Raw genomic sequence first — 72,089 nt, forward strand, 5'->3', positions numbered from 1 at the left:
TAAATGGAAGTCCACTGGTAAATCATGTATCTTGTTTATTACATTTAAATGGAAGTCCACTGGTAAATCATGAATCATGAAACTATCACCGAAGAAGGAATTGAAACCCTGATAAAAAGTTAATTAGATATCAAAAGAATTTACCCCATGTTCAAAATTTCGAACCATTTTCCTCTCAATTGTTTCAAAGGAATGTATGAATCCAAAACAAGAATTATTGAGATGACATAAACATTGGATCAATGGCTACCCAGGCCCCCCTAAAATGGTAGATTTTTAATTTAGACCTTTTATAATTTATAAAATTTTACATTAGTAATGGTAAAATTACACTTTAACCCCAAAAATGATAAAAATTTAATTTAACCTTTCAAAAATTATAAAGATACAGACTATTAAAATGAAATTGCATAGTAAAAATATACAATTTAATTTTGGCCAAATTTTTTTTTTTCACTCCGCCACTGCATTGGATGACCAATCTCTTTTAGACAAGTCTACGCATCAAAGGAAAAGCACTATTTCACATTCCATTAATTCACCAAAACTCTCTTATATATATACCAACCATATTAACTATTGCAGTATTCGGTACTCACTGATATAAGGATCAGGATGCCGCCACTTATTATAAGTTGCTTCACCTGCAGCTATCATTTTATCAACTGTATCAAGATCTTCCTGCAAAAAAAAGAAAAAAAAAGAAAAAGAAGAAGCAAATTGTACAAGTCGGCGTCACCAAATATACAAACTGAAAGGCCAACATAAACACAAAAGAATCGTCATCATTAAAAAATTCCAAAAGAAAATTCTTAAAAATATAGTAAAAAGAAACTTTTAATACTCAAGTAATCTTCATTCAAGTTTACCAACAATATTATTTACTAAAAATAAATAAATTAATTCAAGAAGAAAATGTGAAAGTAGAAGACAAACCACATGCTTGTTAGCTTCGAATTTCTCGCGAAGGTCAGAGGACTAAAAAAATATAATGAAAATCAAAGTTTCAATTAATTGAAAAAAAAAAAGAGCGTGAAAAGAACAAATACATCTTGATAGAAGAGGTGGCGATGGACGGCCCAGTTAAGGATGTCTTTAAGGGCACAGCCGTAGAGGATCCGGACTTTCTCCTTTTGCGCTGCTCTTCGAGCTAAATACGCCACCGTCGTGGCTCCGCTCATTTTGGTTGCCTTCCGTTTTTCACTTTTCAGGTATGGAAGAAAGTGATCTAAGACGGTACTAGTGCGGACACCGGGCCAATTGATTTGAAACGACTGTGTTTTATCGTCCTCCCAACGCACCGTTTAGCATTTTAATTTAATAGAATCGTTTTGTTTAAAATAAAAGTGAAAAACATCATTTGATATTTATTTTTATTCTTGGACTCCTTTTACACAACATGTTTGGATTTTTGATTATTTTTATGTCAAGTATAATATATTTTATTATTACACTTAATACTTTTGGTAAAAAAATATTATTTGATTTTATTACAACCAAAGAAACATATATCAATTTATTTTTTAAAATATATGATGGTTACTAAACTTTTATCTTATTTCTATTTTGGTCATTTAATTATGAAAATTTAAATTTAAATATTAAACTATTCAATTCATTTTTTTTCATGTGTTGTTAAATCTGAAATGATTGGATGACATGGTTTTTATTTTTAGATAAACTATACGAATAATTACTTAATTATGAGTGTGATTCTGTTTTAGTTACCTAACTATTAAAGCTTTTTGATTTAGTCACTAAAACTTTCGAAATTAGATTTTTTTAGTCACCATGTCGTTAAGTTAATAACAAAACTTTAACGTGGCCTTTTTATTTGCCTAATAACAAAGTTCAAATTCTGTTATTAGACCTTATACTTTGCATAAGTTGTGGATTCAATACTTATATTTTAATTTGGTCAGTTTTAGTCCCTGTACTTTTAGAAATTGAAAGTTTTAGTCTTGACTAAACGATAGCTATTAAATTTATTAAGTTATGTTATTTCTAAAATTTGATATGTCAAACATATTATCACATGTGTATGCTATGTCTGTTTTGTTATTTTCACATATTACTCACAAAAAATTAGTATATAGATTTTTAACGACTGTCGTTTGTATTAAGACTGAAATTTTAAAATTAAAAAAATATAACCACTAAGAATGATCCAATTAGTGAATAAAATCTATAACTTCACGCATAACATAAGACTAATGATATAATTTAACCAAACAATTTAACTGCTACTATTGGATTCAGACTAAAATTTCAAAATTTAAAAAGTACAGGTACTAAATACATAACTTACGTAAAATATAGAGTCCAATAGCAAAATTTAACCAAGAAGAAATTTTTCCTTCAATATTTAACTATTCTACCAATTTAGTCCTATTTTTTAAAAAAATAAATTTAACCTTCAATATTTTTACTAGTATTTAGCGTAAAACTTTCTTTTTATAAATTATTTTTCATTTGATGTTGGAATGATTTGGGGTGTTTTTGAAACCAGGGAATCATTGATTTAATGTAAAATAAATAAAAGAAGTTTCCAACGTCTTTGATGCCAAAATTAAAATCCTTTTGAGTTTTTATTTTTATTTTATTTTTTTATATTTTAAGTGTCAAAGAAGCTCAGTTTAATTTAAATTGTTAAAAAATTTTATCGATAATTTATGATATTTTTTAAAACTATGACTAAATTAATAGAAGGTATAAATATTAAATAGCTAAACTTGTTATTAGACCAATAAAAAAAGTTACCTCAAACTTTCATTGTTAACTTAACAACATGGTAACTGAAAATTTAATTTTAAAAACTTTAGTGACCAAAAGAAAAATTATAATTAAATGGCCAAAACAAAAATATTCTCATAGTTGAGTAGACATTCATATAATTTATTAAAGAAATAAATGACCATATCATCCATCCGTTTCAGAGTTTAACAACATAGTGACTGAAAAAATGAAAACACCCTCATAATTTAATCATCATTCGTATAGTTTATCCGATAGTCATCTATTCGATTAAGACTTAAAAATTGAAGTTGTAAAAGGAGGTATTGAAAAAGTAGAATGATTGGCGTATTAAAATAATGAGATGGTTGAATATAGTAGAAGAAATAATTGAAAAGCACGGAACATAACAAACCCTTCATAAGTTTGTAAAATTACATCCAACAATTTATATTTAAAATCTCTAATCCACTCCGGTTAAGATTTTACATACATATTTTTACACCACCTTATGAAAGGTCATCACAATCTGTTATTTAACCCCCCCCCCCCCCAAAAAAATAAATCACAAAAACAATGTTAAATGGCCTACAATTTTCCAGAAATTACCTCTAAACCTGTGTTGTAACGTAGGCATGAACAAAAAGCTTTCAAAAAAGTGATGCCATGCTGTTTTTCCAACCATAGCTTCTTCGCCTTGGGTGTGGAGGTGTAAAGCTAAGCCCGAACATTTCCTTCAGGGCCTTTCCTTGCTCTACGAACCTAATTAACTTCGCAACAATGGCAGCACTGTCCTTTACATGGCTCATATCCTTGTTATTGCTCCACAACTGATTCACCAGCTGGAGCCTTCTCTGCTTCGAGTTCAACTCAATGCCCCATTTCTTATACAATTTCTCTCTCTCTTCTTCCGTAAATCTTTTACGCAACAGCCTGCTCAAGGTTTGTTTCTCACGGTGAAGACTTCTCACACTGCGTCCACATTTGAACACTTAAGAGAAGTTTATTTTAAGTAGAAATTTGATGCAAGGGATAATATGTAACATGTCAGGAAAGTAATACATAAAATCACCATCGATGTCAAACATTTTCTAGATTTTCATTGATTGTTGGTTTGGTCCTCTAAATTACCATCTTTTCAATATTCGATTTTCCTAGATAAATACTAAGACGAGCATTAAAGCATACTTCACGGATATGCAACACTCGGTATTGGACATGTACTATTCAAAACGACAAAAATTCTACTCTACTGGTAGAGTTTTCAAACAGAGATTTCTCCTGTACTAAAAACAATGTGAGATAATGTAGGTCTATTTTTGACTATCAGTAGTTGCGAAAGAGAGAAATAACCTTGAAGCCAGTGTAAGAGTGCGACCATCTTCTGCGGCTTGATTTCCTTCAGAAAATGATTCTTTGAGGAAGGTAAGTCTCCTAAGCTCCACCTCCATGTAAATGGAATCAGCTGGATCACCTTTAAAGAGCAGGAAGAAATATGTTCTGTGGACCAAGGAAACATTGCAAGCTTGCCAAAGTTCAAGTATTGCTCTCTGCAGCCTCTCGAATTCCTGAGGCCAATGCAGAGGAGTGCTTGATGCGTCATGCATTGGGTCCAATCCTACATCTTTCATACTCTTTCTGGACTCATCTACTTCAAGTTCCGTGCTCTGAATCTATGATGAATGTACCGAATATTTTTCAAAGAAATAAAAAGACAAATGTCATTGCTCAAGTGCAAATTTTATTGTTCCAGACATGGAAGGCAAAATGGTTGGCAATTCTCACCTGACCATTAGCAAGTTGCTTCTTAAATCCTGCAACAAAAGATTGAATGCTAGTTATATCCTCATCCACAGAAGTCTTGATGGAAGCACTCCCAAGAGAAGATTGAGAATTATTCCTTGAGAGCACTCCATTATTGGCCCCATAATTTAATAAAGGGAAATTCTTTCCATAACCATGTGGTCTTCCAGGAAAAATTTTCTCCCATCCATTAGGCGGGGTGCTTTCAAAATGTTTTCGGTCGGCATAAGGAGAAGATGTACCCCTCATGACATCTGCTCTACAACTCAAGCTCCTACTCAAATTCAGGCTTCTAGAACTTGACAAATCTGCTAGCTGAGGGTATGGGGATGATTTATCAGGGCTGACAAGAGAATCAGTTGTGTTCTGTACATGATGGAGTCTCTGCTCCAATGAGTCAACCGCAATACCATTTTGAATATGATTAGCTTCTCTATCTCCATTCATTGAGGTAGACATTGCTTCCTGGTCAGTCCCATCACCATCTCCATAGACTGTCAATGCCAATGTTCCTTCACTTTCACCGTTTGGTAAGCCACGAGAGTCAGAATTATAATCCCTCGCTGGTTCTTCTGTCTCAATACATTGAACCTCTTTGCAGTATTCATCAGGGTCATCAGCAGTTTCACCTAGAGTCTCATCAAGACTTTGCCCAGAAACAGACATGGAATGATCTTCATGATTGTTCAGAGGCTGATGATAGGGCTGCTCAATATTGCTCCCACTCTCTGTGTCAGAACAATGGATGGAATTAAATTTTCCAACATGCACATCCAACCGATTAGAATCAGCCAAACATGATGACTCCGATGCTGAGTAGTCATCTTCCCATGCATCCCCTTCTTGTTGATTAGGTTGGTAATTGATCCTTGCCTGATCAGAGAAATGAAAGAAGGGTTAGAGGCTGAAGATGGAACTAACTAGAAATTAAGCAATTAAAAGTATAACATAGCAATTAGGACTACATTTAGCGAATGCGATAACATTCGAAGATACAGAATTAAGACAATAACACATACCGACTGTCCTGAATGTTTATCATTTCTGATCACACTTAGCAAATCCTCAACCCGAGATTGAGCAAGATCACGTTGCTTGGTCAATTCTCTAATATCATTCGTCATCTGCTTAATGCAATGCCGTGTAAACAATGTTAGGCAACATGTAAATGCTCTAAGCTTTTTCAATTCTATTTTTACATATCAGCCACCCCGGATGTCAGGAATTAGGCTTTTATTCAGCCTAATTTTCCGCAAGCAAAAGTATCTATTTGCAATGCTAGAGTCAAATATCACCGTCCCGCATCCAATTTTCTATAATTCAAGCTTTATAATTTTAACACCAGAATGCATGATTCATCACCAGGTAACACTGGTTATTAGATGGGGAAAAAAAAAAACCATTTATATTAGTTTCACATAAATAGATATGAAGAAATGCTTTCAAAAGTCAAGCCCCAATGCCCTCCTGGCACTATTGAGCACAATGCATATGACTCCTAGTGTAATGGAACTTAAAGGATAACACAGCAGGAAGCATTTCAGCAAATAAATATGTGATGTGTAACTGTAACTCATATTCATTCAGGTACACATGGTAGCAAGTCCTAGTGTGTTTTCAAATGTGTTTCAAAAGCAAAGCATAACCTTTTGAATCTGAAGATCTTTTCTTCTCAGTAAAGCTGCATAGTCACTGTTTGATGGAGGAGGGACAGGACTCTTGAGTTCACTTTCTAACCTGGCCACTTCTCTTTGCAAATGCTTAACTAAGGCCTTATCAGACATGACCACATTGACCTGCGCTTTTGTAGCAACTTCTTTTGCACAACAAGCAAACAGAAGAGTGTTTCTGGTTTGTTCAACGTGGCTTCGTGCAGGACTCAAGGTACATATGATGGCAGTCCTGGCATTACCACCCAAGCAAGGCTGCAATATGCGTGTCAGCTTAGAATCTCTGTAATTGATATGTCCCTGTCTGCCTTTACTGCATCCACCAAAGAACCACAATCATGAATCTAGTAGGTGAGAAAATTTTAACAAGACACTGCCTAAATCATCAATATTCTGTATTTCAACACAATTTTAATAACACAAACTAATACGCAAACCATCATAAAACTATGCCCAAGTTCTCCGTTTCGATTTAAAATTGAGAAAAGTAAAAACCAAAAAGGAAAAAGGAACTCAATCAAGCAAAGTAATAGATAACTACTGGGACAATAACCAACTACATCCGACAACAAATTTAAATACATAAAATAGTCTCTTGCAGATGGTTGAATTTAAAACACTATGAGCACTCAAAGTATATGATGATCCAATTAACCTTAGCTTGCGAATAACAGTTGACAGGGTCAGTAAACTACGATTTATATGGCAACCCTCTTTCAGTCTTGCGCCGGTGGATAATGACTGAGATGCTCGCTCACTTCCAGCCAAATCAACAAAATTCTGCACTCAAATACCATCTTTGCATGAATTAACCATTTTAGGAGCTCCCAGTGAAATGCAAATGTGAAAGTAAATTCCACGAGCCATACCACACTTGCTGCAAGGGTTGTTGAATTTTCTTTCCCTAGGAACTCACGAGCAGAGCTTTCAATTGTCTACAAAAGTTAGAACCCACATTACAGTAAGCTAAAAGGGAAAGAAAAACAACTCAACGTCACTACACATAAGCTATTCTCAATTAAACATTAAAGAAAAAGGAAGAGAAGGGAAGAGGAGGATACCAATCTTATAATTTGATGAGATCTGGAGCTTCTCTCGTTCAATGAGGTCTCTCCTATCTTTCTTTGAGCTGCAGCATTGCAACGCATTAAAAAGGTAATGATTATAAATGAAGGCACAAGTGTGCAACATCATTCAGTAAACATAGGACTCTTTAAAATGCTTTACCTTCACAAATAGCTAGGAGTTCTTTTAAATGGTTCCAGTCCCTCAGCACTTCCTCTGTAACTTTTTCCACAATGATTCCTCTCTGATGAAAAGAACTTGTTAGATCAAACATAACTCAGTAAACTGAAAGTAATAGAAATGTCCTTATTCACCTCAGGATCATCACGCAGCTTAAGTTGAGTGTTTTCTGAGCTTAGGAGGTCTCTAATTGCTTCATTGTATATCTCAATTGCTGAGAACTTCAAAACAAATGCTCTCTCCTTGTGCTGAAATGATGACATTGGTAGTAAGTTAAAAAAAAAAAAGCTTCGAAATAATAGGTACGGGAAAGATGCAACAGACATAAAAACATGGTGGAACTAAGATGAGTCAAAACTTTCATTACTCTGTTTATGTAGTCAAATATATCTGCGACAGTATACTCAGTTATTCCAGTCATGGTGTACGTCTTCCCACTGCTAGTTTGCCCATATGCAAAAATAGTAGCTGTGGAACAGAAGGAAGAAAATTTGTTAGAAAAAACTGTTTTTTCCTCACCAAGTAGTTTAACAAAAGAGACAAAACACCAAGATGCCAAATTGCGAATACCACTACTTACAATTAATACCACTAACGACTGAAAGTGCAACCTCCTTGGCTCCTTCCTCATATACTTGCTTTGTCAAGCAGTCACCCCGAAATACTCTATCTGTTCCCAACATATGAAGGAAGAAAAAAGAGACAGCAACATAAGTCTCATATATGAAACTTTATTGAACAAAGCTGCTTCCAAATCCCAAGCATATAACAGAAACAACTTCTACCATGAATTTGTAATACAAAACGAAATCAAGATCTCAACAATTAAAGAATATATCATAGAAAAAAAAGAATACCAAGTTCAGAAAATATGAGTTAGAAACTGAGAGTTGGCTATCACTAGTTTAAGGGAATAAAAAATGGTTTGGCCCGGAAAATGGAAGAGTTTGCTTACCAAATGTATAGGCAGACGGGAATGTGGACCCTTCCCGGAGGGTGTTCCGATATAGGATAGTGTTATCATTGATGCATTCCCAATCAGCAACTTCATTTGCTATAATTTCCTTGTCACTCAAAGGCCTCAACCTCACCACAACAAGAATCCTCTCCTCACGAGCACCTGCCGTTTGCGCCTTCTGTTCTTTCTCCACCTGCTTTAACTCCTCCCCACCAATTGCCCCCATTTTTTTTTTCCTACTCCACTTTTCTTGTTACTCACCCTACTAGGCGTTAAGTGAAAAAAAGAGCCATGAATTTGCAGGTTCTCAAAAAGAGGACAAAAAATCAAACTCGATAGATCAAACACACATCGTACTCACCCTTGCTTTCCTAAAAATGCAAGACAGTTTACAAGTTAACAGCAAGGTTGTTGGGGTTGCTAAATATATATTAAAGCTCAGGCCAATCCTTTCACAACCATAAGCCTATCTGCAAAAAGAAGCTAATCATGATTATAAAATCCAACTAACTATAGAAAACGATCCATGAGTATAAAGACTAATTACTGATTATATCAGCAACAGCGAGCTAATTATAGACTTTATCCAACCAACATGAAAATGATTTGCTTCTTATATTCTACTTTTAAGGTTAAACATCACTTAAATTAACCATTTTTAAAAAACAAAATCAAATGTCAATGAGAACTGGTAGTTAAGATGAAAAGATCCCTTCCTAACCCCCCCCCAAAAAAAAAAAACACTCAAATTTTAATTTTTAATTCTTGAAAGAGCAGAAAACTTTCCCTAGTGGTCACCAACTATGCTTAATAGTCAAGAACGAAAATCTTCAACTTTATAGTTTATACTCATAAATTAATAATAATAAAAAGTTTTACTCATTTTCTCATTTCTGCTTGTTTTGTTTTCTTTTCCCTCGAAACGAAAATGGCGGTTCAGTTTAAAAGAACTAGTATCAACTTTAGTACCAAAACAGTGTCGTTTTCCCTCCATTATGCTCTCTGATCTGATTCCATAACCGTATACTTTCCACCTCGAAACTCGAGCTCTGCAAAATCCTAACCGAATAAAATCTAAAAACTTGTTTAAAAATGAAAAACAATAGATTTTGATTCGAATAACGTAAGAATCCAAAATTTTCTGGATTTTTTTTTTAAAACGCTAGCAGTATTAAGTAGTAACGATTTCTTTAAACGGTCAATTTCTAAATTCAGAAATCAAAATCACCCCCCAAAAAAACAACAGTCTTACATACGAAAACAAAATCTATCCACTTGTCGATTTTTAATGAATTTAAATTTAAAACTAAAAATTCATCGAAGGGGAAGAGAAGATACGTGACTTGGAAGAGCAAAAAAGAAACACTGAAGAAGCGAAATCGAAGGTGCTATGACTTTACGCGTCGAATAAAGTTGAAAAAACGAAAGGATAAAATTGAGAATTTTAATTTAAACCAAGGGTAAAAATGGGACAGCAGGATCGGGAAGGGGAGCGTCTTTTGAAAATTTTCTCTTCCTTGATCAATTACTGTTTTACCCTTGCTTTTTTATATGAGCTTGTGTCGCGCCACGTGGTCTTTAAGTTTTCTTGTCAGTTAATGTAACTTTCCATCGCGATGCACCGTTCAATCGACCGCTATATTGTTAAACATCAAAGGTTTAATTATGCTCTCAGTCCCTATACTCTCTGAATATTTGAAATTTAGGCTTTCTATTTTTAACTATACAAATTTAGTCCGTGTACTTATTTGATTTAAAAATTAAAATCCAATTGATAACATTTTTAATGAAATTTAGTTAAATTTAAATATGTGTTATTCTAAAATTAAGGGCATGATTTAAAATTTAAAGCAAAATCAATAACACATTTTCAAATTTGAAGAAAAATAATTAATAGTATTGTCAATTGAACTTTAGTTTTTAAATCAAACAAGTAGAGGACTAAATTTATTAAATTAAAAACATAAGGACAAGTCAATTAAACCACATGTGAAATAATAAAATATTTGTGCACAAGTCTTTAATTGACAATGATCTCGAGTTCAATTCTTAAACAACCTTTACCTTGTACCCTTATTAAAAAAGCATAAAGATTAATTTTAAAAGTTTGAGCAATAAAAGGACTAAGGTGGTGAATTAGACTAATGTCAAAATTCCTTTTGGGCTATTCGGTAGAGTTTTGGATTTTTTAGTTGTTAGGGCACAAATAGAGGATTGAATAATCAAACCCTCTAATTGTAATGTTTGGTGAATGAAGGTTTGCAAGAGCTTGTTGAGCTAAAACTTCCAAAACAAAAAACGCTGGGATGGGCAACATTTTTCACAGTTGAATGGGAATGAGATATGTGGAATGACATATCTAACCATGCTTACTCAAAAATTACTCCCTTTGCCACATGCTCTCAAACCTAACAGGGGTGTTAATATATCAGTAGCTTTCATTCTCCCATTTTAACTTTCACCTCAAAGTCCAAAGCCTAAAGTCCAAAGTAAATCTAAAAAAAATCCAATGTGAATCTACAAAAATCAACTATGGAGATTCATTTGCAAGATGATTTCATCCATTAAGGTTAGTTCTTTCTATGCTTTTAAATTGTTGTACTTTTTTTTTTGCCTTTATTTGTCAAAATTTTTTGCCGTTGTAAATCAATCTTTTTCCTTTCTGTTAGTCGTTTTTTCCCATGTATGTTAGGATATTATGGGATATTATCTTTTAGAAAATTGAATTCTAATAGGATATTATAGGATATTATTATGGGATATTATCTTTTAGAAAATTGAATTCTAATAGGATATTATAGGATATTATTATGGGATATTATCTTTTAGTAATTTGATTCCTACGTAACTTTGACTGTATAGATATATATGTACCCTTGAAGTCAATCAATAAAATTCAAGAGATTACTTTATTCTTGTCATGGAATTTGAGCAAGGTTTTTGATACAAATTATTTTTTTTATCATTCTAAATGGTTGGCGACGAGACTTCTCCTCCTCCTCCTCTTCCACCACCACCTCCTAAAATTGAACCTAATTCTCCATTTTTCTTGGGTCCTCAAGATTGACCAGGTGACTTTATTACTCCTATTCGATTAAAGCTCGATAATTTTGATGATTGGGCTTTTTTTATTCATGTTGCTTTGTATTCTCGACACAAATTTGGATTTCTTGACGGTACCATTATAGATCTTGTTCTCCCTTGCTCAAAGGATGATTGGGTTACCATCCATTGTATACTTGTATCCTAGATTCTCAATACTATATATCCGGAGGTAAGATCGATGCTTTCCAATTATGATAATGCGAAAACTTTTTGAGATGATTTACATGAATGTTTTTTTGTTGTCAACTGTCCATGTATTCAACAATTAAAAGCAAATATTAGTCGTTGTGAGCAAACCAAGACTATGAGTGTTGCAGTTTATTTTAGTAAATTAAAGGTTTTGTAAGATGAATTAGATAATCATGAACCTTTGATTTGTTGCAAGTGTGGACAATGTTTATATAACTTAAGGAAGATGCATGAATAAAGTCATGAGCATGACCGGCTTCATCAATTTCTTCTTGGTCTCTATTTTGATTATTATGCCCAGATCAGGTCTACATTATTTTTCCAAGATCCTTTGCCTTCTTTGAATCGGGCATTCCAGCAAATTACTCAAGAGAAACGCATATGCAGCATTACATAGGTCAAGGAAGAAAAGCCCGAAATTCTAGGCTTCGCAGTGTGCACGGAGGGTCGTAACAAAGGTCAAGCTGATCGTATTGATAAAATGACCTTGTTGTGTACTCATTGCCATTGCAAAGGGCATGAGGTAGCTACATGTTTTTGACTTACATGGCCACCCAGATTTGTGGCTCAAGAAGTATGGGAAATCAGAGATGAAAAGTGATGGTTACGATGGCAAGACAGGTGTCGCATTTTCACATAGCGAGTTTTTCATAACAAAGGCAGTGTGCAAGCTAACGCTATTACCGTAGATACCAGCCATGGAGCAACATTAGCTTAGAACATAGCAGGGGCAACACAAGTGTTAGGGGGCAACACTTCCTGGTTTTACTACTAAGTAATGACAGTCTCTTCTAACGGTGTTCAGTAATAAACGATCAACTTCCACTCAATTGGATAGTAAGTCCAAGAATAATTGGATTATTAATACGAGGTGTTTAAATCATGTTACGAGTGATCTTATGTGTTTGATGAATGTGAGAGATGTTGTAGCATGTTTCATAGGACTCCCTAATGGCCAAACAATGCTAGCTGCCAAAGAAAGAATGGTTAAACTAACGGATAAAATTTACTTAAAATACATTCTTTACGTTCCTAAATTAAATTGTAATTTAATTTCGATTTCCTAGCTGAATGATGATATGAACTATTTTGTCTAATTTTCTACTAACATATGTGCTATTCAGGACCTTCATTTGAGGGAACTAATTGGAGCAGGTGAGAGACGGGATGGACTTTACTACTTTCAACAAGTTTCGAAGGTCAAAACAGTTTCAATTGAAACTTCATCCTTTTTGAAACTTTGGCATAGAAGATTGGGTCACCTTTCCAAGAAAGTAGTAAAGTTATTTCCTTACGTTAGTAACTCTAGAGGTCATCTGAATAAAACAAGTGAAATTTATCACTGTGCTAAACAAATTAGAAAGAACTTTGCAATTAGTGAACAAAAAACCACTCATATTTTTAAGTTAGTTCATTGTGATTTATGGGGGTTTTTTTGACACTCCTTCATCTTGTGGATCTCATTATTTTTTAATATTAGTTAATAATTTCTCTCAGGTTGTTTGGGTATATTTATTGGCTAATAAAAATAAGCTTTTCAAGGTTTTCATGTCATTCATTGTTATGATTGGTCGTCAATTTTCTCAACAAATAAAGTGTGTTAGAAGTGATAATGAGACAAAATTTAATTTTCTCCAAGATTATTTTATTGCAAATGACATTATTTTTCAAACATCTTGTGTTGGTACTCCTCAACAAAATGGGAGAGTGGAGAGGAAACATCAACATATTTTAAATATAGCTCATGCTTTGCATTTATAGGGAAATCTGCCTATATCTTTTTGGGGAGAGTGTGTGTTGGCTACTTTTCATCTCATTAATCGAACTCCTTCACCTCTTCTTCATAATAAAACACCCTATGAAATTTTGTTTGGTATCCCTCATTTGTTTGATAATTTTTGTGTGTTTGGTTGCTAATGTTTTGCTCATAATCAACGTTTTAAGGGTAATAAGTTTGCTAGTTGAAGTCGAAAGTGTGTTTTTGTTGGGTACCCTGTTGGAAAAAAAGGGTTGGTATTTATATGACATGGATTCTAATAATTTCTTTGTGTCTCGCAATGTGAAATTTTTTGAGAATATTTTTCTGTATTTGAATAGAAATGCTGCAATCATTAAACCTGACAATGTTGCCCTACCATATGGGAGTGCAAACGTAATTTTTTATATATATCTTTAGTGAGTTAGACGTGTTGCAACCTACGACAGTTCCTCCGCATGGTACTCTATGGCCTGTGAGTTCGTCGCTTGCGAGTTCTCTGACACCTGTGGTATCCTCTTCTTCCAACGATACTGTGGTATAGGGGACTTTGGGTATGATGCGCCTGAATTGGGACGAGGGCATAGGGAGAAATTTTCCTCTGTGAAGCTTCGGTATTTTGTCACTCATACCGTCATAAAGAAAAATCCATCTCCCGTCTCACCTGCTTCAGAGCCTCCTTTAGGTACTCTATTTCCTATAGCTTATTATCTTAATTGCGACAAATTTACTATGAAACACCGAAATTTTCTTGTATCTATTACTGCAGGGGTCGAACCAAAGTCTTTTGAAAAGGCTGTGAAGGATGTAGAATGGCATGATGCTAGCAAAAAGGAGATTTACGCTCTGGACAATAATGACACTTGGTCTATAGAAACACTTCCTCCTAGAAAGGAAGCTCATCTTGTTGTTTCTGATAATCACCAGGTAGAAGGTGTAGACTATAATGAAACTTTCACACTTGTGGCAAAAATGGTGATTGTTCGTACTTTTTTAGCTATTGCAACTTCGAAAAATTGGGAGTTACATCAGATGAATGTCCATAATGTCTTCTTGTATAGTGATCTTAATGAAGAGGTTTACATGCAGCTTGCTATAGGTTTTGATCCTGATTAGTTTGAAATGGTTTGTTGTTTGTGCAAGTCTTTGTATGGGTTGAAATAGGCTCCTTGGTGTTGGTTTGTGAATCTTGTTACTGCACTGAAAGGGTATGGGTTTCTTCAATCATAATTCGATTATTTTCTCTTTACATACACTAAGGGATCTATACGCATTAATGTACTAGTTTATGTTGATTATTTGATTATTTCTGGGAACGATTTTGCTGCTTTGAACACTTTTAAGGGGTATCTCAGTTCTTGTTTCCATATGAAGGATTTTGGCGTGTTGAAATATTTTTTAGGAATATAGGTACCTCGTAGCTCTTTGGAGTTATTTCTTTGTCAAAGGAAATATGCACTTGATATTATTTCGAATGCGAGTCTTTTGGGAGCAAAGCCCACAAGATCACTAATAGAGCAAAATCATAAATTAGCGCATGCTGCAGGAATAGTTTTGTTTGATCCTAAGTCATACAAATGGTTAATAGGTCATGTGATTTATTTAGCAGTGACCAGACCAGATTTGGCATACTCGGTTCATGTCTTATCTTAGTTTATGCATGAGTCTAGGCAGGAGCACTGGGACGCGACTCTACGTGTTGTCTGATACTTGAAAGGCTCTCCTAGCCAAGGGGTTCTTTTGAGATTTGATAGTGACTTGTCTTTGAAAGGGTGGTATGATTCGGATTGGGTTGCTTTTCCGTTAAGTTAGCGTTCACTTACTGACTGGCTTGTCTTTCTAGGACAGTCTCCTATTTTTTGGAAAACTAAGAAACAACATACTGTTTCCCTTTCTTCTGTTGAGGCTAAGTATAGGTCTATGGCTTCCGTTACTTGTGAGCTTAGGTGTTCATCATTCTAAAGCAATTCCTTTATTTTGTGATAGTCAATCTGCGCTACATATTGCACAAAATCTCGTATTTCACGAGCGTACTAAACATATTGAAGTAGGTTGTCACTTTGTTAAGGATGCAATCCAAGATTGGTTAATTGCACATTCTTATGTTCCGACCTCTATTCAGTTGGCTAACATTTTTACAAAGGCGCTTGGTAAATCGCAATTTGAATATTTTCTCAGCAAGTTAGGCATTTATGATTTGCATGCTCCAACTTGGGGGGGGTGTTAAGATATTATTATGGGCTATTATCTTTTAGCAAATTGATTCATAATAGGATATTATAGGGTATTATCTATTAGTAATTTGAATCCTAATAGGATATTATAGGCTATTATTATGAGATATTATCTTTTAGTAATTTGATTTTTACGTAACTACTACTGTATATAGGGGTGAGTATTCGATCGAGTCGAGTCGGATCGAGTTAAAAAATTTCGAGTTATGCGAGTTGACGAATCTTATTTTAGCAACCGAACTCAATTTGATTTTTTTTCGAATCGAATTGAATCGAGTCAAAAATTTTGAGTCAAGTCGAGTCAATTTAACGAATCCTATTATTTGTACTCAATGTTGTACTTACATGAACTGATTATTTAACTAGTAAACGAAGTATAAAATTATTTAACAACATAAACAATATAATGATTTTGCTTTTTAACTTAATTAGTAAACATTTATCAAAACAACGTAATTTTACCTTTTAACTTAATGGTTTTGACTTTTAAGTTTAGAAAAGGTAAACATTTATTAAAATGACGTAGTTTTGCCTTTTCTTATTCGGATTTTCGGATAACTCGAATTGTGTAATTCACATTCGAGTTAAACCGAAAAACTTATTTTTTTATTCGAGTTGATCCAAATAACTTGATTAACTCAAATAACTCGAACTATTTAATTCAAAATTTGAAAATTTTATCGAGTTCTTCGAATCGAATCGGATTTTGCTCACCCCTAACTATATAGATATATATATACCCTTAAAGTCTATCAATAAAATTCAAGAGATTATACTATTTTTGTCAATGTATTTCGTCTTTTTTTGGTCATGTAATATGAATTTTTAGTCCCTATAATTCTATTTTTTTGTCTGTACAGTTCGCTTTTTCCTCCCTGTAAGTCAAAAAAAAAATTCTCCCTGTAATTTGACTTTTTTTGTCTCTGTAAATTGAGTTTTTTGTCCCTATAATTCAAACTTTTTAGTTCATGTATCTATTTCTTGAATATTTATGTACTCTTAATTTGTTTTCAATTTACTTGTGTAAAATAAACTTTATATTAATTGAGATATACTACTTGACAAATTTATTTAGAGTGTGGCATAATTATCACTAATTTACATACTAAAAACATAGTTTATAATTATATTGATACACTATTAATATTTATCAATTTTCACAAAGTTAATATTTGCAAATAAAGAACTTTGTAAATTTGTTTATTTAAATTTTAAAAATATTCACTAATTAATTTCTATAATAAATATTTTAATTAATTAATTAATTCTTTATTGGTCACCTAATCAGAAAGTAATTTATGCAATTCAGTGGTAGCAAAGACAAAAATGGTTGAATAAAAGAAATGAAAATAGTTTAATATAATTACAAAGAAAGGTACCAAGTTTGAAACAGAAAAGTGATGGATTAGACTCTCTACTCTATAATTAATTATTAAGGAGGAGAATTTGGGGTTAAAACAAATTTATTGATAGTTTCTTAACTCTAAAACAAATGGCATAATGATAAGGGTGAATAATCCTACTTTCTTATTAAGAAAATAGGATTATCACTCTAAATTTAATTACAAACAAAGCTAACAACTTTTATAGACAAAAAATATGGATTAGCCCCTCAGCTAAGCAGAGTTTGGGATCAAGACTTGTTAAGTAGTTAATGCTTAAGGAATGGGAAAACTTTCTTATTCTTACTCCTCATTATCACTACTATTATTTAAAATTTTCATTAAGATATAAAAAAAATAAATGTTTTTTAAAGAAAGGAATTAATGTTATTTGAAGGTTTTATTATTATTATTTTATATAAATTTAACTCTTAATATTTATTTCTTTTGTCAATTTTTTTGGCACACAACCTTTCAAAAGGAGTTGAATCGATTTTTTTAATGGAAATATTGATTGAAATGTTATATGTTTAAGCATGTCAACACGCATGGTAATTCACGATATTTCATGCTATTTTTTTATAATTTTTTAGAAAATTTTGTGTAAATTATTTTATAAAAATTTGCGACTAGTTAAATCTCAATACTTAAATTTTTATTAAATTAGTGTCACTCATTAACCAGGTCTCCAATTCAAATATGAATTTATTAAAACTCAATTAATATAAAAGAATATTTTTAAAGGAAAGGAATGAATGTTATTTGAAGGTATTCTTATTTTTTTTATATAAATTTAGTATGATAACAAATTTAACCTTTAATGTTTATTTCTTTTGTTGATTTGGCCTTTGTTCTTTTTGAGTTAATTTTGGATCACAACTTTTTAAAAGAATCAAATTTGATCGTTAACCTTTCAAAAAGCGAATTATTTTTAATAGAAATATTGATTGAAATATTATATGTTTACATGTTGACATGTATGGTAATTCATGTTTATTTCATACTATTTTTTTATAATTTTTATAATTTTTAATTTTAAAATTTTAAATTTTAAAATTTTAAAATTTTAAATTCTTAATTTTTATTTTTATTTTTTTATTTTTAAATTATTTTTGATGTGTCATATGAGACAAATAATGTCAAGTCAACATGAAATGCACATGGACTACCACGTGGGTTGCCAGACCATCATCGTTAATCCATACCATTATTTAAAATTCTCATTGAGTTAGTGTCACTTGTTAACTGGGTCACCAACTACTAAAAGCTCAATATTGATACAATTGAATAAATGTTATTTTAAGGTATTTTTGTCCTGTTTATGTTTTTATATAAAGTTTGCTTAATAATAAATTTTAGTAAACACTCATCGTAAATGGTAAAAGACAAACTCCATCAGCACAACAAAAGCTTTAGCCTCAGCATCAATAAAATATTATAACACGTTAACGATTGGTTTTGTTACAACTCAAGCACGACGTATCTGGAGTGTTTGCAAGCATTTAATACGATAAGGAAATCAACTCCGAATGGTCCAAAGCGAAAAGAAAAAATCAGCAAAAGAATAAGCATTCACTAAATTAGAGAGGACGACAATAAAACCACCCCTAAAATCACTTGTAAAATTAAGATTATATACATAAGCAAGACTAAAAAAACGTGCTACAAGAGAAGACAAAAACTTCTAAAACTGAAGATTGATTAAACAATGGGTAAACAAATAAAATATATATAAAACTTAAGACAACATGGATCCAAATTGACACATGAAATAATATATTATTCTAAAATACTCTCAAAACAAAAATAAATTAAGAAATTGATAAAGAGCTACCCACTTTTCAAGAAAAACTACTGGTGTTTGGTGGAATTTTAGCAAATGACACACTGTCATCTATCGATCACAACTTGTAAAGACAACTAAAATACCCACACAAAATAGATCTGCAAACTGAAAAAAGGGAACATGTGTAGTGAATGTGAAGAAGAAAGAATGAAATGATTGATGGGAAAGAAAAAAGGCAGGCGATAGCCAGACTGAAGGTTGGCACCGCCACCAAGCAAAAGAAAAGATAAAAAGTAAACGACTTAGAGAAAAAAAGAGAATGCTTAATAACAAATTTAGCCATTAACATTTACATATTTTGTCATTTATGTTTTTAAGATAAATATGGTCATTACCTTTTAAAAGAGTTAAAATTTAACTATCAACCTTTCAAAAAGAGTGAATTGATTTTTTTAATGAAAATACTAATTGACATACTATTTTTTTATTTTTATGGCCTTTTAAGTTTTTAAATTTTACATATTTTTATAAATTTTAAATTATTTGTTAATGTGTGACATATAAAACAAATAATGTCATGTTAGTATAAATTGTACATAGACTATCACATGGGTTGCCACCCCAACATAGTTAAAAAATTAATATTTTAATCAACATTTCTATTAAAGAAAATCAAATTGAGTCTTTTGAAAGATTAATGGCTAAATTTAACTAAAAAGAATAAATAAATATCAAATTAACAGAAAATGTAAAGGGTGAGAGATAAATTTATGATTACGTATGCCATGATAAAGTTGTAAATATATTATATTGCAACTTTGATTTAAATATATTTCAAGCCTTTATGCTTTTGAACATTTGAAATTTTATCATTCTACTAAAATCATGAAATGAATAATAAAATATTAAATGATAAATATAATATTGTATAGTTAATACATACAATTATCCGTGGGAATTGGGATACAAATTAGTTTTATCTATTAAATTTTAGTCGAGTATTTGATACCTTGATAGTACATTTTATTTATTCCACAAGGACTTTAAAAATTACTTTAAAAATTATTTTTTAATATATATTTTAAAACTTTTGTATAAAATTCATTTTAATAAAGAATGTTACCTTATCTATTATTTGTTATTGTTAAGTAATTACAGGATTTAAGTTTAGTTAAAACGCAGAAACGTGAAATGCATGGGAGGGAGGAACCGTAAAAAGTCAGATACCTCAAATTTAGACAGCGTAGATCACGGAATTGTCACCCCCCCCTTTTTCCCTTTTCGGTAATGCATCTAAGCTTAGTTAATAGCCATTATAATAAAGCGCAAAACTCAGCTCAGCCGCACCGTTTTCTCGGTTACATTCAGTCTTCAATGTCAACAATAATCACAAAAGTCCTGATCTGCAACTGTGCTTTAATTATGAATTTTATTTTTTAATTTATCGAAATTTTAAAAAATAGAATTTTATCGATTGAGTCTTAACTTAATTGGTATGAGTATTGCTGTCAACGTATGAGGATGTGGGTTCAAGTGCCTCCAAAAACTATGAGTAATTTCAGGCATTATGTCAAAAAAGAGCACGTATGATTAAAAGATTGTTAAAAAATAGATTTTTTATTTTTAATTTATCAGAAAATTAATTTCATGTTTTATGAAAATGTATAATTAAAACAATATTTATTAAGGATTTTTGTTGTCATTGAAATTTTAGATATATTAGCATGGTTGATGTTGGGTTTTTGGTTGTTGCTCGTTCTATGTTTTATTAGAATGAGAATAAATTTCAACTTGAATAATAGGAAGATTTCAGATTGGCTGTTGCTAGCTAATATGGTTCGTAAAATGGTAACATATTTGACAAAACATTAGTATTGTTCAACTAGAATTTCTAATTCTTCAGTCGATCTTCTTGATGAAGCTATGAGTCTATCGGGAACTTGTTTATAAAGACTATTATGAGATAAATACTAAAGATAATTAATGAGATAATTTTAGTCTTTAAATGTATTTCAAGCCTATCAAAACACTATTGATTGAACACTTGAAGAGCCTTATAAATAAGTTACTTGTGGCGTCATTTATAGGGCAGTTTTGGAGTGTCTTTGTCAACAGTTTTGTTGTGTTTTCTTGTGGTTATTTTGTGACATTTTTTTAGGTATTCTTTAGTGAGTTTTATTGGTTTTATTGTGAGGAATTTGTGAGAGTGGTCTATAACATTTTGAGTTTAACTTTGGGGATGCAAATACTCGTGTGTGTGTGTGTGTGTAAAGGGTAATTTGCGCTAAATAGTTGTATAGTTCAAATTGTTGAATCAAATCATTCTCTAAGTGAGGCTCTACAAACGTAGAACTATTGTGTCTAAACTGCTTTAACAAATATTGCGTGTTATCTCCCTTTATTTTGCTCATTGTTTTACTTTACATTTAACATTTCTATTCGTTTTGGTTTTAACAACAATTGAAACGAAACTATTTTTCAAATGCAAACTAGAAACTTTTTCGGAGGTTTAAGAGATTAAATATGTAGGTTCCAATAATATTGCAGCAAATTTATGTATGAATTTCTTCTTAAATTTCTTCCACTTAAAATATTAATTATTTAATTTAATATTTATAATATCTAAAATATCTTTTGTCAAATATTTTCTATGGATATAATAGATAAATGTTATAATCTGTAGTTTTTTTTTCTTCATGATTTTCACTTATTAAGTAAAAAATGTTACTATATCTAATAAAAATACTTGGACGAGATTGGTTAATAAATAAAATTAATAAAAAATGTAGGTGACATTATCATAGAATGATTGGATATGTTGATGGTTTAAGGTTATTTAATTAATCATACATTATCCAAATTATTATTTAAATAATATATTCTTGTTTGATTTAAATATAAAATATATTAAATTTTTTAATGAATTAGATAAAATGCCAATTTAAAAATATAGGAAATTGACTGGTTTCTATGATATTTAAGGAAATATACCAATTTTGGAGAGAAAGAGAAAACGTGTCTCGTTGGACACGTTTTCCTACCATGTTAGATGAAAATGAGTCTTGCTGGACGCGTTTTCAATTTCTCTCTTCTTAGCCTTTTAAAAAAAAAGGTTTATGATTTTTAGAAGGTTTAGGGCAACAAAAAACAGAAACAAATCCACTATCCATTTTATGTCAAGCAATACGTGGAGTAACTCTCAATATAGCAGTAAAAGTAAGACGTGTAGGTGGATTGACTCATCACTTTCCCATTGAAATAGGATCCACAAAAGGAAAAATACTTGCATTCGTTGGTTATTAGGGGCATCTCGAAAATTTCTGGGTCGAAATATGGCTTTTAAATTAAGTTCCAAATTTGTCAATACTGCCAAAGGGAAGGGCGATGCCATACGCAAAAAGGAAGAGACTCAGAATGGTAGAGGCAGATAAAGCTTTTACACATTTTCGTTAATCCGTGAACAAGATCAATATAAACACATAGATTCATGGATCCATACATCTCGATCGGAAAAGAAAGAATTGAAATTGATCAAACAACCATGACCAATTTACTTATGATACTTAGTTGACATTCATAAAAAGTGTCTATTGAATTATGAGTTCAATACATCCTGTTTAGCAGAAAGGCAAATATTCCTTGCTCATCATTAGACAATCACTTATTCACAAACTTCGTGTGGGGCTAATAGTTTTCATTTCCCATCTCGTGGAAAACCTTTTTCGCTCCGTTTAGCCCTATCTCCCTCTAGAAGTATTTTAGTGATAGGTTTTATAGGAACCGGATAATCCTATTTGGTCAAATACCTAGCAATAAACTCCATGTTCCTTTCATTATAGTATTTCTGAACAAGTTCCTGGATAACAAGGTTAAAGGTTTTCTTATTAATGATATCGATATTGATGATAGTGACAATATTGATGCTAGTGACGCTATTGATCATGACCTTGATATAGGCTTGGAGCTTCGAACTATGATGAATGTGTTAACTATGGATATGATGTCGAAAATAGATCGTTTTTATATCACCTTTCAATTCAAACTAGCAAAAGCAATATCTCATTGCATAATATGGATTCCAAACATTCATGATCTAGATGTGAATGAGTCGAATTACTTATCCCTCAGTCTATTAGTGAACTATCTCTCCAAGGATTGTGAAAGATGTCTGTCACCCTTTCTAACTAAAAAATTGAAAGGAATTTCCGAAACAAAAGAAGTAAGGAAAAGTGAGGAAGAAAGAAACATAGAAATAGAAACTATTTCTAAATTGGGAGGGGCTAACCAGAAACAAGAGACTGAAGAAAATACTTCTTCCTCTCTTTTTCGGAGGAAGACGTGGATCTGAGCAAAATCGATGAAATAGAAAAGATATAAGTGATTGGAAAGAAAAAAAATAAAATAAAGGGTGAACTCCATTTCATTTTAAAAAGACATACTATAAAAATAGACCAATTTATGAAACTTGTTATCACAAGGTTCTAACACCATGTCAAATGTGTTTGAAAAATAAAAGCAAGGTAAACAGAGCATGCCCAAAAGTAAACCAACACCTCAGACTGCTAGGGAAAACACTATCGAATTTCAAAGTAGCACGATCTAATTCAAAAATTTCGCCCAATTAGGCATGTCTAACATATTTTTTCGCAGTAGCAGGATCATTATAACTCGCTCCATTGAGTTCGTTGCCATAGAACTTAACAGTTACACCTACTTGTTTGACACTATACTTTGATTTTTCCCTTTTAAAAGGACATCCACTCTAACAATTCCATTTTCGTCTACTAAAACAACAAAAAATGTTTTAAAAAAAGTAGGCATACGACATACAAAAATTTCACGGTCTAGGTTTTTAGGGTATAATGTTGGAAATTTGAGGAGAAAGATCCAATTGTGTTTGTGTTTTAGGTAGACATTGTGATAACTTAAAGGTATATTCGAGTTGACGGTGATGCGATATTGTTCGGAGACTCACACATTTCATCTGTCGTCGAGATGGAACCATTACCTTAGAAGCCCATCACATTGCAACTCAGGCTCTGAGTTCATGATGCTTATACGATCACGGGTTGAAGTATAATTAGGGGTCCTAGTTGACAATGGTTATACGGTCATGGGTTCAAGTTTTATGATACTGGAAGAGGATGCTTTGTAAACCTGATATATAAGTTTGAGAGCATAATCATAGGGAAAAACAAAGGGGTTTCTAGTATAATCAATTTATTCTTTTACTCCATCTCCAAGAAAAGTAGTATCCTAAACCTAATTGTCTGAAACTTATGACAAAGTTGGATGCAAGAGGACTCTCAAGTGGGAGTGACTGTGGTAGTGGAAAGAAGCTAAAACTCGAGTTGGGACGGTAGTGGTTATAGTTATTAATAAGTTTTTTAATCATAGCAATCATTGTCACTCTAAAAGGACCTTCAACTTTTTTCCAGCACCACAGTCACTCATCCCTCGAAAGTCCTCTTGCCCCTAGCTCCGTCATAGGTTTTGAACAGAGAGGTTAATGATATTGCTTTGGTGGAGATGCATAAAAAGAATAAGTGATTATACTAGAAATCCCTTTAGTTTTTCCCTATGATTATGGTCTCAAACGTATGTATTGAGTTGATAAATAATCCTTTTCTAGCATCATGAAGCTTAAACCTGTGATTGCATAATCATCACCAACTAAGCTCTCAAGTTTTACTCTAACCCATAATCGCATAACCACCGTCAACCGGGAGCCCTAATTATACTTCAACCCATGACCGTATAACCACCGTGAACTAGAGTTCGAGTTGCAATGCGATAGACTTTCAAGGTGATGGTTCGATCCCAACACTGTAGATGAAATGTGGGGGTCTCTGAGTGCCACCGCATCATCGTGAACTCAAACACACCTTCAAACTATTATATTGGCCCTTTCAAACACAAATAAATCTTTCTTTCCAAAAATTCCAACACTAAACCAAAAAATAATTTAAGGTTTAAGGATGGTGGCCAAGAGAAGCGATGCATTAGAGGGAGTAAAACCCTTTTAGATGGGAAATCAAGGGAAAAGAATTGAGAAAAAAATAAGCAATGTACTAGTAGGGATGTCTAAAAGTTATCTTGGGATTCTAGAAAATTTTCATAGGTTTGGTGAGGGTTGAAAATAGAAGGGGGAAATATGCCTTGCAGGATGTGTACTCAGCCTGTATAGCAACCAAGTTACCTAAAAACATGTCTTGCAAGGCGCACTTTCAGTGGACATTTTGCCACCTCAACTAAAAACGTGTCTTGCAATGCGCATTTCCCCTGCCATTTTCAACCCAAACCTTAACCTGTGAAAATTTTTTAAAACTTAGGATAGTTTTTAGACAACCCGAGATAACTTTAGACTGGGAACCCAATTGTTTTTTTAAAAACGTTTCTAACAAAACATGTTTTTTTAAATTAAAAAAACCATTCGGACTTTTTATGTATTTGATTAAATACTTAATAGATATTTAAAATAAAAATATTATAATATATGCTAATTAAATAAATAAAGTAAATAAAAGATAAAAGAAAAAGAAACAAACAGAATAGAAACAAATAAACATTCGAAAACAGGGGAGAAAAAGAGAAAGAAAAAGGGAAAAAAAAAAGAAAAAGGAAAAAGCTAGAGATTTGAAGTTTGAAACTTTGATTGGTATGTCAATTAAGTCCTTTTTTAAGTTTGAGTTTGGACAAAATTTGAATAGAAATGGAGAGTGATTAAATTAAGAAAGTAAGTAAGTAAGTTTAGTTAGGATTAAATTGGAAATAAAGTAAAAGTTAGATAAAAATTTCAGCAATTAAATTGTGTTGTGTTAATGATTGTGAAATTATTTTAATTGTTCGTATAATATCGAGCCTGAAGCATCGGCCTAAAAAGGAAAAGAAAAGATTGTCGAGGATTAAATCCGAAGAGAATTCTAGTTTGTATTACTATAACTCAAGCTTTATAATTAATATGTGTTTAATTTAATATGTATGTGTGGTAAGTATTTTAAGGTAAGTATTTAATGAACTAATAAAATTTGTGATTGAGTATTAAAATTGAGATTGATACTGAACTGAATTATGGGATACTGAATATTGTTACGTATACTGCATTGAACTGTAAAATTTTTTATGAAACGAATTACTATATTACTGTGAAAATTGATCAAAATAATAAATTATAATTAATATTGAATAGAAATGAAAATTGTACTGAAAAATAATTTGAATACCCTATTAACTAGTCAGACTAGTCGGATATAGTTGGCATGTCATAGGATATGGAAGAGTACGGGTTTTTTGGCTTCTTGATCGTGCACTTATGTGTCGACTCATCATTATTGTTTCATTCACTTACCGATTCAGCACTTTGTGTGTCGAATCATTATCATTCTCATTATGATTCAACACTTTGTGTGTCGAATCTTTTATCATTCTTTATTATGATTCAACACTTTGTGTGTTGAATCTTTATCATATCTTATCGCCATCGCTACTTCTTCGATTACTATTTAGGTCATGTACCGTTAAGGCACAATGTACCGTACTGGTGTGTTGGTTGGAATCCATGTATCCGCCGAGTCCGAGTAAAGTTAATAGGGATAAATGAAATAAATTTACTGATAAAACTAAATTCGAATGATATGGCATATGTGAAAGGTGAAAATTGAAATAAAGAAATAAGAATGGTATATATATACTCAAATAATAACATAAAAGATTGAATTGTTCATTAAGTGATGATAATTGTAATGTAAAAGTATGTGTGTGATTTAATGTATTTAATTATAAATTGAATTATTGTGATACCACTGAGTATATGCATACTCAGCGTACGGTTGTTTCCACTCGCAGGTTGTAGAAGTCAAGTAATGAACTAGCATCTAAAACCAAACCCGGCTTCAACAAACTTTTGGTGATGTATATTTTCTTTTGGTAATGTGGCATGTACATAGGATGTGTATAAAGGTTATTATATTTTGAATATAAATGGTTAAAAATGTTAGTACTACAAGTCTAAGAATTATAATGAAAAAGTTTATCCATTTCAATTTAATGAGTATATTGATAAATTTAAATTGATATTATATTGACTGAGTTTGATTAGAAGGTATTTAGAATAGAAAATGAGTATGTGAAATGAGTTGGTTGAATTGGTTGTGTTTGAAATGGATACGGTTTTAATTATAGGGGGTTTTATGTAAAAATAAGCAGAAATGCTGTAACAGCCCAATTTAGACCCTAATCAGAACGGTGGTTTCGGGACCATGAATTCGAGTCAAAAAAATACTTAAATATTATTTTTCATATTTATTATATGTGAATTTGCATGTGTGAAAGTTTCGTACGAAAATTTGATTGTTTGTGTGCTTAATTTAATAAAAAAGGGCTTAATCGGGTAAGTTGAAAACTTGATAGTTAATAGCATAAGGGCCAAATTGTTAACGGCTTTGTAAGTTGGGGCATTTAAGTGGCAATTTGACCATATTTAAATGTTATGGACGGTAGTGGCCTTGTGTATAATGGTTTCATAATTTTATTTTAAAGGTTAAAAATGTAAACTTACTAAAATGTTAATATATTAATAAAACATAAAATAAAAGAAAGTGTTCATACTTTTATTTTGCATGACCGAAACTTAAATAAAAATAAGGTTTAGAAAGCTTTGAATATTCGGCAATTTGGAAGCCAAATCAAGGTATGTTTTTGTTTCGGTTTTTGATAATTTTTACGTTTTTGAGATCGTTGCTTCGAATACTATCTGACCCATGCTTGAATTTCTGATTTTGGCGAATATTTTGAGTTATGTCATTGATGAATATTTGTATTTTGTGATGTTTGATGATAAATTATGAAAGATATGTTTTGGATTAATATGTTTTGTATTGGAGTTTTTGATGATTTTGAGTAATTAGGACTAAATTGCAAAAATAATAAATTGAGGGACTAAAATGTGAAATAAATGAAATATATGGATTAGTATGAGTATAAGGAATATTCGGCCTAACTATAATATGGTGAGATTTTGTGTATTTTGTGTTTTGTGCAATGAGGACTAATTTGTAGAAGTATGAAATATTAGGGGTAAAATGGTAATTTGTCCATTTATGTGTAGTTGGATTAAATTGAATGAAATTGTGTTTGAATGAGGTTAATTTAAAATTATATAGATCAAGAACAAAAGAAATCGGACTTGGATCGGAGAAAAACAAAAATAGTCGAATAGCCAATTTACAACGTTCGTCGATATCCGAGGTAAGTCTTTAAGCTATTAAACATTGTTTATCTTGAATGTAACTTAGTTTAATATGATGCTTTGGATTCTATAGATTCATAAAAGAGCTAGCCGAATGTGTTTAAATAAAGAAATATTGTATTGAGTTTAATTCAACTGAGTTGTATCATTTGAAAGTCCGTATGATCTATATGAAATATCTAGAGTTATTGTTATATGAATTATGTATGGGACAGTTTTATAATAGTGATATTCGAGCTTTGAGCCTAGCAAGCCTTGTGCTGGTGAATTTGATCAGGCTTTATCCTAGCAGGCTTAATGCTGGTGAATAAAAATCAGACTTTGAATCTAGTAGGCCTTGTGCCGGTGTGCGATTCAGGCTTAGCCTAGCAGGTTTATGCCGGTGATTTATTTTAAGCCTATGCTTATAAGACTTCATATTGAGGTGGTAATTTAGTAAGTAAACTGAGCTAAATGACCATGTATATTCGGCCACATAGGTATGTACATATGTGATGTTATATTTTATCATGTATATTCGACCATATAGATATACATATGTGATGTTATATATTTGATTTTATGTATTCGGCTAAATGAGTAATGTTGATATATGAAGTAAAATTTTGTTTTGTGAGCCTGTGTAAATGTGTGGAAGTATATTTGAATGTATAATGATATTTGGCTTTGAAAGTTGAATGACAATTTGTAAAATGTTAACCTTATAAGTATTCGGCCAAAGTGATAGTTATGTTGAACATGTGTGGTTATGGATTGAATAAGTTGAAATTAAATGAGACATTGATATAGTAAATTAGTTTAGTTTAAATTTTAAGGAGTTGAATAAATTATTGAGTTGATATTTGCTTACAACTTACTAAGCTATAAAAGCTTACTCTGTGTATATGTGTGTTTCTATTTTATAGATTTTGGTTTCGAGTTACGAGCTTGGGGATCGTCAGTTAAGCCTATCATACTATCGACTGTCTTCTGTATTTTAATAAGCGAACTTTCGAGCCTATGGCATGTATAGACTAGATTATGTTTTGGAATATTGTATTTTGGTTTGTGTTTTAATGGGAGCCATGCGAAAATGGCTGAATTTCTATGCTTGAGTTTCGGTGTTGGTTAAATTGTAGTTTTAGTTTATCTCGATTATCATGTTGTGTGCCATGGTTGATTATAAGTTGTGTTATATGCTTGTATTCGGAGGTGGTATGGATGAATTGTTTATGTTATATATGTTTGATCTTGGTCTGAGTTTATATCAAAAGTGTATCCAATTTGTATGATGTTTATGAAGCTTGTCATATGATTCGGCCATATGGTATTTAATGGTTGTTAATTGAGCTAAAGTAGATCATGTGTTTGTTAGGTAAAAATTCAAGACTTATGCATGGTGTGTATTTGATGTATACATTGGTATTTGTTCATGATATATTAGTTGAGTACTTATTGGTTATTACATATAATTATGTGTGCTTATATTGTGGTTGATATGTACATGTGTATGATTATACAAAAGTGTTAGTTACTTGTGAGTTTACTAATAGGTGGAAAGGAACTAAGTTAGCTGAATAGATAAGGAAAATAATAATAATAATTAAAAATGGGTTCGATATTCAATTAATGAAATTGCTGATTTGTTATATGTTCTATATATATATATATTTTATTTTTAATTTGTTTGATATATATATCTTGAATTATGTTTTAATCATGTTATCAAATGAATGATATGAAGTTTAAAATTTGATATTTGAAAATGATATGAGTATTGATGTGGTTATAATACTGAATTGTAAAATGTAATGCATATTGGTTTGAACTGTGATGATCGATATCGCCTCATAACCCTAATCCGGCGACGGATACGGGTTGGGGTGTTACAAATACTGTCGAAATTTAAAAAAAAAAAAAATTTAGCGTACTTGAACGAGTCCCATTTCACTTTTAATACATGTTTAGACTTCGATAGTTCATTATAGGGAGTTAGTTATTAAATTATACTATGAATGTTATTTTATTTGTGAATTATTCGTAAGTTGTCTGAATGTCTGGTAATGCCTCGTAACCCTGTTTCGGCAACGGTTCGGGGTTAGGGGGTGTTACACCATTCCTCCTCCAACAGTAGATATGTTTTGTCATGATGTCTAAACCATCTCATATAGTTCGGAGAGGTTGCCAATTCCAATGTGAGAATAGGGTCGTGCATATGTATGAAATTGTACCCATGCTCCCCAAATGTTGATATATTTTTAGAGGAATTTCACCCAATCTTTGTCGGTCTTGCCCTGCAAGTCGACCTTATGCTGTTTTTCAATGTTCTAGGGTGACAGTGGAATAGTTTGCCTAAATTTGAACTGAGGCATCACTCGGTCAGATTCGTGCATCTCCATCATCCCAAAAATATCAATGACTCCTTGACGTGGTAAATATTGCATTGACCAAAATTTCAACCAGGATGCATTCTTGAATTTTCTAATCGGTGTATGACATTCATTCAAACTATAGTACAAAATTATAAATTTTATTGTCTACCTAATATCAAATCTTTATGTAAATGTTATATAATTGAAAATTTCAAAAACTAACTTCTGTTTCCGGTCGTTGATCTAACAGTAGTCAGATATCTTTAAGCTCGTCCATTATACCCATATGACTCACCCCATTATTCCACCTATTCAAATAATATGTTATTTCAAAAGTATAATAATTAATAAATATTATGATACTATAGTATCAAATGAATTTTACCTTATTATGAGTGAGAATCGATTAGGGGCGTTGACTTGGGGACGTAAAAATGGTAGTTGGTATCATACTCATGATGCAGAAGGTGTATGCAACCATCGAGTTTAATTTTTTGTGGCTATGTCGTCCGACACATCTCTTGGTATAGTGTGACTAACGCAACTAATCCCTAACTAAGTCGTCTCGCTTTTTCAAGTCAACGAGTTATAGTAGCTGTGACAGCCCTAAATTGACCCTAGTCGGAGAGTGGTTTCGGGACCACGAAACCGAGTCTTATAAATAATTAAAGATTATATTCTGTGTTTATGATGTGCGTAAATGCTTGTGTGATAGTTCCATACTTTAATTTGGTCAGTGTATGTGAAATTTATTAGTAGGGACTTATGTGAGACAATTTAGAAATATGCTAGGCAAGTGTTCAAGTGGCCTATTAATATATGTGGGAAAGTGATTGTCCTTGCATGTCAAATTAGCCAAATTATGGCATAGTGGCTGGCCATGCTATGGGTGGAAACATGTCACAAACATGTTAGGTTAGTGATGTATGTTAGGAAAAATAAAATAATGAGCATGGTAATTAAATAATGAAATGGAGGAGTGATGAAAAAAAAAATGGTCTCATCCATGCCCCCTTTTGCCGTGAATGGAAGAAAGAAAAACAAAAAAAAAGTGTTCATCCTTTGGTTCATCCTTGGCTGAAAATTTTAAGGAGGAAGGAAGAAGAAAGGTTGAAGAGGTTCGCCATGCATGTAACTAGATTGAGGTATGTTTGATGTTGTGCCATGAGATTCATGCATGTTTTAGTTGTTAGCTTGAGTTCTAGCTAGCCATGGTTCAAATCTTTGCTATGTCATGAAGATGACATTTGGTCATGGATGTTTATATTTCTTTGATGTTGGTTTTGATGTTTTGTGTATTGAGGGTTGATAATAGATGGAAGTCGAATGGTTGTTGTATGTAGATAGCATGCATGCTAATAATGTTTTATTTTCTACTTAATATCTTATTGATTATGAGTTAACATGAATATTTAGTTGAACATATACCTTGAATTATGTTCAAAAATTTTAATTGATTAGTTGTACTCTTCTTTTTGCTTTTGAATATTCAAATATTGAAGGTGAAAGGCTGGAAAATTTCAAGTTGAAATGTTGTCCAAATGCTGGAAATTTAGCATGCATATTCTTTTATTTAAATGCTTTGGCGAATGTTGAAGTTAACTTGCATGCTGTCTGGTTGCTGCATGAGGGAGTTAAAATTGAACTAAAGATAGTTTATTACTAATTAATTTGCTGCTGTAATGCTGTAAATTATTGGCTGTCCAAATTAGGACAAATTTATGGTACTTAGCTAATTAATATGCTGCTGTAATACTTAAATTATTGGCTGTCCAAATTAGGACAAAATCATGGTGTTATGTGCTAGCATGATATGTATGTGTGATTTAAGTGAAAAATGTTTAGATGATTTATAGTAATTGGCTAATGTGTTTTGTGGATATAGATGCGAATGTGGACTCAAGAAATTAATTGGAAAATTTGTTGTTTGTTTAGGTGATAGAAAGTATGAAATAGTCTTATGTGATACGTTTATATAAGTAGATGGAAGTGAAGTGTCCTATATTTTTGTGTATGGGATTAATTGCATTTTGATTTTAATGTGCGTGATTATTACTATGTTTAAAATGTGTGAAAGCGAATATGCTCATGATACAATGCTTGATTAGTTGATTAACAATAAGTTAAATTTGTGTAATCCAAGCTTAAGAGCAAAGAGGCTCAAAGTCGGATAGGGGAAAAGAGAAAGTAAACGAATAGCCGTGGATATCTAGTCGTCGACAACTTCCGAGGTAAGTTTTAAGCGATTAAACGTTGAGTAAATTCAACCATAATAGGGCATAATGAGTTGATTTAATAAGATATGATGTGGCCATGATATGTCTTAAATTCAATGGTAAGTTCATATGTGTTTGGACTTGGAAATTTAAGAGCAAATTGTAATAATTTGCTTTGGACAGCAGCAGTAACGTGATTTTAGAAAATCACTATAAATTGTTAGTGTGGAATTATAGGCTAAATAAAATATGTAATCAAAGCTTAGTTAGTCTAGTTTCTTATAAAAGAGACCGTGTAAGCAAAGAAATTGCCTATAAAGAGATATTTAAAGTTGTGTGGGACTGTGTCAGAACGACTCGAAATCCCTATTCTGTTTTTAGAAAATCATTATAATTTGTACAAAATGGTTATAAGATAAAATTTATATGCTTAGACTCCTTAATGAGTCTAGTTTCAAAAGAAATCAGATAGAACACATTTTGAATTCTGTACAATGAGAAATTTGCTTCGTAGTGAAGAGTGGTCAGATTAGTCAAACAGTGAAACAGGGAAACTTTAAGAAAATTCTGGTATTGATTGGCCAAACCAAAAATTCTGAAAATTTGTTGGATAAAATATATATGAGTCTATTTTCAGGAAAATTAACGGCACTTCATTTGGAGTTTCGTAGCTCCATTTACGAATAATTTAATGACTGTTGCTCAGGAAAAACAGCTTGTGCTAAATTTGAGATTTTTGTAAACCTTAGTAAAACTATTTGAGTTGCTTATAAGCTATTGATTAAACATTGGTAATCAAAGTACCAAATCCAGATTAAAGTGAAGCTATAAGCCACAAATGACTAGTATACCTAGTCAATTTTGTTATGATGAAATTGATGTACAAGATATGTATATGTGATAAGGCCGAATGGCCAATGTGATGAATGTGAAAATATATATATGTGATAAGGCCGAGTGGCCAATGTGATGAATGTGAAAGTATATATATGTGATAAGGCCGAATGGCCAATGTGATGAATGTGAAAATATATATATGTGATAAGGCCGAGTGGCCAACGTGATGAATGTGGAAGTGTATATATGTGATAAGGCCGAATGGCCAATGTGATGAATGTGAAAGTGTATATATGAGATAAGACCTAATGGCCAATGTGATGGATGTGAAAGTGTATAAATGTGATAAGTCCCGAAGGGCATTTGTGTCGATATTATATCCGGGTTAAAACCCCGCAGCTTTATGCGAGAATATTATCCTGATTAATGTCAGAGGCTTCGTGCTCGTACTATATCCGAGCTTTAAAGACCCGACGGCTAAATGCTAGGATTCAAGTAAGACCTTGATATTGAGTATCGCATTAAGTTACCATCAAATAAGTATTATGTATTTAAGATGTTCAGTACGTATTACTTACTCATGGGTGGGGTTGAGCTAGATGTGCCAAGACAAGGTAAGGATTATGATTTGTAAGCTTACGATATGTGATAAGGAATATGTTTGGTTCTTTATGTGCCTATGGTAATTTAGTACTCGTCATGCTGAAATACTTAAAAATATGGATGTGATTATGAACAAGTGGAAAGGATTATTGAAAGCGAAAATTGATGAAGAATGTGCTTGGAAATATTTGACCATCTAGGTCATTATTATTCGAAAGTATATATGTGACAGCCAAGTGTTGCGTTTAATGATATTATAGTTCGAGATGAAGCTCTAGATTAACTTCATCGAACAGTTGAAATGAATGACCAATGATAGTGATTGAGAACACTTTGTTTTGCTTAAAACTTACTAAGCACTAAATGCTTACTCCGTTCTTTGAATCTCTGTTTTATAGATTTTGGTTCGTTAGCTATCGGACTCGGGATTATTGAAGTCAAGTCGTCCACACTATCAAAGCCCTCTTGGTACACTTTTGGTTGAACTCTGAAAATGGCATGTATAGGACTACCCTTTTTGTTGTGGGTCATGGACCCTTTGAAATTGTATAATTTTGGATAGCCATGCGAAAATGGCTTATATATGTTTTAGCATAATGTTATAATCTTTTGGTATGGACATGGTTATTGAGAGGTGTGGATATGCTTGGCAAGGAGTGGCCATTGGAATGGTTAATCACTATCATAATTTGTGCTATTTATGCTAAAAAGGCTAGTTGAATCATGGAAACTATGAAATAGGTAAAGTCTACCTTAAAGGCAGATGCTGACAGCAGCAGTGATGTAGATTTGAAAAATCACTAAAAATAGTAAGAGTGGAATTAAATAGTGAATAAATTATGTAAACGAACCTTGATGAATCTAACTTCATAGGGAAGCAATGAAATGATCATATGAACAGTATGTTAAGAGATATTTAAGTTTTCGTGAGACAGGTCCAGAACGGTTTCAGGATTCTCTGTTTCGACTTTGGAAATTCATTGTAAATTAACCAGAGATAATTAGAAGTCATGCCATATATGCATAGATTCCTTTTGAGTCTAGTTTCTATAGAAACAAACTTCATCATTATTGAAGCTCTGTACAGGGATATATCCAAGTCGCAATGCACAAAGGTCAGAGTAGTCGAACCCTGTAACAGGGGATACTTTAACTAATAAACTGTACTAATTGGCTCGACCAAAATTCTAGAAAAAATTTGTAGATGCATATATGAGTCTAGTTTCAGGGAAAAATCACGAAACTGATTTTTGAGTTGTGGAACTCAAGATATGATTTTTAAGGTGACAGTGATGCAGTAACCAGCATGTCTGGAAATTTAAAAAAAAAAATGAACTGTGAAAGTAAGCGAACTAAGTCTGTTAACCCCTCGTGTCCGACCCCGGCGACGGTCTCGGGTACGGGGTGTTACAATTTTATTGGTATCAGAGCCACGGTTTAGTCGATTCTAGGACTACCGTAATACGTTTGGGTCTAGCTATACATGCCATTATGTGATTATTTGATAGTGTGGTGATTTCTGACAATTGAAAATGTGTTCATTTATTGTAATGAACTCCAATCCCGAACGAGCTGTAGCAGATGGTATTGAGAGGACTGAGACATGCTTATGATGTGTCAATATTGAGAAGGGTATAATATAAGTAATTTTTGAGTAATTGAATTTGGTATTTAATTTAAAATGCCATGATATACATGTATGATAGATGAATGATGTCCCATTGTCCTTATCATAATAAGGTTATTAGAGAAATGAACAAAGGAAGAGATTTGGGGATATATGCTTTTGTGTGATTGCTTATTGAGCTGAAAGTTTAGTAAAAGAAGCATACATGTATTAGATTTGAATGATATTTACGACTTAAAGTCAAGAATCATGTTATATGTTTACATGTGAATGAATTGATTAAATTATAAATGTGACTTGTGCTATGTGAAACATGATAACATGTGAATAAATATGTATGAAACTCAGTGATGTGAATCCGAGTTTAAAGACCCGCTGACAATATGAAGAGATTATGTCCGGTAAAGACCCGATGGCTATGTACGAGAGATTATGTCCGGATTAAAATTACCGGCTTTGTGTGGAGATTTCATCCGACCAAGGTCTCGACGATGATCCTGCTAAGCCCCAAAGAGCATTCGTGCTAGTGATGTATCCGGCTAAGCCCAAGAGCATTCGTGCTAGTGATGTATCCGGATAAGTTCAAGAGCATTCGTGCTAGTGATGTATCCGAATAAGTTCAAGAGCATTCGTGCTAGTGATGTATCCGGCTAAGCCCAAGAGCATTCGTGCTAGTGATGTATCCGCCAAGCCCCAAGAGCATTCGTGCTAGTGATGTATCCGAATAAGTTCAAGAGCATTCGTGCTAGTGATGTATCCGGGATAAATTCCGAAGAGCATTCGTGCTAGTGATATATCCGTGCTAAACCCCGAAGAGCATTCATGCTGGTGTTATATCCCGGCTAGGTCCCGAAGAGCAATCATGCTGGTGACGTGTATTCGGGCCTTCGTGCCTAGTAGGCTTCGTGCCGGTAATTTGAGCAAAGTCTAAGTGTTCATTACTATACGAATTCAAACTTAAATGAGATGATATGTTTAAAAGTGTACATACATGATGTTTATAGACTTGGTTAAGTCATTTCTATGTGTAATAACGAATGAATAAGAGCACTATGTGTGTGAATGATTAGAGGCACTGTGTGTGCGAATTCCTTTAACCAAGCACTATGAGTGCGAGATCGATCAATGGGCACTAAGTGTGTGAAATGGAATTATGTAAGACCTCGTCTGGGACGAAGGCATTGATTTGAGATAGTGTAAGACCATGTCCGGGACATGGCATCGGCTCGATATGTGAGAATATGTAAGACCATATCTAGGATATGGCATTGTAAGAGCTATATGTGCTTAATGAGTACCCGTAATGATTCCGAATGATTCAACGGGTATCGTTAACGGTGATTGAATGTGCTAAATGAATTCAATGTTCGGTATGTGAAAGTTGATTTTCATTGGAAAGAGGTTAAGCTGAATAGTGAGATATGATGGAATTATAAAGGATATTTATTGGGATGTTTGAGTATATGTGTACTTTCGGTCAGGTTACAGCTTATACATGAATGAAAATATGGGTTACAAATATGTGGGTTGATGATGTGAATTATACATGTTAATATGTGCTTAATATGTGTTTGAAATGCATTTGTGAATTAAATTAAGTGATTATTGCTTATGAAATCAAGAAAATGAGATATATGTGCATACTTGTAGAAATGTTTATGTATTTGTTTTAAGATAAGAAAACGATTCTATAGATCGATGCGAAATCAATAGTGAATTACGATTGCTATCGATGAGCTAATGTTTATATGAATATAATTCAATAAGAGGACATTACCCAAACCTATTTACGGTAAGATTTTCGGGACGAAAATTTCTTAAGTGGGGAGAGTTGTGACAGCCTAAATTGACCCTAGTCGGAGAGTGGTTTCGGGACCACGAAACCGAGTCTTATAAATAATTAAAGATTATATTCGTGTTTATGATGTGCGTAAATGCTTGTGTGATAGTTCCATACTTTAATTTGGTCATGTATGTGAAATTTATTAGTAGGGACTTATGTGAGACAATTTAGAAATATGCTAGGCAAGTGTTCAAGTGGCCTATTAATATATGTGGGAAAGTGATTGTCCTTGCATGTCAAATTAGCCAAATTATGGCATAGTGGCTGGCCATGCTATGGGTGGAAACATGTCACAAACATGTTAGGTTAGTGATGTATGTTAGGAAAAATAAAATAATGAGCATGGTAATTAAATAATGAAATGGAGGAGTGATGAAAAAAATGGTCTCATCCATGCCCCCTTTTGCCGTGAATGGAAGAAAGAAAAACAAAAAAAGTGTTCATCCTTTGGTTCATCCTTGGCTGAAAATTTTAAGGAGGAAGGAAGAAGAAAGGTTGAAGAGGTTCGCCATGCATGTAACTAGATTGAGGTATGTTTGATGTTGTGCCATGAGATTCATGCATGTTTTAGTTGTTAGCTTGAGTTCTAGCTAGCCATGGTTCAAATCTTTGCTATGTCATGAAGATGACATTTGGTCATGGATGTTTATATTTCTTTGATGTTGGTTTTGATGTTTTGTGTATTGAGGGTTGATAATAGATGGAAGTCGAATGGTTGTTGTATGTAGATAGCATGCATGCTAATAATGTTTTTATTTTCTACTTAATATCTTATTGATTATGAGTTAACATGAATATTTAGTTGAACATATACCTTGAATTATGTTCAAAAATTTTAATTGATTAGTTGTACTCTTCTTTTGCTTTTGAATATTCAAATATTGAAGGTGAAAGGCTGGAAAATTTCAAGTTGAAATGTTGTCCAAATGCTGGAAATTTAGCATGCATATTCTTTTATTTAAATGCTTTGGCGAATGTTGAAGTTAACTTGCATGCTGTCCGGTTGCTGCATGAGGGAGTTAAAATTGAACTAAAGATAGTTTATTACTAATTAATTTGCTGCTGTAATGCTGTAAATTATTGGCTGTCCAAATTAGGACAAATTTATGGTACTTAGCTAATTAATATGCTGCTGTAATACTTAAATTATTGGCTGTCCAAATTAGGACAAAATCATGGTGTTATGTGCTAGCATGATATGTATGTGTGATTTAAGTGAAAAATGTTTAGATGATTTATAGTAATTGGCTAATGTGTTTTGTGGATATAGATGCCGAATGTGGACTCAAGAAATTAATTGGAAAATTTGTTGTTTGTTTAGGTGATAGAAAGTATGAAATAGTCTTATGTGATACGTTTATATAAGTAGATGGAAGTGAAGTGTCCTATATTTTTGTGTATGGGATTAATTGCATTTTGATTTTAATGTGCGTGATTATTACTATGTTTAAAATGTGTGAAAGCGAATATGCTCATGATACAATGCTTGATTAGTTGATTAACAATAAGTTAAATTTGTGTAATCCAAGCTTAAGAGCAAAGAGGCTCAAAGTCGGATAGGGGAAAAGAGAAAGTAAACGAATAGCCGTGGATATCTAGTCGTCGACAACTTCCGAGGTAAGTTTTAAGCGATTAAACGTTGAGTAAATTCAACCATAATAGGGCATAATGAGTTGATTTAATAAGATATGATGTGGCCATGATATGTCTTAAATTGAATGGTAAGTTCATATGTGTTTGGACTTGAAATTTAAGAGCAAATTGTAATAATTTGCTTTGGACAGCAGCAGTAACGTGATTTTAGAAAATCACTATAAATTGTTAGTGTGGAATTATAGGCTAAATAAAATATGTAATCAAAGCTTAGTTAGTCTAGTTTCTTATAAAAGAGACCGTAAGCAAAGAAATTGCCTATAAAGAGATATTTAAAGTTGTGTGGGACTGTGTCAGAACGACTCCGAAATCCCTATTCTGTTTTTAGAAAATCATTATAATTTGTACAAAAATGGTTATAAGATAAAATTTATATGCTTAGACTCCTTAATGAGTCTAGTTTCAAAAGAAATCAGATAGAACACATTTTGAATTCTGTACAATGAGAAATTTGCTTCGTAGTGAAGAGTGGTCAGATTAGTCAAACAGTGAAACAGGGAAACTTTAAGAAAATTCTGGTATTGATTGGCCAAACCAAAATTCTGAAAATTTGTTGGATAAAATATATATGAGTCTATTTTCAGGAAAATTAACGGCACTTCATTTGGAGTTTCGTAGCTCCATTTACGAATAATTTAATGACTGTTGCTCAGGAAAACAGCTTGTGCTAAATTTGAGATTTTTGTAAACCTTAGTAAAACTATTTGAGTTGCTTATAAGCTATTGATTAAACATTGGTAATCAAAGTACCAAATCCGTATTAAAGTGAAGCTATAAGCCACAAATGACTAGTATACCTAGTCAATTTTGTTATGATGAAATTGATGTACAAGATATGTATATGTGATAAGGCCGAATGGCCAATGTGATGAATGTGAAAATATATATATGTGATAAGGCCGAGTGGCCAATGTGATGAATGTGAAAGTATATATATGTGATAAGGCCGAATGGCCAATGTGATGAATGTGAAAATATATATATGTGATAAGGCCGAGTGGCCAACGTGATGAATGTGGAAGTGTATATATGTGATAAGGCCGAATGGCCAATGTGATGAATGTGAAAGTGTATATATGAGATAAGACCTAATGGCCAATGTGATGGATGTGAAAGTGTATAAATGTGATAAGTCCCGAAGGGCATTTGTGTCAAGATTATATCCGGTTAAAACCCCGCAGCTTTATGCGAGAATATTATCTGATTAATGTCTCAGAGGCTTCGTGCTCGTACTATATCCGAGCTTTAAAGACCCGACGGCTAAATGCTAGGATTCAAGTAAGACCTTGATATTGAGTATCTGCATTAAGTTACCATCAAATAAGTATTATGTATTTAAGATGTTCAGTGCACGACACTTACTCATGGGTGGGGTTGAGCTAGATGTGCCAAGACAAGGTAAGGATTATGATTTGTAAGCTTACGATATGTGATAAGGAATATGTTTGGTTCTTTATGTGCCTATGGTAATTTAGTACTCGTCATGCTGAAATACTTAAAAATATGGATGTGATTATGAACAAGTGGAAAGGATTATTGAAAGTCGAAAATTGATGAAGAATGTGCTTGGAAATATTTGACCATCTAGGTCATTATTATTCAAAGTATATATGTGACAGCCAAGTGTTGCGTTTAATGATATTATAGTTCGAGATGAAGCTCTAGATTAACTTCATCGAACAGTTGAAATGAATGACCAATGATAGTGATTGAGAACACTTTGTTTTGCTTAAAACTTACTAAGCACTAAATGCTTACTCCGTTCTTTGAATCTCTGTTTTATAGATTTTGGTTCGTTAGCTATCGGACTCGGGATTATTGAAGTCAAGTCGTCCACACTATCAAAGCCCTCTTGGTACACTTTTGGTTGAACTCTGAAAATGGCATGTATAGGACTACCCCTTTTTGTTGTGGGTCATGGACCCTTTGAAATTGTATAATTTTGGATAGCCATGCGAAAATGACTTATATATGTTTTTAGCATAATGTTATAATCTTTTGGTATGGACATGGTTATTGAGAGGTGTGGATATGCTTGGCAAGGAGTGGCCATTGGAATGGTTAATCACTATCATAATTTGTGCTATTTATGCTAAAAGGCTAGTTGAATCATGGAAACTATGAAATAGGTAAAGTCTACCTTAAAGGCAGATGCTGACAGCAGCAGTGATGTAGATTTGAAAAATCACTAAAAATAGTAAGAGTGGAATTAAATAGTGAATAAATTATGTAAACGAACCTTGATGAATCTAACTTCATAGGGAAGCAATGAAATGATCATATGAACAGTATGTTAAGAGATATTTAAGTTTTCGTGAGACAGGTCCAGAACGGTTTCAGGATTCTCTGTTTCGACTTTGGAAATTCATTGTAAATTAACCAGAGATAATTAGAAGTCATGCCATATATGCATAGATTCCTTTTTGAGTCTAGTTTCTATAGAAACAAACTTCATCATTATTGAAGCTCTGTACAGGGATATATCCAAGTCGCAATGCACAAAGGTCAGAGTAGTCGAACCCTGTAACAGGGGATACTTTAACTAATAAACTGTACTAATTGGCTCGACCAAAAATTCTAGAAAAAAATTTGTAGATGCATATATGAGTCTAGTTTCAGGGAAAAATCACGAAACTGATTTTTGAGTTGTGGAACTCAAGATATGATTTTTAAGGTGACAGTGATGCAGTAACCAGCATGTCTGGAAATTTAAAAAAAAAAAAAATGAACTGTGAAAGTAAGTGAACTAAGTCTGTTAACCCCTCGTGTCCGACCCCGGCGACGGTCTCGGGTACGGGGTGTTACAGTAGCCATATTAGATTTACCAGATTTCAAGTTTTATTGGGCATTAGAATACCCATAATTAACCTCAAGATGAATGCTTGGGCGTATTGTTGTCTTTCAAGGGCACTTGTGAAGTTGTTGAGATAATTAGAATTTTCTTCCAACAATCTCATCTCTATTCAATTACCAAAAAACTTCTCTAGCCCCTTACCTAGTAGTGCATTGCAAATGCTGCTCTAATCGCCAATGTCCACTAACCCCATAACGATTGACCCAACCATCGATAAACTGAGTTGTAACACTACGTCCTTGAGTGTGATTGTACACTCATCACATGGAAGATGGAATGTGTGTGTCTCGAGTCTTTTATTTTTCCACCAATGTGCTAATAAATGTGGGGTCCAATTAACACCAACACGAGACACATGTAAGAATCTTGCCTTTTGCAAGTCTTCGTCAATAACACATGGTGCGCTCGCAGATAAATTGTAGATGTACATCTTTAAAATTTGATCTTCAACTTAATTATATAAAAATAAAAAAATATAAATTTAATAATTGTTAACAATTTAATAATGAATTTAATTAAAAATAAAAAATATTTTCTTACCATTTTCAATTGGACGCCAAAAATGTGCTTGTTATCAAAACGAATTAACGAAATTGCCATTATAAAAATCAATTAAAAACAAAAAAAATTACGAAATATAAAATTAAACAACAAGATTTTTAGAGAAATTATCTTTTAAAAATTGAGAACTACAAACTTTAGAGAACTGAGAGAATGGATGAATTGAGAGAATTATAAGAATGAGATTTGAATGTAAAAACGAGAAAAAGGCTTGAGTTTATATAGCAAATAAACTAGTTAGTTTTAGTTGTTGAAAATAATTTACCTGTTGAAAAATTTACTGTTGCCTCTGAAAGCGTAATCAGTAGGACGTGTTTTCATCTGACATGGCAGGAAAGTGCATCTTGTTGAATGCGTTTTTTTTTCTCTCTTCAAAATCAACTTATTTCTCTAAATATCTCATAAATCAGCTCATTTCTCTATTTTTTAAAATAGAAATTTTTTTTAATTAACCCAAAATTTCTATTTAATACTAAATGAAAATTCAAACCGACAGAATAAAGCGTCGAAGAAGGAAGAGACAGCAAAATTTAACAAATAAAAAAAAGAAGAAGAGAGAAGTAAAGTGAAAAGAGAATACTTTAGGGTGTGATTTATGAGTAAGGTAACACGCGTACCAATTACTCTTTTTTCTTGTATGTTTATTTTTTGAAATTGATAATTATTGTTTATAAGAATATTATTTCTAAAGTTGGAAGATAGGTTGTTATTATAATGTGATGTTTAGGAATTTAGATGTCTTGCTATTTGATATTCGGAAAACTTGTAAAGTTTTTTCAATATTTTATTTTATTTATTTATAAGATTCAATATTATCCCTCCTAAAAAAAATGGAGAAATTAATCTTTTAATTCTCTCACGACTCCTTAAAAAAATAATATATATCATTTCAAAATAATAAATTAACATTTTAACATTTCAAAACTTTATAAATTCAATTCCAAAATTTAGGCTTAAAATATCAAACTCTTTTTCATTTAATCCAAAATATTTGTAACTTAGCAGTTGTTTTTATTTTCAACTTCACTTTATGGTTTTATCTCTATAATGTTTCTTAAATCAAAGACAATTCAACTGAACTCATAAATGAATCAAACTTGTTTGATTTGTATTTCTATAGATATCAAAATTATATTTAAATTTGTTTATTCATATTCCTTAATTTTACTTAATCAAGTTATTTGTAAATATTAAACAAAATATGTTGGTTAATAACTAAAATTTATTCATAAATACTAAACAAATTGTAAATAAATATATTTTCTTTTTTTATATATAAAATAATCAAACATATATTATAAATAAATAAAATAAGCACATAAAATAATAATATTATTAATTATATCATAATCAAACAATAAAAAATTTAAAATGGTTGTTTTTTTATACTATGTCTAAAACTACCTATAACCCCTCCCTAATCCTTGTAAACGTGTTTCAGTGCATTCGAACTCATGTTCTCTTGCATTAACAATAATTCCAATACAATCCCTCAAGCGAAAATTTTAAATTATTTATTAAACATCCTAGTTTATAAATATAAATGAGTTTAATATCCTTTGTTCATGTTTATTTAACTTACAAAACTTAAATTTTATTCATGTTGATTTATTTATGTTTATAAACATAAACACACATAAATTGAACTATTTATCGATTTTTTTTCATTTAACCCTAAGTGAAACTTTAATACACGATAAAAAAATGGCTTAAATCGCAAAATGATTCCTAAGCTATACTTTTTTTTTGGTTACTAGTGGTACTTAAACTATATTATATTACTTAAAAGTGGTACTTAAATTATACTCCATTACCCAAATTACTTCATCCGTTAAAAATTTCTCTTAACCAATCATTTTGTGACAGATGGTACTTTTAAATTAAAATTTTTTGAATGAACTTTTAAATTAAAATTAAATTAAAAGAATTAAATTAAATTAAATTATAAAAAATAAATTTAATTATATTAAAACTTTTCAAATTTTTTTTCACACTCACCTTCCTCATGGTTTATTATTATTTTTAATACATTTTTAAAATTATTAGATAACTTTTCTTTGCAATTCTTATATTCTTTTCTACTAAATATCTTCCTAGTACTTTGATTTCATGCTTTATCTAGTTTTTCTTTTATAACTGAGATGAGAAAAGAATTGAAATTGATGTTTAAAATGGAAAAGAAGCTTATTAAAATAAGGGTTTTGTTGTAAAAAAAAAAGGGTTTGAATGAGGTTTTCGACGAGTTCTTGAATTTTCCATCACTAAAGTTTTTGGGTAAAGAACAAAAGAGATAAATATATTTATAATTTTAAGAGAAAAATTTAAAGAAATACTATTTAAGTAATTGTTTTAATTAAAATTGTCTAGTGTCACAAAATGATTAGATAAGATAATTTTTTAATGGTTTTGATAATTTGAATAATTAAGTATAGCTTAGATACTATTTTAAATAACAAAATATAATTTAGATACTATTTTATGATTTAAACTTAAAAATCGATAGTTTGGGTAAAAATCTAACATCATAGGCGATTTAAGTGAAAAAAAGAAAAAGAAAAAGAAAAAGAAAAAGAGAACTAAAGTAGTGAAAAGTGAAAACGAAAAAGGAGCTCAAAGCTAAAGTAGTAAACTAAAACAACTACGAACTACCTTGCGTAAAGAGCTGCAAAAGAGAGAAGTAGGGAACCTAACAAAGGGACTTCATAATCTAATAAACCATCGATTTTTATCATGTCAAATGTTAATAAAATTAACGTTTTTTGAAATAAGATTTCGAATTTTGTGGATATAAAAAACAGCATACAAAAACTCTCACTCTCTCTCTCTCTTTTTTTTTTAAAAAAAATTCGATTTAGTTAAATTTCAATATAAAAATCAAATAAAAAAACTCATATATAAAAGAATTTTCTAATAAAACAGTTAAACTCAAAGATTAAATGTGAATTACCTTTAAGATTAGATATTAAATCCAAATAAACTTCTAAGCTTAAAGCTTGAGATATTTATAGATTGATATTGATAAGTTGAGATTTGGTAAACAGAAAAACCTTAGATTTGGTAAACAGAAAAACCTTACTTCATCCACATTGATTATCAACTTACTTTTATCTACATTTATTATGAGTTTCTGCAATATCTAAAGAGTAGATTTAAATGTTGTTAGAGTTGCATGACTTGAATCTCGTCATTTGTTAAAGAAATAAAATAGAGAGGCAAAATAAGGGGTTTGTTCTATTAGACATTAATTATAACAGGATTGTTTAACCCTTAAAATATGTATAGTCGAACTCCTCTTGTATTATTAAATTTTCAACATTAGTGAATTTCTCTTTCTCTACCCCTAATTTTTCTTAATAAGGGTTTTTTACGTAGAATATGCATGTTCTTATTTTTCTTCCTTATTAATTTACGATTATTCATATTGTTATTATCGGCATATAATATAATAGATGTTGAACATTACAAGACATTAGGGGTTAGAAAAATACACTATTCTCACGTTTATTTAGCAATGAACACATTGCTTAAACACCAAGTCAGCGCTAGGAAAATGTTGCTGTCAAATTTATCAGCAATTCCTATGTGATATTGAAGTTGAACATCTAATCCATCCACATTCATCAAAATTATAGTATTGTATGGCAAAATAGTTAAATTTGAAAATCAAAAGATTAAGGGATGGCAAAACTTTCAAGGACTTAAAAGATGTCTTTAAAAAAGGAAAAATAAATATACAGTCATGATGACATAAACCTTGAAATGTTTTTTTGTGGAAATTGGAAGTTGAAGTACACTTTGTATAATGAATACGAAACCCTCCAAAAATACATTTTCGAATAATATATATATATATATATATATATATATATATATATCCTCCCTCCATAATCTTCTTTTTTCTCCAGCCTGAAAATAAAAGCAAATTTGCTTTTCACTTTTAATGATTTACAATGATTTCAAATAATTCATTGGGTCAAACAACAACAGACTTCTGGGGACAGATTATAATTTATTCATGTGATAAAGTTTTAACATTAATAATGAAATCATCCTTTGCTATTCTTTTTTCTCTTTACAAAAGTAGTAGTTACATATTCTTTTCAAAAGGAACTATCATAATTTTTAACTTCCCTGTTTCTTAAGCATTTTTCCCCCTAAGCTTATGCCACGAATGTAGGCAGGCTCTTATCAATTACCAACATATGATTTTTTTTCATCAAATATTTTCATGTAATAATAATAAAAAAAGGTGTGTTGGTGATGATGCTTGAATTTCATCACTAATTATTGTTAAGATATTTCAATCTAAGGAGAGTTCATATATATATATATATATATATATATATATATTATTTATATTTATACATAATCACATGTTTTCATTTGTTTTTAATCTCAATTCGGACTGCAAGTAGTAATCAAATAAAATCCTTTTAATGATATCAATTTCAATATTCAAATTTAGTCCGAATATCCAAGGAAAAAATTTATTTTCACTTCTTCAAACTACTTATTGCTAAAAGAGTTTGTCTTTTAGTGAAGCAGTAGTAAAATTTCTTCTTTCACCTATGGATGATTGAGTTGAGTTTAAGATTATTGTTAGAAAATATTGGAATAGTAAAATGGTATGGCGAAAAATTGTTTACTTCTCTGGATATGGATATGAATTGGTTGGGCTTAAAGTTGAATATGGGCATTCAATGGCTTTGCAAGTGGAAGATGAGCTACAAGGGTGCTAAAATGGAGAGAGTTGAGAAGGGTAACAACCGGAAACCATGAAAAACGCGGTGAGAATAAGGAAATTCCTAGATTTGGAGGCTAACGTAGAGTTGTCCTTTACCTCATGGGTCCATGGAGATTGGCTGACTATTCTTTTCTTTTTTTGACCGGAAAGCTTGGAAGGGGGCTATGTGCAAGTTTGGCAAGGTGCATGTGCATTAGTGAATTGGCCTCCCACAAATGTTGGGGGTTGAACGTTATGTATTGATGGTTGGCATGTTGTCAGCTATCCCTTCACCAATGACCTTTGGCTTCACGAGCGATGTAATTTTTAGAATTTTTAACTTGTTTATCATGGTACGGTATAACAATAATTCTTTTTATACTATGAGGCAGATTATAAAGTAATTTGGTGAAAATTTACTTTGTGAGAAGTTCATGAGGTGTTATTTCAGCATATATATGAGTGGGAGTAAATAGCGTTGATAAAATTTTCATAAAATGAAATTAATTTATGTAGTTTGTGCTTTAAAAGAGGTTCTATCTTGGTTTACACAAACATATATATCCTTAAAAGCATGTTTATGCTTAACGTTCCTAAAGATGACTTTATTTGTAAAATTTTTGGATACTCTACCTTTTAATGTGATTGGAGTAATTTTGTATTCCTCAAAGGATTTTTGATTCTCAAATCTTTTAATGTGAAAGGAAAGAAATTGTATCCCTAGAATGATTTCCCCTTAAAATGTTCTATTCTCCACCTTTAATGTGGTAAGGAGTAATTTTGCATCCCATGAAAGATTTCCCCTCATGATTTTCTATACTCAATCTTTTAATATGAAGGGAGTAATTTCTTCTCCATTGAAGGGATTTTCAATGTGAAGAGAATAATTTTGTATTATAGTTGTTGTTGTTAAGGGTATCTGTTAGAATTAAGTGACCCAAATTATTATTTAAATAAAATACGATGGAAAATAAAATAAAAGTAAAATCCATATAGAACTAGACTTCTTTTATTTTATTTTAGAATAATGTTTTTTAAACCTTATTAAACTCCATCTATTTTATATTGATTAGGATAAGGTGTTTCAATCCTACTAGAATATGGCTTTACAAGCCTATAAATAGACATAGTCTATTCCTCTTGTATTGATTCAATTTTTCGACATAGTGAATTTTCTTCTCCTCTGCCCGTGGTTTTTTCCCGAAAGGGTTTCCACGTAAAATTTGTGTTTTCTTTATTTTTATTTTATTTTATTTTATTTTTTTCTCAAATTGGTATCCGAGCTTCCGGGTTATTCATCTCGATCACGGTAATGGCGTCTTTGAAGTATGAAATTCCACTGTTGGATTGCAACACCAGATTTGCGTTGTGGCAAATTAAGATGTAAGCAGTTCTTGCACAAATGGATCTAGAGGATGCCCTGCTAGGGATAGATAAGATGCCTTCGACATTAACAGATGAATAGAAGAAGCGTAAGGATCGAAAGACGTTAACACAATTACATCTGCATTTATCCAACGAAATTTTGCAGGATGTGATGAAAGAGAATACTGCCGCTGTATTATGGAAGAGGCTAGAACAAATATGTATGTCAAAAACTCTAACAAGCAAGTTGCATATGAAGTAGCATCTTTATGCTCATCGTTTGGAGGAAGGTGCGTCTGTACACGAAAACTTAACAGTGTTTAAAGAAATTCTCTCAAACTTGGAGGACATGGAGGTTTAGTATGATAAGGAAGATCTAGGGTTGATTCTACTTTGTTCATTGCCCCCGTCTTATTCAACCTTTAGAGACACGATTTTATATAGCCGCGAGTCTTTCACAGTTGATGAGGTTTATAATTTTTTAACCTCTTATGATAAGATGAAGCATCTTGTGGTTAAACCCGACTTTCAGGGAGAGGGTCTCATTGTTCGTGGGAGACAAGATCGGAATGCTGATGATGATCGTGGTAGGACACAGGAACGGAATTCTCGTGGTAAATCTAAAGGTAGATCGAAGTCTTCAAAAAAAGGTAAGACTTGTAACTTCTTCAAGAAGAAAGGGCACATTAAATCTGAGTGCTATAAGCTACAAAATAAGATTAAAAGGGAAACTGCGAATCAAAAGGGAAAACAACTAGAAAATTCCGGTGAAGCTGATGTTGTAGGAGATTACAGCGATGGTGAACTTCTAGTTGCTTCTATCAATGATTCTAAAGTAAGCGAGGAATGGATACTTGATTTAGGCTGCACCTTCTACATGAGTCCCAATCGGGATTGGTTTACAACTTACGAAACAGTATCTCAAGGTGTTGTTTTGATGGGAAATAATACTTCGTGTAAAATCGCAGGTGTTGGAACAGTTAAAGTTAAGATGTTTGATGGAGTTGTCAGAACACTTAGTGAGGTGCGACATATTCCAGAATTGAAGAGAAATTTAATTTCATTGAGTACTCTTGATTCAAAAAGGTACAGATATACAGCTGAAAGTGGGATTTTAAAGATTTCCAAAGGTTCCCTTGTTGTGATGAAAGGGCAAAGAAAAACTTCCAAATTATATGTTTTGCAGGGTTCTACTGTTACTGGTGATGCAGCTATCACTTCCTCTTCCTTGTCAGATGATGATATTACTAAACTTTGGCATATGCGCCTAGGGCATATGAGTGAGAATGGCATGGTAGAATTGAGTAAAAGAGGACTTCTTGATGGGCAAGGAATTTGTAAACTAAATTTCTGTGAGCACTGTGTTTTTGGGAAGAAAAAGAGAGTTTGATTCATTAGAGGAATCCATAACACGAAAGGAATATTGGAGTATATTCATTCTGATTTGTGGGGGTGATCCAGAGTGCCTTCGAGAGGTGGAGCTAATTATATGCTAACCTTTATTGATGATTTTTCCAGAAAAGTTTGGGCGTTCTTCCTGAAGCAGAAAAGCGATGTGTTTTCCGCATTTAAGTCTTAGAAAATTATGATTGAAAAATAGATGGGAAAACAGATAAAATACCTCCGCACAGACAATGGCTTAAAGTTCTGTTCTGATGAGTTTAATAGATTATGCAAGTCAGAAAGGATCATAAGACACTTGACAGTTTGTCATACTCCACAGCAAAACGGCGTTGCAGAACGAATGAACAGAACAATCATGGAGAAGGTTCGATGTATGTTGTCAAATGCCAACTTATCGAAGTCATTTTGGGCGTATGACCTCATGCATGTTTTTAATCAACTGATCTCCATTCGCTGCCATTGAGAAAAGACTCACAAGAGGTATGGTCCGTAATCCCGCTAATTATTCGATTTAAAGATTTTGGGTGTCCTGCTTATGCTCATGTTGATAATGGAAAATTAGAACTGAGATCCATTAAATGCGTTTTTCTTGGTTATAAAGCTGGTGTAAAACGGTATAAGTTATGGTGTCCTGAAAATAGAAAAGTTGTGATTAGCAGAGATGTTGTTTTTGATGAAACTGCTATGCTACCTAACTTATCTCTTAAAGAATCTTCCAATAAAGAAAATCAAAAGCAGGTGGAGCATCAGATTAATACAGAGTCAACTCCTCAAGCCAGAACAAAAGTTGAGAATAGAGTTATTTCTTCACCATAATACTCTATCGCCAAAAACAGAACTAGAAGTGAAATTAAACCTCCAAAGAAGTATGCCTAGGCTGATCTAGTTGCTTATGCTTTAAATGTGGCTGAAGATATAGATGCGAATCAAGAGCCATCTAATTATTCTGAGGCGATTAGCTGTGAAGACTCAGAAAAGTAGATGTTTGCTATGCAAGAAGAGATGGAATCACTCCACAAAAACAGAACATGGGACCTTGTGAAACTTCCTAAAGGTAAAAAGGTTGTTCGTTGTAAATGGGTGTTTAAAAGGAAAGAAGGGACTCTAGGAGTTGAAGAACCCAGATATAAAGCAAGGCTTGTTGCAAAGGGTTACAGTCAAATTCCAGGAGTGGACTTCACAGATGTGTTCTCTCCAGTTGTTAAGCATAGTTCTATTCGAGCTTTGCTTGGTATTGTGGCCATGCATGATTTGGAGCTTGAGCAGTTAGATGTAAAAACTGCATTTCTGCATGGAGAACTTGAGGATGATATTTACATGCAACAACCAGAGGGTTTTATAGTCTCAGAAAAAAATGACTATGTTTGCTTACTGAAAAAGTCCCTTTACGGTTTGAAACAGTCACCAAGACAGTGGTACAAGATGTTTGATTCCTTTATGACTTCTCATGATTTCAAAAGAAGTAGTTTTGACAGTTGTGTTTACTTTAAGAAAATAGTGATGGTTCTTTTGTGTATCTACTTCTTTATGTTGATGACATGTTGATAGCAGCAAAAGATAAAGGAGAGATAAGAAATGTCAAAACCCAACTAAGTAAAGAATTTGAGATGAAAGATTTAGGACCAAAGAAAGAAGATACTTGGAATGAAGATTCTCAGAGATAGAAAAACAAGTAAATTGTACCTAAGTCAGAAGGGGTACATTGAGAAAGTTCTTTGCAGGTTCAATATGCAGAGTGCTAAGCCTGTTAGTACTCCTTTAGCAGCCCATTTCAGACTTTCATCAGTTTTGTCTCCACAATCAGATGATGAGATTGAGTACATGTCACATGTTTCATACTCTAGTACAGTGGGATCTCTCATGTATGCTATGGTTTGTTCACGTCTAGATTTATCATATGTAGTCAGTGTAGTTAGCAAATACATGGCGAATCCTGGTAAAGAACACTGGAAAGCAGTTCAGTGGATTCTAAGATACTTACGAGGTACTACTGATGTTTGCTTACAGTTTGGAAGAACTAAAGATGGAGTCATAGGGGATGTTGATGCTGATTTCGCTGGAGACCTTGATAAAAGAAGATCTCTCACAGTTTATGTCTTTACAATCGGAGGTTGTGCAATCAGTTGAAAGCCACTTTGCGTCTCATATCGCTTTGTCTACCAATCAAGTCGAGTACATGGCGATTCTTGAGGCTTGTAAAGAAGCTATTTGGTTGAAGGACTCTTTAGTGAACTCAATGAAGACCTTCAAATTAGCACAGATTTTGTGACAATCAGTGCCATCTTTCTTACAAAAGATCAAATGTTTCATGAGAGAACAAAACACATTGATGTTCGGTATCATTTTGTTCGTGATATTATTGCTCGTGGTGATATTGTTGTGAGCAAAATTAGTACTCATGAAAATCCTGTAGACATGATGACTAAGTCACTTCCTATAACCAAGTTTGAGCATTGCTTAGACTTGGTTGGTGTTCATTGTTGAAGTTAAACCCTTAAGGGGTTTTATGGAAGAGGTGGAGAACTTGTTTATTGAAAGTTCGCGATGAAAAACTTGTTCATTGAGAATTTGTGTCAAGGTGGAGATTGTTAGAATTAAGTGACCCAAATTCTTATTTAAATAAAATACGATGGAAAATAAAATAAAAATAAAATCCATATAGAACTAGACTTCTTTTATTTTATTTTAGAATAAGGTTTTTTAAACCTTATTAAACTCTATCTATTTTATATTGATTAGGATAAGGTGTTTCAATCCTACTAGAATATGACTTTACAAGCCTATAAATAGGCATAGTCTATTCCTCTAGTATTGATTCAATTTTTCGACATAGTGAATTTTCTTCTCCTTTGCCCATGATTTTTTCTCAAAAGGGTTTCCACGTAAAATTTGTGTGTTCTTTATTTTTATTTTATTTTATTTTATTTTTTTCTCAGTATCTTATATAAATTCCTAATTACGTACCATATTTGTTGTGACTGTTATTGCATTAGTTGCATGTCTAGAATTGAGTATTGTTACTTTCATGAAAATGAGTTGCTCTTGGTTGGACCATTTATAAGGTAAAAAATCATTTCTTTGACAAGGCATCTAAGTTTATGCTCTCCGACACTTTTTAATATTGAAGTTGATGAAGAGCCTAAGGGAAAATGGAAAGAGTTGGATAGAGTAATCTGTGAAAATAAAGAATTATCTAACTTTTATATCTAACTTGGATGTTAACGTGGAGTTGTTATTTGGGTCGTTTGGAGATTTACCAAGAGCTGGTTTTGAAAAATAAAAGGTGTTTGATATTGTTGTTGAAAACTTTATGTTAGAAATTAAAATATAAATTAAATAATATTTAAATAATTTAATATAAGTATACATAAAATATGAATTTTAAATACTTTTTAATAATTAATAAATTATTTTAAATTTAATTATACATGAAATAATTTAAAAAAGTAAATATAATATTATTAAATACATTTAAAATAATTAATGCAAATAAGAATAATTTGATAATTTATACTTCAAAATGTAAAGAATAAAAACACTTAAAACTCCAATTTTACATTTGGGGTGAGAAAGAGAAAACACTCTTCCATCACACTTTTAATCTAAAAAACGAGGAGGCGTTTGAGGTTAAAAAAAAAAAAAAATTACTTTTCCACCTATAACCCATCCTAATTCCTTTTGTCCTTGATCCACAAGGTTCGCAAGGGCAGGCTGTATGTGCATTAGTACTAGCCTACCACAGATGTTAGGGACTAAAAGTTACGTGTTTATAGTTGGCATGTTGTCGACCGTCCCTCGCCGGTGCTTTTAAATTTCATGAATTATATAATTATTGGATTCTAGCTCGTTTATTATAATTTAGTATAACCAACATTATATGTTTAAAAATAATAAAATTGGACAGTACGATACAAACATAATAAAATTATTTCATCAATAATTCAGTTTTCCAACCACTTTTTTTTTCTACACTTTCTTCTTTCAAATTATCAAATAATCTAAAATACGATATCACTTTTTTTTCCATAATCTATTTAGCTTTAAAACTCAGGTCCAACATCTACCTCTTAACGATTCTACAGTTTGATTTGATTAATTCATACAATCATTTTTATAATAAATCACTCGGCTTGTTCTAGTAGATACATAGGAAAGTAAAATAAAAAAATTAATTTGATTGATTCATACCATCATTTTTATGAAATAATATTTAAATTAGAGGTGTTTATGAGTCAAGATAGATTGTGTTTGAGTCCAGCTCACATATATATCATTCATGGTTTTTTTAAGCCTAACTTGACTCAAAATATGAACATAAAAATTTGTCCAAATTCGTTTATATTTGCAAATGGCTAACCTAAATCTTTTAAATTTATTCATATTATTTTTATTTAATATTTGATAATATATACATTTCTTTCAATACCATTATTTTATATTAAAACTTTAAATATAAGTACTTAAAAATGTTATAGATTACATAATACATAAAATAGCATATTATATACTTCAAAAATTAGACTCGAGCTCTGAATATAGGAGCTTTAATCTAATCAGATTTTAAATTGACCTAATTTTCTTGTTGAAGCCCATTTTCTAGTCTTAAAATTTTAATCAAAACCCTTCCACATATTGGATCGAACTTCTAAATTGGACGAATAATCCGATGTTTAAATAAGTAAGACTTGGGAGAACTTTTTAATTTTTTTTTAAAAACTAATGTAATTTTGTTCTAATTCTTAAAAGAGTACAAACCAAAGTAAGTGAGATAATATAAATTTTATAATCAAATACTTACTAAACAAGTGTTAAGCATGGTTATGATGATTTTGTATATGCTTCCATGTTTCAAATAATTATTTTCATTAAAAAAGTAGCAATCTATTTTTTGTCATCACATATTAACATACCATCCACCGGCCTTTATACTTAATTATAATTTTCCAAAAGAAAGTTAGAATTGTTCAACGTTGACATATTTTAATATAATTGGAATTTTAATGGGATTGTGAAAAATGGAGTGTAAGGTGAAAGGAGATTTGAATGATTTATTATGAGCAATAATTGAGATAGATAGAGTTGACTTTGATGACGAAGTGGCTGAATAGATACGTAGGTTTACATGTTTAAATCGGTAAAGAGTGAAAATCAAAGGCAGGGACTGTTTTCATTGGGATGAAACTCGTAATTCAAAAAATTGCTACCAAAAATTTGCTGTAATGAATGATAGATTTTTAAAAAGACAAAATACTATACGATTTTATAAAATTTTACCATTTTCTGACCCCTCACCCAATGTATGGCTACGGGTGGCTTATTTGGGCATGCCACTGCGCTGGCTTGCTTCACATGTTTAGTGTCTAACCTTATTGATTATGATTATTGTTAAATATGACTCCTATTTTTAGTTAAATTTAAAAAATAATCTTTCAGTTAAACTCTGTTTACTTGTTTCAATCAAACACTAATTAGTTTAGATTATTTTATTATTATTTGATCTATGAATTTAGCCTATAAATAGGCTCTTTTACAACCTTAAAACATATACCCATTAGAGATTAGAACTCATAACACATTTAGAGAATTTTGTGTTTACGTTTTGTGGGTTCTTTGTTTTCGGGTTTTTGGGGTTTAGTTTTTATCTTCATCTTTTGTACTCTTCGTTCTTTTGTCATTATAGTAAAATTATCTTTGCCCGTGGTTTTTTATCCTCTTTGGAGGGGTTTTTCCACGTTAAATTTGTGCGTTCAATTTTTCAATTTATTCCGCAATTTTCTTGTTCGTTGCTTAACCGGGTCGAAATCCTAACAATTATTTTTGGTAAAATTATCTACTATTCATAATTATTTTGCTAATTTGATCTTTTTGTATTAAAAATTGGATAACATTTTGTCTTTTTTATTCAAAAAATGAGTAAATTAGACAGTGTACATTAGATTAAAGAGTAAATTTGTACTTTCTATTAAAAAATTCATTCATTTGTGTTGTTTAAAATTGGAATGGATACAGTGACACGTGACGTGCCACATGCAGCTCATACCGACATATAATGATCAATTTTAAATTACTGAAATGAATGATTTTTTGAACAAAAAGATTAATTTACTATTTGATCTAATATATATAGACTAATTTATTTATTTATTAAGTAGAAAAAACAAAATATAACATGACTCCTAATATAGAGACCTCCATAATACATTTACTTCATTATTCTTTATGTTAGGTGGCTTCATCCTTTATAGTTAAAAGAGTTGGGAATGGAGAGACTTTCTTTGAACTTTGACATTTCTTGTTGAATTGAGGATCATTGATAGATTGGTATAACAATGTTAGATACTATACTATTGCATAAGAATAGAGAACAAATTGAGAGAAATGAATTTACTGAGAAAATTACTTAGTATACTTTATCTACTTGAATCAATACAATGCCAGTGTTTATATACTTGTATATGAGTAGCTGCTGATAACCAACTACATAACAGACTAAGTAACAAAATGATAACAGACTAACAATCTCTATACTCTAACATTCACCCAGCTTCTCAATAGATAAGACCCGAAGTAAACTTCGAAATCAAGCAAAGGTAGAGACAGACAATGGTTTTGTGAGAATATCAGCGACCTGGTCACAGGCTGGCACTTCGCCGACAACTAGTGAACTACTGGCCACCTTTTTGCGAACAAAAATAAATCAAGTTTGACATGTTTGAATTTGGAGTGTAAGACTGGATTAGTTGCAACAACTACTGCGCTGGATTTGTCACACCAAACAGTAGGAGGATCAGTGGAATTGATTTGTAATTCTGTTAGCAGAGAAATTAACCAAGCAATATCACTAGTAGCTGCAGCTAAGCTCCGATATTCAGCCTCCGCTGTGGATCGAGAAACAACTGTTGTTTCTTAGAACACCATGAGACAGGTGTATGGCCAAAGTAGACACAATAGCCTGTTGTAGAGCGGCGATCATCAAAATCTAGACCTTAGTTGGCATCAACATAACCTACTAAAGATAGTCTGTCGGATCGGTGAAAAACCAGCCCATGATTAATAGTGCCATGTAAATACCTCAAGATACATTTTAATGCTACTAGATGTACTATAGTAGGTGCATGCATGAATTGACACACACGATTTACTGCATAATCAATATCCGGCTGAGTTAAGACTACATATTGAAGAGTACAGGCAAGACTTTTGTATTCAGTAGGGTTAGCAAGTCGATCGCCCTCATCTTTAGATAAAGTAGATGAACTGACCATTAGCATGTGAACTCTCTTTGCATTAGTTAGAGAACTCCTGTCAAGTAGGTGCCGAATGTGTTTGCGCTGGCATAAGTGGAGACTTCCAGTAGATGACCAATTAACTTCAATACCTAAAAAATAATGGAGGTCACCCATGTCTTTTAGAGAAAATTCGTTATGTAGTTGCTGAACAAAACAATTTATTTCGTCAGTCGAACTTCTAGTAATAATAATATCATCCACATATTGTAACTCAACAAACAAGGATGCATTAGATTTAGATAAGACAAAACCAGTAAAAACAAGGAACTGTTTCAATTTATCAAACCAGATATGTGGAGCTTGCTGTAATTCATACAACGCCTTTGTCAGACGACACACCAAAGGCTCACCATTTGGTCCATACTGAATATAGCCCGGAGGTTACTACATAAACACTTCGTTAGTGAGATTTCCATTTAAAAAGGCATTATTTACATCGACCGGACAAAGTTGCCAACCATTGGATACAACAATAGATAATATGATTCAAACTAAATGTTTCCTTGAAGTCAAATCCAGGTACCTGTGAGCAACCCTTTGCTACCAACCGTGCTTTTCGTCTATCAACCGACCCATCAAGATTCTTCTTGATTTTAAAAAGCCATTTGCACCCAATCACTTTTCTACCAGGAGCTAGAGGAACAAGTTCCCAGGTAGAGTTAGCCATTAAAGCATCAAATTCAGCTTGAACTGCTAATTTCCACTCCTTATGAGCAAGAGCTTCCTCAACAGTGCGTGGCTTAAAATCGACAGCTTTAACTGACAAAGCCTTGGGTTTAAAAATTCCTTCCTTAGGCTGAGTAACCATAGTGTGAGTATTTCCTGGAGGGACAGAAGGAATATTTGAAGATGCAGTGGTTGGACCGAACGAACTAGCTTTAGTAGACAGAATTGCAAGACGATGCTCCCTACGGTCAGATCCTAATTTAGCCAACGAATCAATTGAGACAGTTTGTATTAGACTACATGTAGCTGGTGACTCAACTAATATAGACTGTACGAGATTGTAACTTGGAACAGGAGGTGAAGGTACAGTGGTTCTGCTGGGATCTGTAGTGGATCGGATAGAGAGGGTTGAGAGATAGGAACATATGTGGTGACATATGGAGGAGACTGAATGGTGTCCAAAGCAGGCGAAGGAAACAAGGATCGGCGCTCATCAAAAACACGCCGAGAGATAATAACCTTACCATCTGGTGTGAGACAATGATAGCCCTAATGTTGAGAGCTATACCCTAAAAACGGACATAGCTGTGAACGAAAATCCAGCTTGTGATGCACAAATGAATGCAAATATAGAAAACAACAACCAAACACCCTTAAATGACCATACGTAGGTTCATAGCCATAAAAAGCCTGATACAGAGACTAACCTTTTAGGATCGGAGTAGGCAGACGATTGATAAGATGAACAACACTGTAGAACGCATATCCCCAGTAATCTATGGGTAAATTGACTTGGGCTAAGAGTGTAAGATCGGTCTCCACAATGTGTGTGTGTTTACGCTCAACAACACCGTTCTGTTCTGATGTATATGGGCAGGAAAGACGATGAAGAATCCCATGACGAGCCAGAACCGATGCAAAAGCACAAAACTCACTACCCCAATCACTTTGAAATTTTTTAATATTCTTCCCAAACTGAGTAATGACCATCTTTTGAAATTGAAGAAAACACTCAACTGCTTGAGATTTATGTTTAATCAGATAAACCCAAGTAAACTGACTATGCATGTCAATAAACAAAACACAATACAGATTACTTCCACAAGCAGCAGAAGCCAGTCCCCACAAATCAGAAATAACCAAGTCAAATAATTCCATATATTCAGTAGTAGAGTGTGAAAAGGGCAATTTATGTGATTTCCCTTTCTGATAAGCAATGCAAACATTATCTAGACATTTTTTATTGGAAACAATTTGACACTTATCAAGAACAAGTTTAACAATTGAAGCAGAAGGGTGACCAAGTCTTTTATGCCATAACGTAAGAACATCATCGTCTGAAGGACAATCTTGGATCCCGGTGTTGTGAATAAAAGGAACTGTATCAGATAGAACAGATAGAATAGATAGACCAGCTAAAAATTGATAGAGATCATCACGAGTTTGGCTCGCCAGTAAAATTTCCTATGTCTGGACATCCTTAATAACACAATAAGCTGGATGAAATTCAAAAAAGACATTATTGTTATTAGCAAACTGAGAGACAAACATAAGATTCTTTCGGATACTCAGCATGCGCAAAACATTAGATAGATGTAATAACTTTTTCTTCATGGGCAAGACAAAAATTCCAATAGACGAGATTTTAGTAGGGGCTACATTCCCTATTAAAAGAGAAGAAGTACCTGAGTATGAAGTGGACTCATTTAAACCCGAGGCATTCTGGCAAACATGATGAGTAACCCTTGAATCTAGATACTAGGACAAAGGTTATTCTAGGCACAGGAACATATGAATCATTATTATCAAAATTGGATCCATACTCAATGGCGGCCAAAAAATTAGATGCATGAAAATCAGGGATACGGGGTAGTCCAATACATGGCGAGGAGTAAAAATCAATAACACGTGCTCAAGGTTTAGTCTGCCACGGAACTCTTGGACTATTATTTTACATGAAAGCCGTGCGACCAAAATCTTGGCCAGATCCAAAAGATCCCTCAAGGCCAACATAATTAACAGTAGGCCCAAGGGAATTTTTCCCAGAATTTGGACCAGTGGTGGCCTGCTCACAAGAACTAGACGACCTAATATTCTGGCCTACAACATGCAATTTGTGGACACCGACAAGAGGCCTAAACCGATGCTGGCCCAACTCTTACTCTATAGTTGGTCTGCTATAAGAGCCATGGGCTCAAACCGATGCTGGTCTAATTCTTGCTCCATGGTTGATCTGCCATAAGGGCCATGATACATACATGGGCCACCAACAGACCCACCCTCATGAATGTTAATATATGCAAAAGGATTAGAATCCCTAATTTGATACAGAAATCCAAAATTCAAAAATGTTTGCCATCCTCCTCATGAAGTGCCGATTGAAAACTATGTCGGACTGGTTCCCGCCGAGATAGCATGTTGTCCAGGTCCACCAAGCCTAGTATGGAACCCCAGTCCATCATGAGCAGAAGAGAGTCGCACCGTAGTTGGAGCAGTTAGACCGCTGTAGTTTCGATTGAATCGATGGAAACAGCACTACGCCAGATGACTATATCGGCTACAGATCTGAAATTGTATCCAAGGACGAAAACTACACCCACATGAGCCAGATGTGGAACGACCACCATGCACATCACACAGATTTGTCTCATCCACCATTGTAATCTGGGGAGCTTCAACCATATGCGCATGCATCGGCACATCACGCACTGCTTGTGTCTGCCGACTCTCAAACTCTATTAGAACATCTACTATTTTTTGGAAAGGAAGAGTCTCTGACGAGAATGACGCTAAAGTTAACACCGCATCAAAGTCTGACAAGAGACCAGCAAGGATAACCTTTACCTTTTCGGTTTCCAAAACAATAAATCCAGAAGCCTCAAGTAACGCACAGATATTCTAGATTTTGGTGATATACTCTCTAACAGTTAACTCACCTTTCTTAATGGAGTGCAGCTCATGTTTAATACGTGATATCTTAGCACTAGTGGAAGTGGCAAAAAGACGAGTCGCAGTGCTCCAGACTTCGCATGTTGTTTTATAAGCTGTAAAACAAGATAACAAAAACGGACTAATCATAGAGAGTAACCAAGAGGCGAGTAACTTATCTTGTTGAGTAAACAAGGATGCATCAGGATTCGGAGTCAAAACACTGTAATAGTCGATTTTTACGGTTAATCGAAAAGTGATTTCGGGACTAAAATCTAAAGTAAAAATATCTATGTTATTATTTTATTAAGGTTTACAATATGATAGAATGCTCATGTGGAAATTTTGTAAAGAAATTTTACCGTTTGAGTAGTTAATTCGGTAAAAAGGACTAAATTGTGTAAAGCGTAAAAGTTGAATTCTATAAGTTAAAGGTATTAAATGGCTATGAAATTAAATATCGGGAGTCCTTAAGTGGTAATTATGCCATAAATGCTGATAATGGAATTCCATGGCTTGGTATTGTTGAAATTTATGATATTATTAAAGGTTAAAATGGTAAAATGGTTAAAATGTTAATAATAAAATAAAACAAAACCAAATATCATCGTCTTCCATCTATTTCTCCATAAAAAATGCATGAATTAAATAGACATGGATGAAGCTACTTTTGGCCAAGCTTTGAAGATTAATTCGTGAGTGGTTTTTGCTTGGTTTTTAATGATTTCTACGTTTTTGAGCTCGTTGTAGCTTAATCTAGCTAACCCGTACCTTTGTTTTCAAAACTGCTATAGATTTTGAATGATGCCATTGTTGAATGCTTGGTTTTTTAGATGTTTTATGATAGATTATTAATGTTTGAAGCTAGATTAACAAGTTTTATAAAGTGATTTTTGACAAAAATGTCAATTAATGACTAAATTCAGAAAAAGTGTAAAATCCATGGTTAGATGTGTGAATAAACGTAAATATGAGCTACTATAAAGTTGTATTAAATTCAGCTAGGCTTGGGTTTGGCCAAAATTGAAAGAATTTCATTTTACGAGATTAGGGACTAAATTGTAAAAATATAAAACATAAGAGGCAAAAACATAATTTTTCCAAAATGTGTGTTATATGTTAAATTGAATAATTTGGAGGTTAATATATTTTTCCAAAATGTCAGCATTCCCAAAATGTCACACGGCCAATGCACACGCCCGTGTGGTAGGCCGTGTCCATCACACGGCTAAGACACATGGCCTTGTCTCTGCCCGTGTGTTTACTATCATGCATACTGACTTGAAATTTTTATGTGCAGGGGACATACACCAGACCACATGCCCATAGGGCAGACCGTGTGTCACACACGGCCTAGACACACGCCTGTGTGTCTACCTGTATGAACAATATAAGGCTATTTACCAAGCCTCTTTATCACCCTTTTATACACAACCTACACATAGCAGCCAAAACCAATACAAGGCTATCTCATGCAACCAAGTCAACCACAACACACAACATTCCATTAGTGCATTTTACTCATCCATGAAAATAACATCTTTGTATATAAATCAAAATGAATATTAACCATCATTCAATGCTTAATACAAAATGAAGAGTTTCTAATCCAAACCAACACATTTGTCCAGCTCTCAATGACACAAAACACAAGTCTAGTTTCCTAGACATGCCATATTCCAAAATATAAATCAAATTATACCGAAAGCTCTGATTGATAGTGTGATTGATATCTCTGACTTCCGTTGATCCTTGAGCTAGATAGGCAGCACTATAAGAAAATGAAAAATGAGAGGGAGTAAGCATAAAGCTTAGTAAGTTGCACATAAATAAATATACAACATAACTTTACCATTCCTCAACAATATCATAATACACAAGTGGCATAAGTACAACCTACTCATCAGTATTCAATACACCTCATAAAGTATATATCGAGCTCACATTTCATACATACCATATAGGTACCTGTACCACTCACAACACGACTATACTTTCCTTGTTAACTTGAAATCATACTTTCACTGTTGAACCATTTAAAACATTATCCGATATTCATTTAGCCTTAACATGGGGTCAGGTGCCGACGCCATGTCCTAGACATGGTCTTACACAAGTTTTAGCATATCTGTGCCGATGCCATGTCTTAGACATGGTCATACACTGACACATCTCGTAGCCGATGCATGTCCCAGACATGTCTTACATTGGCTTATGTCTCGAGGCCGAAGCATGCCCAGACATGTCTTATACTAGCACTCGTCTCAATGCCGATGTCATGTCGATGCATGTCCTAGACATGCCTTACACTAGATCACACAAATGACCCAAACGTCATGGCATGAATATCCGATTTATTTCTTAAAGTTCATTCGGGAATTCTACTATCTCTATACTCATCACATTATCTCATTCCCACAATCAAGCAATTCATGCTATAATAATTTCAATACAATTCAAGCACATACATTATCAATGTAGTTGTATTATTTACATACAACTTAACTTGGATTACAAAATGTTGCGACTAGTCGGTTTAGTCTATTTATTTGGCTTTCCCTCGGTCTAAGTTCGGATTCGGTATTTCTTAATCTATAATAAAAAAACACTTATTTAGTCACTTTATCAATCTAGGCACTCTACAATACATAATTGGGCAAAATGACCAATTTACCCCTAGACTTTTGCAAAATGACCATTTTACCCTTAAGTCCGAAAATTGATTTTTATCAAATTTCTTCATATATTAAGCCTAGCTGAACCCTTTCAACTCTTATAGAAACTCCAATTTCCCACTATTTCACACACTTATCATCTATTTTACAACTTATGCAAAATAGTCATTTTAGGTGTTTTCATGCTAACACCTTTCACAAAAGTTGGTTATAAGACACCCAAGACCCATTTTCTTCCACAAAAACTCAGCAAACATTACAAATCCTTTCATGGAAAAACTTTAAACTCTTATCATTTTGCAAAATAGTACCCTCATTTGAAAGCTTACTCTTCAAAGGTCTCAAAAGTACAAAAATATTCAAGAAAAGCCATAAAAATCACTTACTTGCAATAGGAATGAGTTGCTAAAATTTTTGAAGCTCAAAACCCCTAACAATGGCTGAAAAAATTGGTGGTAAAGAAGAAAGAATGAAAGAAAAATTGTTGGGAAAATTTGGTTGGATTATATTGAAATGGTAATATAGGTTATAATGATGTACAAAAAAATGTTATATGTGAATCGAGATATAGGTGGTTTAACCACATATATGCCCATTAGTGAGCAAGATACAAAATATTCAACGTTATTTCCATGGTTCAACGTACATGATAAAGGTACGAGAATTGAAATGATTATATGAATTAATTCATGTATATGTGACACGCTCGACAAGTATATAATATTTAATAATTTCATATGTTACATAAATGAAAACCGATGAACACATACAGGAATTACCAAGTTGCTATTGTAATACGTGTTAATTTTGATGGAGCTGATTTATATGTATTCATGCTTATCTAATTGTAAATTAATTGTTAACTTGTTGTATATATTACATATTAGTCATACGAGCTTACTAAGCTTATTAGCTTACCCTGTTTATTTTCTGTCTTTTACAATGATTTGAAAGCTCACTCGGGTTGGAAGTCATCGAAGATTTCATCACACTATCCAGGAATTGATTTGGTTATTTTGAACTCTTTGAAATTGGTAATATGGCATGTATAGGCTAGTTGATTATATGAGAGGTATAAGCCATTTTAGCTATTGAAGCCTATATGTAGTGATGCGTTTAAGCCATGTGATTTGGCTTAACTTGGTTAAATATTGGGTTATGTTTATGTATACTAGATATGGCATGTTTTGGTAAGTAGTTGATGGAATGAGGATATGCAAATGGTATGGATATGTGATAGAAATATGAATCGAAACTGTTTGAATAATAGTTGGTACTTGGATGTTTAAGGTTGAATTGTTGAATAGGTTATATGTGTATATTGGCTAATGAATTGTATTAGTTTGGTAGGTTTTGAATGCACAATTGGAATTGATTTGAGTATATAAATGTTTGGTTTTCTAATAGCTTATAATGTGTAATTTAAATGGTTGTTTTGATTGCCAAATTGAATGAAAGTATGGTGATATATGTAAGCTTAGGTGATTGATGTTTGGGTGAGGAAAAGTGGCTTAAAACAAGCCTATTTCTCATCCATATGGTTGAGCACACGGGCGTCAACCGTGTGTCTGCTGAAGCTTAGCTAAAATAAGTTAGTGAGTTACACGGCTTAGACACACAGGCGTGTTTGTGGCACACGGGCTGACACACGAGCGTGTGATCGGCTGTGTGACACAAGTCAGTATGTATGCTCTGTTTCCACATGGTCTATGACACGGGCGTGTCCAGTGGACGTGTGAGGCACACAGCTTGGGCACATGGGCATGTGACCTCTACATTCAGGAAAATTTTTTAAGTTTCCCAAAGTTTTCAAATGTTAACGGTTTAGCCCCGAACTCTTCCAAGCATGTTTTAAATCTCATAGTGTCTTATAAGGGACAATATGATTGTACATGAATTATGTATGCCTTTGAAAGTTTAAATGTATGAGATAAGTATATGTTATGATGTGATAAGTCCGGTAATGCCTCGTAACCTGTTCCGGTGACAGACATGGGTTAGGGGTGTTACAAACACTATCTGGAGACGCCACAAATCTAGACGGAGTAGGTAATGTGCCCTTTAAAAACCCTTGCAACTCATATCCTTCTATGATTAATCGAACATGTTGTTTCCATTGCACAAAATTTCCTTAATCTAATTTCACAATGTCATGACGGGGGAATGATTGAATCGAACGTGAGTTGGAAAAAGAAGGACTAGTATGACCAACTGAAGTAGAATCTGTTGAATTAGCCATGGATCGGTAGTGGAAGCAGGCACCAGGAACTAGGAGACTGATACCATGTTAGATACTATTCTATTGTATAAGAACAGAGAACAAATTGAGAGAAATGAATTTACTAAGAAAATTACTTAGTATACTTTATCTACTTAAATCAATACAATGCTAGTGTTATATACTTGTATTTGGGTAACTGTTGCTAACCAACTATATACCAGACTAAGTAATAGAATGATAACAAACTAACAATCTCTATACTCTAACAAACAATTATTTTAAAATCTAAAATAAAAAGATATATAATTACATTTTTTTTAAAAAGAGATTCATAATTTATTCTATGAATGTGATCATATAATTCGAGAGAAAAAATAACAAACACCCATCATAACCTGTGAAGGACAAGTTCCATCAACATAATAAAGGCTTCAACATTAACATTAATAGAACATTATGACACATTGATAATTGGTTCTATCAGAACTCAAGCACGACATATTTGGAGTGATTGCAAACAATTAATACGATAAGGAAATCAATCCCGGATGGTCCAAAGTTACATGCAAAAATCAACAAAAGAACTGAGCAGCCACCAAATTGGAGAGGACAATGATAAAACTTCCTTAAAATAACTTACAAAAGCAAGATTATATGCATAAGTAAGACTAAAAAACATGCTACAAGAGTAGACAAAAACTTTTAAAAGTGAAGGCATATTAAACAATAGAAAACAAATAAAAAAAACATATAAAACTTAAGCAGCACGAATCCAAAATGACTCGTGAAATTATTTATTATTTTGAAATACTATCAAAATAAAAACATATTAAGAAGCCGAAAAAGAGTCATCTACTTTTTAAGAGAAAATGTTGATGGCTAGTGGAGTTTTAGCAACAATAGACACTGTCATTTGTCCATCACAATTTATAAAGACATCGAAGATACCCACAAAATAATTTGTAATCTGAAAAGAGAGGGCACATAGAGTGAATGAGTAAAAAAAAAGAAGAAGAGAAAATTAGTGGGAGGAAGAGAAAGATGAGCGATAGTCAACCTAAAGACTAGCAACATCGCTAAACAAAATAAAAAAGAGAGAGCAAATGGCTTGAAGAAAAAAGGAAAAAATACATTTTATTTTAAAATAAGGAAAAAAATACATAATTAGATTTTTATGAAATGTATGGCTTTGAGGAAGACGAGGCAGAGATTGGAAAGGTCCAAATGGTGTGCATATCAGACATGGATACAAGGAGGGCTGGTAGTGGCCTTGGCCCCCCTAAAATGGAAAATTTCTATTTAGGCCATTGAATTTTTTTAAAAAATTTAAATTAGTAAAAGTAAAATTGTACTTTGCCCCCCCTAAAATTATAGAAATTTGATTTAATCCTTTAAAAATTATAAAGATATAAACTATAAAAAATTAAATTTTCATTCGACCCCCCTTAAAGATTTGTTCTGGCTTTGCCCCTGGTGCATATGTACGTAACCTTGCATAATTAGAATTATAGAAGTGAAATAACTTATATTAATCCTAAAATATATAATTTAAAGAATAAAACAATATCATATTATTAATTTTAAAGACTTGTAAATATTATTTGCACTCGATAACATATGTTATCATCTCTAGTTTAATTTAATTTTAATTAAAATAGTTAAATTTTTGGGGAAAATGTTGAAATTATATGCATGAAAAAACATAATAAAATTTAAAAATCTTAAATCAATAATTAAAATTTTTAAAAATAAAAATATAAGCACAAATTGAAAAAAAACCTAAAATCAACCATTAAAAATTTAGAAAAACCACTATTGAAAAAAAATCAAATTTTAAAAAATTATAACCACCATTTGTGGTTTTATCAATTTTTTAAAATTAAAAAAAACCAACTGCTTAGAAATTAAAAGAATTAAAAAATGTCTGCATAAAACAAAACAAGATTTGAAAGCAAAGAAATAAAAGAAGATTAAATTTAAAAGGAAAACTAAAATATTTAAAATTATAAAAGAAAAAATATGTTTATTTATTTATTAAAAATTTTAATTTGTTAAGTAATTTAATTAAATTTAAATTAAATTAGAGAATATATTAAATATAAATGAATGTATAATAATTTTTTACATTTTTAAAATTAATGATGTCACATGATATGTTATTAATCATCCCTAAAACTATATATTTTAAATTATGTCAAATATAATTTATTCCCGGAAATAAAAATGGCGTTTTACCCAAAATGCCCTTTAAATAATATAATTACGAAAATTGATCGTTTATTGCATTATTTATCGGATTTGATCGTTTTTCAAGAAAAAAACGCGTCCACGTAAGCACGATTTCGGAGTACGTGTCATTGCCCTTTTTTTAGGGTCAGGTTTTATCATTTAATTGATTTAGGGTTAGGGTTTTTATGGTTTAGGGTTAGGGTTTGGATTTTTTCGGGGTTTAGGTTTTTTTGAGTTTTAAGGTTTAAAGGTTTTATGAAAAATTAATTGAATTGGGGTATAAATTAACTATTAATTTTAAATACTAAATATTAAATTATAGTTTAGGTTATTAGCATTAATTGATTAAATTATGGATTAATTTAGGGTTTAGGGTTAATTGATTAAATTTAGGGTTAATCGATACATACAAGAAAAAAAATTCTCAAAGATAATATGATTGCAACATTTATACATACTGGCGCTATGCTAAGTTTAGGGTTTCGAGAAAAAAATAATTGAATTAGGATTTAGACTTTAGGGTTAATTCATTAAATTAACTATTAATTTTAAATACTAAATACTAAATACTAAATTAGAGTGTATTAGGTTAATCCATTAAATTATGGATTAGGGTTTAGTTTTTTAAAACAAATTTGTGTTTAGGGTATTAGAGAAAACATATAAGCAATATAAATTTTTTTGTCATAGGTTTTAAGGTTTAGGGTTTCTGCAAGAATAATTCTGAGCAGACGTTTCTGGAAAAATAATGTTGGAAAACGCTTCAAGTAGGATGCACTGTCAGCAAAATTTCTGGAAAAAGCTTCCACGTGGACGCTCTTTTGCTACAGTAATTCGTAGAAAAATAATTCTGAGTAGACGTTTCTAAACAAATAGTGCCGAAGACGCTTCAAGCAGGATGCACTGTCAGCAAAATTTCTGGAAAAAGCTCCCACATGGACGCTCTTTTGCTACAGTAGTTCATAGAAAAATAATTCTGAGTAGACGTTTCTGAACAAATAGTGCCAAAAACGCTTCAAGCAGGATGCAATGTTAGCAAAATTTCTAGAAAAAGCTCCCACGTGGACACTCTTTTGCTACAGTAGTTCGTAGAAAAATGAGGCTATAAATGAGCCAAATTTTATTTTCAGGTTGTATAACTTACAAAAAAAAATTAGAGAGGCTAAGAAGAAAAGAAATTGAAGATGAGTGAACGTATTAGTGCTGTTATTTACTATAATGGTGAGGTCTGTAAAATCGAGAACGGTGTTGTTTTTTTATCGGAGAACACAGCGAGACTGGTTTTTAACCAGAACATAGATTTGACAGAACTTCGTAAAAGAATTAGGCGCAAAATCTTCGGAACGACGCCAATGAAAGTTTTGTCTATTAAGTATCGATTTTGTACTTTAGTTGATCCTGTGTGTAATGCCCCCGTACCTGAGACCATTGCCAGAGTCGAGCACGAGGTGTTAACGGACTTAATTCATTAATTAAACAGTTCAAACAATTTATTTTAGAATTTCCAGACAAGCTTTTTAACTGCGTCACAGTCTCTAAAAAAATCATATCTTGAGTTAAAAACCTAGAAATCCAATTCCATAAATTTTTCTTGAAACTAGACTCAGATATCTACTAACTAAATTTTTTCTAGAATTTTTGGTCAGGCCAATTAGTACAGTTTATTAGTTAAAGTCTCCCCTATTTTAGGGTTTGGCTACTCTGACCCCTGTGCACTACGAATCAAATTTCTTCCTGTACAGAGATCCAATAATTATGAAGTTTGTTTTTATTAAAAATAGACTCAATAGGAAATCCATAAATATAAAATTTGAGTCCTAATTATTTTTACACAATTTATGGTGAATTTATAAAGTCAGAATATGGGATCTAGAAATCACTCTGACCTTGTTTCACCAAAACGTAAATATCTCATAAAATAAAACTTTTTTTTACCTATTTTGTTTCTTTCACATGAAAATAGATTCATTAAGATTCAATTACATATTTTATTCATCATCTAATTCTATTTCTACTATTTTCAGTGATTTTTCAAATTCACGTCACTACTGCTGTATGATACTGTTTTATAGCCAATTTCACCATTTTATGGTTTTCCATGGAGTAGGTAATACATTCAGCATACATAACACTAAATATAAATTTTGATTAGCCATTCCAATAGCTAATCATCAACAAGCATTTCCACATCACTCATTCACCATATCATAAGATTATATACACAAAAGGATTATAATGCTATACATGCCATATTCCCAAAATATGCAAGCCACTATACCGAGATGGTCTGTTGATAGTGTGAACGTGTCTCCGACCGTCTTGATCTCCAAGCCGGCTTGTCAAAACTACAAGGAATGGAAGGGAGGGAGTAAGCATAAATGCTTAGTAAGTTCACATGTAAATAGCAAGTAACATAACCATGCAATAATACGAAGTCCACATTTGCATAATATCACCAAAGCATTCCTATCATATTTCTCATTCATGATCTTACCATATTATTGTTATATTGAAGTCTCAACCCGAGGGTTAAGTACATACCTGTACAAAGTATCCGTTCCACAACACTTACCAACTAGTCACTTTCATCTCGAGAATTCTTCCATTTCACTAGAACTTTACCTGTTGAACACAATCGAAATATAATTCAGATACACGGATTTCATGCACGTAAGCGCCATACCTGCAGCTAGACAAACTCAATAGCTTGCAGAAATTATGTAGCCAAGCTACCATGTAACCCGCCCATAAGTGACCTCGGACTCAACTCAACGAGCTCGGGCGTTTGCATCCATAAGTGAACTCGGACTCAACTCAACGAGCTCGGATGCCTAGTTACGTCTCACGAACTCAGACTCAACTCAACGAGTTCGAAACTCAAATATCCTAGTGACATGTCACTTGTATCCTAATGTATTCCCAAGGTTCAAACGGGTTTTTTCCTTGATTACACATCTTTGTCCTCTTCCACAGAATGTCGAAACCGATACTCGGTAGCAAATCATATTTAACAAGTAGCACACATAATTTGCATATTACTCAATAATAACCACAAAGCATAATGTAGACACTCAATTTTTCCCGGGCCCAGAAATAATTTAAAAAAAAAAAAACAAAGTCCAAGTCCAGTACAAAATTACAAACATATAATTTGGCCCAATCGAAATGGTCCATTACTTGAAAAGATTGAAGGTCCATCTATGAGCTTGACTCATATGGAAATATAATCTTTAAGGATATGCAATCTTAGATATGATACAATCTTAGATATGATATGCAATCTTAGATATGATATGCAATCTTGAAGATATGATCTTGTAATATTGGAGATTTAATTTGTAGATATCCTTTAATCTTAACCGTTGATGTAATTGATCTGTATCGTTGGATTTGGGGAGGCTCAACTATAAATAGAGGCCTCTCCCTTCATTGTAAATCACTTAAGTTTTGGGAAGTAATAAGAATTCTTAAAAGCATTCACTCAAATTTCTCTCCCTCTTGCGTTCTTATTCTTTGTGGTTTGTTCTTATTTTATTCTTCGTCTATCTTAGTTTTTCAACCTTTTTTATTTTAATTTCTTCATTTTTCAAATATGTATATTTATTCCTATCTTTTATACATTTGATTATGTATTTTATATATTATAATATTTAACCTTTTATATAGTTTATTTTCAAATATATATTTTCTATGCATATATATATATATTATATTATCATTTCATGTATTTTGAACTATTGCATTATATTTTTATAATTTGTAAATGTTCTATTTTTTTTTTGTGTATGTCATTTATCTTATTTGTGCATAGTTTCATTTTTTTATGCTATGTTTAATTATTTCTTTTATGTGCTATTTTATGATATATATTGTTGTATAATTTTTGCATGTATTATGTTTTTGTTTTAGTTTACTCATTTTTTTATTTGTTTATTA

The 72,089-nt window shown here is 32.3% G+C and overlaps 1 protein-coding gene and 1 long non-coding RNA gene across 14 annotated transcripts in view; both read right to left on the reverse strand.

Annotated features, from left to right (window-relative positions):
- Window positions 1–1,303, reverse strand: part of LOC108463085 (uncharacterized) — a 2,843-nt gene extending 1,540 nt beyond the window's left edge. Inside the window, exons 1-2 of the long non-coding RNA XR_001868005.2 lie at window positions 1,050–1,303; window positions 600–681 (exon numbers count right to left, since the gene is read on the reverse strand). This is a non-coding gene — a long non-coding RNA (uncharacterized LOC108463085). The remainder of the gene's footprint in view (window positions 1–599; window positions 682–1,049) is intronic.
- A 1,817-nt stretch (window positions 1,304–3,120) lies between these two features.
- Window positions 3,121–9,890, reverse strand: LOC108461118 (kinesin-like protein KIN-7F). Of its 13 annotated transcripts, none has more exons than XM_053024148.1 (16): window positions 9,748–9,889; window positions 9,379–9,458; window positions 8,771–8,879; window positions 8,407–8,674; window positions 8,032–8,121; window positions 7,819–7,919; window positions 7,586–7,699; window positions 7,434–7,515; window positions 7,268–7,335; window positions 7,076–7,141; window positions 6,862–6,986; window positions 6,183–6,519; window positions 5,556–5,660; window positions 4,519–5,409; window positions 4,087–4,406; window positions 3,121–3,705 (listed from the first exon to the last, which is right to left on the reverse strand). In XM_053024148.1, exons 4-16 carry the CDS (start codon window positions 8,633–8,635, stop codon window positions 3,384–3,386), a joined length of 2,850 nt encoding a protein of 949 aa, XP_052880108.1. In that variant the 5' UTR covers window positions 8,636–8,674; window positions 8,771–8,879; window positions 9,379–9,458; window positions 9,748–9,889; the 3' UTR covers window positions 3,121–3,383. The 13 variants fall into 13 exon arrangements, with proteins under 13 accessions (XP_052880108.1, XP_052880107.1, XP_052880113.1 ...); XM_053024147.1 differs by having other exon boundaries at window positions 8,407–8,671; window positions 9,753–9,841; XM_053024153.1 differs by having other exon boundaries at window positions 8,407–8,671; window positions 8,771–8,875; window positions 9,379–9,890.
- Window positions 9,891–72,089: the final 62,199 nt, after the last annotated feature.

Source organism: Gossypium arboreum, chromosome 13, assembly GCF_025698485.1.
Source record: "Gossypium arboreum isolate Shixiya-1 chromosome 13, ASM2569848v2, whole genome shotgun sequence".
NCBI classification, from domain to species: Eukaryota; Viridiplantae; Streptophyta; class Magnoliopsida; order Malvales; family Malvaceae; genus Gossypium; species Gossypium arboreum.

Bases quoted from the DNA above. Each gene is read 5' to 3' on its own strand.
- LOC108461118 (XM_053024153.1), bottom strand. From the start codon at position 8,635: ATGGGGGCAATTGGTGGGGAGGAGTTAAAGCAGGTGGAGAAAGAACAG. The intron at 6,987-7,075 runs GTATGGCTCGTG...ATTTGAGTGCAG, and splicing joins CAACCCTTGCAGCAAGTGTG to AATTTTGTTGATTTGGCTGG. The intron at 5,410-5,555 runs GTATGTGTTATT...TTCTCTGATCAG, and splicing joins ATAAACATTCAGGACAGTCG to GCAAGGATCAATTACCAACC.